Source organism: Odocoileus virginianus, chromosome 22 (genome assembly GCF_023699985.2).
Source record: "Odocoileus virginianus isolate 20LAN1187 ecotype Illinois chromosome 22, Ovbor_1.2, whole genome shotgun sequence".
NCBI lineage: Eukaryota > Metazoa > Chordata > Mammalia > Artiodactyla > Cervidae > Odocoileus > Odocoileus virginianus.
In genome coordinates, this window is record NC_069695.1 from 324,993 (window position 1) to 395,927 (window position 70,935).

Below are 70,935 nucleotides of genomic sequence, written 5' to 3' on the forward strand. Positions count from 1 at the left end.
GCAGGCATTCCTCCAGAGGGGAATTTGAATAAAAGGGCATTTTTCTCAGGGGAACAAATCCCACTGCTCGCCCAAGGCCGAGCTCTTAGGCCAAATTATCTGGATGATGGTGTGGAATCGCAGGGGCCACCTTAGAGAGTCAGAGAATGTGCCCTGGACAAGCTCTGGTGGCCACACAGGTGATGGTCCGGGCCCCGTGGGGATGATGGAGGCTGGGGGCCTGGGAGCCCAGGGCGCCTGAGAGCCCAGGCGGCCTGAGCGGTGGCTCCTGGGCTGGAACCTTGCCGCCCGTCCCGGGCCTGCTCGCGTCCAGGGCGGCTCTGACTTCTGGTTGGCATTTCTTGGGCATTTTTCAGGAACCAGAGAGGTCAAATTAGGAGACGGTTGTTTCAGGCTCCCGGACAGAAGGGATCTTGTCTGCTCTATTCCCTGCAGAATCCTCCTGCTCGTAACAGAGCGTGCCTCATGGAAGACACACAAACATCTGTTGATCCTGGGCATGTTGGAAGCTCTAATTTTAAAGGGAAACCAGCTCACTTTATAAAGGAGGGGCGAATCACTACCCAGGCAGGGTTTGGTGCAGCAAGCTATTCCAGAAATTGTTTCCCTCCAAATCCAGTCGCTTCTCTGAGCTCCTCCTGTGTATGTAGCTCTGGTAGAAACAGAAAAATGGATGGGCTCACAGGTACTAACTCGAGATGGGAAAGGGAACCGACTTGCAGCTGGCTCCCCTGGCCAACCCGACTATGCCAGGCTGTCCGGGGCTTCAGTGTTGAGCCCAGTCAGCTGCCTTCATGTGTTTCCTGAGTGGAGGCAAGGCCAGGTGACTCAGTGGTAAAGAATCTGCCTGCCAATTCAGGAGATGCAGGTTCGATTCCTGGGTTGAGAAGATCCTTTGAAGGAGGAAATGGCAGCCCACTCCACTGTACTTGCCTGGAAAATTCCACAGAGGAGCCTGGCTGGCTACAGTCCATGGCGGGTCACAAAGAGTTGGACATGATTGAGCATACATGCATTTCCTGAATGGAGGATAAGCTCATGTCTTAGGAGTCAGAAAGCCCCGGCTTCCAATCCCAGCCTTGCCACACCCTGTTGTACGACCTTAGTTAGGTAAGTGATTTAGTTTTTTTTTTTAAGTGATTTAGTTTAAGCATGAATTTTTCATCTGTGCAATGGAGATAATATAGTATCCATCTCTGAGTGTTAGTATGAGGAATAAAGGAAACAATGGAGCTGATATATCTAGAAGGGTACCAGGAACACAGCAGAAGTTTAATAGTTTATTATTACTGGAATTTTTTTTTTGTCTTCTCTGCCTAGAACACATAGCATAACCCTCCGCTCTTTCTCTAAGGCTCAGTCAGTATGACATTCCTCTGGAAGGAATGTCTCTTTTGTGCTTTCATTGTAACCTGTGAACACTTCATCCTTGGAAGCACTACTTTTATTTTTATGGTCAGCTCCAGTATCTGTCTCTTGGCCAGACTGAGAGCTCCCTGAAGTCAGGGCGCTATTATTTAACCCCTCCCCTCCTAGCTTGCATGGCTTTTGGTCATGTTAGGGGTTTAAGTATTCGCTGGGTAAATGAACAGAAAGACAATATTGCATAGTTTAAGGGAGAAATGATTGTTACAGATAATCAGGGCTTATCTGAGGTCCGAGGAAAAGGAGAAAGGGACTAATACTTGTGGACTATGTTCAAAGAAAGAAGGACAATTTGAAAAAAGAAGTGAAGGTTTCTGTGTGAAGTGAAGAAAGATAAAAAGAAGTGAAGGCTTTGATATATTACCTATAATTTTTTTAAAGAACTCTGTTTAAACAGGGTGATGATCCTGTGTATTTGAGTTTGTTTAATTGCTACCCTCAGAATAGTTATTTAGCATTTGAAGTTTTCCAGCGTTCTTGGATTATTTAAGGGTAGTTCTGTTATATGCCAGGGCTTCCCAGGTGGGCTCTAGTGGTAAAGAATCTGCCTGCCAGTGTAGGACGTAAGAGACACAGATTCAATCCCTGGGTGGGGAAGATCCCCTGGAGGAGGGCATGGCTACCCACTCCAGTATTCTTGCCTGGAGAATCCCATGGACAGAGGAGACTGGCATGCTACAGTCCATAGGGTTGCAGCGTCGAACACAAGTGAATTGACTTAGCACATACACACTACTATACTCCAGAGGTTGACATTAACACTTTGGTTATATTTATTTCCAGTGAACATCAGAAGGTGTATTAATTAGCATACTGGGTGTCAGATTTTATTTGTTTGTTGGTGGAGTGAGTTGTGCTTGTTGGATTGGTAGGCAAGTTGTTCAGAATCCTTGCCTTCACAGGAGGAGAGCTCAAGCAGCTCAAGTCCTTTGGAACGGCCTCCGGGTCTTAGAATTCCACTAGATCCTGTGTCTATCGCTTACAGAGAAGTCTGTCATCTGACCAGTTAACTGAATCTTGCCGCAAGCATCTTGTCACATCTGCTTTCTCAAGTGAAAGGGCAGAGAGCCGGGACTTTGAGAGCTTACAAACCAGGCGGTCTGATGCTTGTTCCTGCTGGCTGATGAGCATCTCTGGGTGTCAGAATTCGGCTTGAGACTCGCGTTTTCTATGACAGGCTGAGAGGCAGAGGGAGAGGACACTCCTGGCCCTCACTTACCCTCACCGCTGAAGCCGGTGGAGTGATAAACCTGATACTGTGATGGTGAGCAGCCATTGGCTCAGGTCATCGTGGACAAGTAGGTTAGGAAGCCGTGGAAGCAATGAAAATGGAAAAGCAAAAAAAAAAGGAAGCATGCGCGGGACCCAGAGAAGAGCAGAATCAGCAGGGCCTGGCGGCTGTGGCGCAGTGGGCGCCGCTACATCTGGGTGCTTCTCTTCCCCCCAATTCATATTGTGATCCTAACTCCCAAAGGTGGCGGCCTTGGAGCTGGGGCCTTTGGGAGCTGATTGCGTAGTGGAGCCCCCAAGGACAGGATTAGTGCCCTTATGTAGGGTGAGTCTTTTCCGAAATACTGGTCTATTTATTTGGCTGCGACGGGACTGTTGCAGTCGTGGCATCTTTGATCTTTGTCGAGCTGCGCAGGATGTTTAGTTGCAGCATTCCAACTCTTAGCTGTGCCACATGAGCTCCAGTTCCCTGACCGGGGATCGAACCTGGGTCCCCTGCATTGGGAGTGTGGAGTCTTAGCCACTGGACCATCAGGGAAGTCCCAGTGCTCTTATACAAGAGACCCCGGAGAGCTTTTTCTCCCTTTCTACCATGTGGGTGAAGTCTGTGACCTACAAGAGGGCTGTCACCCTGACCTCAGCTCTCCAGCCTCCAGAGCCGTGTGAAATACATTTCTGTTTTTACAGAAAGTCACCTGGTTTGTGATATTGTTATATTAGCAGCACCAGCAGATGAAGACAGGCACTGATGCTGACTCTGCCCACAGAAGAGGCATGGCTTCACCGTCCTAGAAGCAGCTGCTGCTGAGTTGCATCAGCCATGTCCGACTCTGTGAGACCTCCTAGACGGCAGCCCACCAGGCTCCACTGTCCCTGGGATTCTCCAGGCAAGAACACTGGAGTGGGTTGCCTTTTCCTTCTCCGATGCATGAAAGTGAAAAGTGAAAGTGAAGTCGCTCACTTGTGTCTAACTCTTAGCGACCCCATGGACCACAGCCCACCAGGCTCCAGGGTCCATGGGATTTTCCAGGCAAGAGTACTGGAGTGGGGTGCCAGTGCCTTCTCCGTCCTAGAAGCAGACTCTCCTCTAAATCTGAGGGCAAGTCTGTGTAGAGGTCCAAGGTGTCCCCAAGGCTCACTCTCCAGGACATACATTTCCTGGGAGCTTGCCTTCTATTTGCAGCCTTCTGTTTCACCTAGAAACCCACTCCCAACATCCAATTTAGAAACAAACATATCTTCCGCTCTATAACATGGCTTTGGTAAAAGGGTTTTCTGTGCATCAGGGCAAAGTAAAGGGAAACCACAGCCATAGAACGTATTTTTGTTGGACACATCACCGTTGATACTTGGGGACTCCTCAACTGTGAAACAACAGGCCCTTTGTGATCATTGGAGCTCCCTGGTTAAGCAGAATTTCCTCTCTCAGCATCTTCCTGCTGTTTTAAGAAGTCAACAAATAAAGATGAATATCACATTCTTTATTGTTGATATCCACAACACCATCAAACAAAAGAGAACACAAACCACCTTATTTTGGCTTTTTATTTGCCATCACTTTAATTGAGACCATCAGCTCTCCCAGGGAGCCTTGTAAAAATACAGATTCCTGGGCCCAGCCTCCCCCCCCCTCCCCGATTCTGGTTTTGCAGACATAAAAGAGAGATTGTCTTTCCCACCAGAGAGTCAGCTGTGTTTATGTTTAAGGAACCTTTGCTCCTTTGTCCTAGGACCGGCTACAGGCTTGAGTGAAGATAGAACTTTCCGTGTACTCTTTGCCAATGTCCATGTGGTCTTGTTTGGTTGCAGCCACTCACTGGATCAGTAATAAATTGCCTTCAGGCCCAGGCCAGCTCTGTTCTCCATGAGGGCTCCCCCAGCTTTTCCATTTGGCTTCAGCCTTCTGTTTCTAAACTGGCCTTGGCAGATTCAGAAGGTGCCTTGGAGACATTTCTGTGCCCAATGAGCAACTTGACCTGGCGCAGGGCTCTGGCCAAGAGGGCTGGTGGGGAGAGCACGGTCTAGGCTTCCGAACGCAGCGCATGACGGGGCGACTGGCTGGGGGAGGAGACTTCGGAGAAGACATTCCTAAGGTTTTCTGAGAGAGGCAGGCAGAATCTGGTTTTGAGGCATAAAAACAGCCTGGGAGGAAGAGGTGGAGAGGTTGCCGACTCTTCCTGTTTCTGTATTTTAACTCTGCCTGTTCAAAGCTCAGCTTCGGTGAAATGTGGACGTTCGTGGGTGGGTCTGTATACATCTTCTTAGGCCCTTGTACCTCAGTGTGAATGGACGTTTTAATACTAGGTCCCTTCCTGGAATCAGGAGAGAAAAGAGAATGATGGTTGGTCATGAAAGCAGGAAGGGCGAGGCGGGCGGACGGCCCCGGAAGACGAGCTCTGGCTCGTTGGCAGCCCTGCCTGACACGGGGAGGGCGCGGGGCGCAGGGGCAGACGCACGCACGGCAGGCGAAGGGCACAGGGACCCGGGCTGAGCGTTCTTTGGAAACATTTCACACGAAAGCCTTGAACTTGAGTGGATACAGGAGGATCTTCAACACCTTGAAGTCTTTATCTTTCTCGTGTCCCCCAGTAATGTTTTCTTTAAAGGTTTTTTTTTTAATGAGGACCATTTTTAAAGTCTTTATTGAATTTGTGTCAATATTGTTTCTATTCTGTGTCTTGGCTCCTTGGCCGCGAGGCATGTGGGATCTTAGTTCCCCGAGCAGGGATGGAACCATATCCCGTGCACAGGAAGGCAGAATCTTAACCACTGGACTTTCAGAGAAGTCCCGGTCAGCGCTGTTTTTGTTGGTTTTTATTCCCGTTATAATTGTGATGATGCATTGAATACAGTCCCCTGCGCTACACAGGAGGGCCTTTTATAAAAATAGTAGTTTGCATGTGCTAATATGAAACTCCCGATTCATCTGTCCCCCTGATTCAGCAATTAAAGGAAAAAAACATGGAGAAGGCTTAGCAATAAACTATATGCTTATGAATAGAATTAAATAGGAAATCCAAATGTGTTGTTATTATGGTAAAACAGACCTAACATTTTGCATTTGAACCATTTTTAAGTACACAGTTCAGGGCGTTAATAGGTTCACATTGTTGTGTAACCATCACCACCATCCTTCTCCAGAACTTTTTCATCTTCCCGAGCTGAAACTTTGTGTCCATGAAACACTACCTGCCATGGCCCCTCCCTCCAGCCCTTGGTGACCCTGCTCTACTTTCTGTGTCTATGAATGATGCCAGGATTTTATAATATGGATCCTCTAAGATACAGCTCACATGCTTATACCCTAAGAGCGTCTCTCTCTCCTTGGATAAAACGAGTCACCTGCTCTGGTGGGTTTTCCTATGTTTTGGCCATTTGTGTCTCCAAGACTCCTTCACTACAGGGTCACCGTCCTCCTGCGCTTCCCCGGTGTCTCCGAGGTAAAGAATCCGCCTGCAATGCCAGAGCCGCAGGAGACTCAGGTTTGATTCCCTAAGTTGGGAAGATGCCCCGGAGGAGGGCATGGCAACGCACTCCAGTATCCTTGCCTGGAGAATCTCATGGGGAGAGGAGCCTGGCGGGCTACAGTCTATGGGGTCGCAAAAGAGTCAAACATGACTTAGCGACTCAACAATAACAGTGCTGGCAGGTGAGTGGTGGGTCTGCTAATCTGATCAGTCTTGGGACATCGCTGGGCGGCTCTGGGCATTCAGCCACACACCACGTGCTCCGGACCCACTTGCTCTAAAAACCACAACAGATAGCAACCAGCCCGCCGTCTCTCAGGGAGGCAGGTTCAAGGTCGCTAATAAGTAACGTGGTTGTGATTTTTGTTTCGCTTCGTGAACTTCACAGGCAGCTTACTGCAGTTGCGCAAGCAAACCCTGAAACCACAAGCTGGGTCCCTTCCCTCTGTTGTCTTCCACCAGGAGGACCGCTCTGACTGAGGGCCCTCATTTGGGGCTAATACTGAATCAAAGCAGACTTTAAAGCCAGAGGGGAGAGCGAAGCACTACTTTTTTTTTCAACTCAGAAACCTTTGAGATCCAATTGTGTCTGACTCAATCAGCCATTCTCAGCTTCCCTTCTGAATTCTTCTATAGCTTGTCAACGGGTATCTAAATCCTAGCTACTGTGTAATTGATCGGCTTCCTGGTTTAATTACCTAGCCAAGCATATTCTCAACCAATCAATTTTGCTCCTGAAATGCCAGCTGCCCTGCTCTGGGGAAGGAGGGGGTCAATTAATCCTTGTTTGCTTTTTAATTCGTGTTCCGAATATAGTACATTCACACATGGGTTAATTTTTAAATCCACTCTCCTTTTACTTCACTGCTTTGTTTAATTCGCCTGGAAACCTCGGTGACACTAAAACCCTATCAACCTCTTCTTATTGCTTATCCAGCCTCATTAAATAGCTCAGCAAATACCTGACCTGGTCATTTCCCAGACTTCTCCTGGTAGCAACTGTCCAAAGTCCCCTTAATTTTTCTGTTCCCAGCTGAAGTCCTTCGTAGGGGTTTTCAGGCATTGCTGACACGTCTCCATCTTAAGGGCTTCCCTGGTGGCTCAGTGGTCAAGAATCTGCCTGCAACACAGGAGACCTGGGTTTGATCTCTGGGTCGGGAAGATCCCCTGGAGAAGGAAATGGCAACCCACTCCAGTATTCTTGCCTGGAGAATCCCGTGGATGGAGGAGCCTGGCGTGCTGCAGTCCACTAGGTCACAAAGAGTCGGACATGACTTAGCTACTAAATAACGACAACAAAAACTCCATCTTAACCTGGCATAGAAGGGATGGGGGCTCTTTCCTTAGGTCATCTGAAGGCCTGTTCCTAGGTCCTCTTTCTCAGCAAATCCAGCAGATCTGTGAGCCCAGACCCCACTGAATTTTCAGGGATTTAAGAGGCGAGAATATGTAGAAGGTGTCAGGAGCCAGGGACGCAAAAATGAGTCAGTGTCAGGTCGCTGCATCTCCTTTGGCCATGGCCTTGCCAGGCATGTAAACAGAATCTCGTCCTTCTGGTTTAAATGCTGATTCTTACTTAAGCTGCAGCTTGGAGAGCTCAGATAATGCCAGGAGTGGCAGCGTGACGGGCAGCACAGAAGCATGTCCCAGGTTCGTCTGCCCTCCCATCCCGAGCCTCTGACCCAGCTGGGAGTCCCAGGAGTACCTGGGCTGCGTTTAGACACTTTGAGTTCCAGCCCCGGGCTTCATCCCTCGGCCAGGGGGTCAGATCTGTGGAGGGTCCAGACTGGTTTGATTCTGGTGTGCGGCCAGCGTTGTTGGAATATACCAGCTTTACTACGTAATTTAGTAATGTACTTTAGTAATGTGCAGTCGGCTTGGGTGTAATAACCTTGAAGCCGAAGATCAGTCAGAAAAGCGTTAAGCAGGTCTACTGGGAACCTTTTACAGCATCTGAGCGGCCTGCCTGGATTTGGCTAATGCGCATTTCCTCTCGCCTGACAGAGCGCACAGTGCCTCCAAACCCAGGGGAGGCTCCCCCAGGGACGGTGGCCTCCACGCTTTCCCAGGATAGTCATGCCATGGGGCTTGGCAGCTCGCAGCTTCTAAGCAGTTCTCAAAAGCAAGCTAGGAAGCAGGCGTCCGACCTTTGGGAGTTTTGATCTTGTAATTTTCAGCTGGAATGTTTAATATGATAGCTAAAAATAAACAGGCGAATGGGTACTTTTTCATAAGCCTGCTCATAAGTATCGGAAAAATTCCGAGGAATGAAACATTCCAGTCGTTTCTGGTATCACAGAGAGAGGCTGAGCAGAGACGCAGAACAAGGCGCCTAGGCTCCCTTCCTGGTCAGGCCCAGCTGCTCCCCAGGTGCCCCAAACTGTGACTAAGGCGGATCTGACCCATACAGATTGTTCCAGGCGGGGCTGATAGCAGCATTGGAGACCGGGCTGAGGTTGTGTTAGAGGTCGTATTATGCATGAAAACACAGCAAAGCTAATGCCACGCAGCTAGGCTGCAGGGGAGCCGACAGCTCCCAGGAGAAAGGCTTTTTGTTTTCAGGCTTATGGGGCCCCTGTGGGGTTATTTCCAGGGTGTCTGTGACTTTACTCTCATCTCCTTCCAGTTCTGCCCCCAAAGCCACAAGGCGAGAACAAGAGTGGAGGGCTATAAACCCAAGATGACCGGTTTAGAGTAAAAAATAAAATGCTGACCCTTGTAGGAAGGGGCGAGCATCCTTCCTCCATCCCATGTGGAAACATTTTGGTGACTTCCACAGTAAAAGCTATTTGAGAGTATATTATACCCATACATTTTTGTGATACAGGTTCTGTGCCTTTAAAATCCAGGACGCTCGTTTAGCAGTTGTTTTGACTTTTGCAAAATCTGAGTTGTGCAAACCTGCCCGGGCGGGGCAATTGCATAAGCTGGGATGTTATGGTGTTCAGCCTCTGGGTGGTTGACTGGGATTGAATGCATCCATGTGTTGGTGTCCGAACCCAGAACTGGAAGGGTAGGAAAAAATCCTACATAAACACATGCACACATATGTGTGTGTTTGCTTGCTTAGCTATTTAACATCTTCTGTCTTAGCTTGAATTTCCTGAAAGAGGAGCCTAAAAGGGGCTTGCTTGCCTGCTAGCCATTACTTGGGAGCATCCCTGATACCACGGAGCAAATGTGACAGAGCAAGGGGACAGAGCGGGGAACACCAGAACAAAGATGCGTGACCCAGCCAGCCATGCTTCAAGCACCTGGTGCTCCTTCCTGCTGGAACCTTCTGAGAAGCCTCCCGTGACCCTCTTAGAACTGGCTGCCCAAGCGGCCGGGGGGTTGCGGACTTCTCCCAGAGTCCAGCCACCACTGCCCACAGGGCTGCACTCTCCCCAGCCCGCTCTGGGTGCCTGGTGGGCGTCGAGCAGCCCCATCGGGGAGCCCCAGGGCTGGAAGCAGGAGCTGAGGGGAGGAGGCTGAGGATGAGGCTTCCCTGAGCCGTGTCCATGGGACGCTGGGCCGCGCAGAGTGGACTGGTCCCCATCGCGATGACTGGAGCGCGCGGGGAGGCCAGGCAGAGTGTCCCGGGAGAGCTGGGTGAGAGGCTGCGCGCTCAGGGCACTGGGGCGGCGTGGGAGCCCCAGTGCAGCGCTGCCCTTCCGCATTCTCAGCCTCAGAAGTGAGGCTGCCCTCATCCTCTGGGCATACGGGCGGCGTCTCGCCCATGAGGGTCTCGTGACTTCCTCAGGGACCCAGGGGAGGCCAGAGTGTCCTTCTTGCACTGCTGAACATTGGGCCTTGCCTTTCTATCCAGCAGGAGCTCTTTTCTATGGGGTCAGGGTTTTAATACAACAATGGGCATGTGAAGATTCCCTTTGGTGGGAACCTTCTCCTTCTCATCTCCTCCCCAAAGACTGAAGAAGTCGGAGAAGCTGGTCCCTAGAAGTTAGAGAGAGCGGTGTGGCATCCAGCGATGTAACTGGGGGCAATTAGGAGCACTTTCCTAACTGAGAAGCCTCGTTGAGCAGCTTTGTCGCATTTCGTGCTACTTGGGGCTCACCATGATGTGTGGGCGCGGCGGTGTTCATTTGCAGCAGGAGAGAAATGGCTGAATCTTCCAAGCACATTTTTGCCTAATGTTGCCGCTGCTACAGAAAGCAAGTGACATAGGAAAGAAAGAACTGAAATCAGTAAAATGCAAGAAAATCAAGAGATGGGGCCGAAAGTGGAGAGCAGCTTCCTTAAGGGCGAATTCTGGAGCCATATGCTTTTTGTTCTCCCCCCACTGGCTGGCCACTACCCTGCAGATGTCAACAGACACGGTGAGCTGCTGTGCATTTCCGGGGATTCCAAATGAGAATCCTTATTTGTCGAAATGTAATGGCTTTCTCATGACACAGACTGACAGAGAATAACTGCAAAATACAGGTCTCACAGAGGACTTGTATTCAGAACATATAAAGCATTGAAAAAACTCCCTTATAAGAAGATAAACAACTTGATTAAAAAATGGGCAGAACATCTAAATAGAAACTTCACCCTGGAAGAAGTGCAGGTGGCAAATAAACACACACAGAGATGTTCAGTACCGTTAATTATTGAGGAAACGTCAATTAAAACTACATTGAGCTAACACTACACACCCCCTAGAAAAGCTACAACTAGAAAGGTTGACAATGTGTTGGTGTGGAGCTAGCGGAACTCACACATACCATCGGTGGGAATGGAAAATGGTAGCCGCTTTGGGAAAGTTTGAAAGTTTTCTTTTAAAGTTAAACATATACTTACTATATGACCCAGTAATCCCACTTTTTATTGTTATTTGTAACAACTCAAAATGGGAAACAGTCCAAATGTCCATCAGCTGGTGAATGGTTAACTGCTTTGTGGCAAATACATACACTGGACCATCACTCAGCAGTGACAAGGCAGGAACAATTCATGCACAGAATAACGTGGGTGCATCTCGTGAGTGTTAGGCCAAGTGAAAGAAGCCAGACACAAAGGTCTAAATGTTGTGTGATCCTGTTGTTGTTATTGTTTAGTTGCTCTGTGTCCAACTCTTTGCGACCCCATGGACTGTAGACCACCGGGCTCCTCTGCCCCTGGGATTCTCCAGGCAAGAACACTGGAGTGGGTTGCCATTTCCTCCTCCAGGGAATCTTCCCGACCCAGGGATCCAACCCATATCTCTCATATTGCAGGCAGATCCTTTACAACTGAGCCACCAGGGAAACCCTTGTGTGATCCTATTTATATGAAATTCTAGAAAAGACAAACCCGATGGTAAGAGAGCAGGTCGGTGATTGCCAGGGGCTTCAGGAGGGGAGGGGGTTTGACTGTCAGGGACACGAGGGGACTTTGGGGGTAGAAATGTTCCATGTCCTGCTTGTGGTAACGGTAGACAACTGTGATCAGCTGTGAACACTCAACAGACAGCACAATTAAATGATGAATTTTATTGTGTATAAATTATGCTTTAATAAAGCTGATTAAAATGTAGCTTTCTGAACAAAGATACTTGACAACTTTTGGATAGAACATCAAAGGAGAAACACTTGTCATCCTCTGGGGACCCTCAGCCTGGCAGAGGTGGACACTATCTGCTCCCAAGCACAAGAATCTGAGCCAAGCTGAGGCTTGGCGCTTGGAAATTTCCACACCTTGGAAGTAAGTACCGAGCAGGGTCAAGGAGAAAAGGGCATCAGAGGCAGGGTCTCCCTGGTGAATTCTTGGTCATAACGATATATTCCAAAGACCATATAAAGGGTATATCCTCAAAAGGGTATAAACCTGAACTCACTTAGAGATTTTCTTTTTCTTATAATAGGAAAACTAGGCAGCTCACTGACTATAAATGGTAAGGTATAAGATAAAGAAAAAGTTTTTCAAAGTAAGGGCATGTTGAAATGAAGGTGCAAAGAGAGGCAAATTGATTTTTCCACAAGGAGGGTCACTCGCCCACCAGGCAGAATTCCTTTGTATGTGAGAGCTGCTTCAGTTACCCAGACATTTCACAGCTGTCGAATATTTCCCATCGGTTCAGCTTTCAGATTTTGGAGGAAGGGTATGCTATAGACAATATCTAGTTTTCTGTTGAAACACACATTTTTCCTTCCCAGGGTTTCTGGAAAGGCTTCCTGGAGCCACAGGGAGAGGCAGCTGCCTTTTGGTTGTGGATTTTTGTAGCTGCCTTTCTGTCTCTCCTCAGCCTCCATCTCGGCTGCAGTCAGGCGCCTTTTCCCCTGCAGAACTCATTGCTAAAGAACACTTCAATGGAATGCAGATTTATTTTCCTGAACACCTTGGATAACTGTGCTGCCCTGAGGATCAAGTGGCCTCTGGGTCCCAGTCATATGATCATCTTCACGCTGCCACTTCTGAATGGCACAGCCTTCGTGAGAATGAAGAGGGAAGAGCCCACTCAATGCACAGTGCATGCTCAAGGTCAAGTTCTTACCTTTTTTATTTTTTTAAAAGTTTTTTAAAGGTTTTAAAAATAATATATATTTCTTAAAAGTTCACATGTGCTTGATAGGAAAGCGAAAAACACAAGAAGCAAAAAACATACATAATCACGAGCAGTTTCCTGTCTGAGACGTCCTTCCAGGCCTCGGCTGTGTGTGTGAGACCAGCCCGGTGTGTGGTGCGCGGTGTATTCAGGGCCACTGCATGCACATCTGGAGGGCGAGCCGAATCCTTGTTTGAACCGTCTGGCCTTTCTAGATGTATAAAAGTGTGCAACCTATTTTGAAAATAGAGAGTTAAGGGAAACACCTTTTAAGTATTTTTTTCTGTTAATTCATAGGAATAGATGTGTTTGGGGAGTGGAGTTGTCTCATATTTTTGATGTGGGCCGTTTTTAAAGTCTGTGATGAATCTGCTTCTGTTTTATGTTTTGGTTTTTTGGCCACACACAAGTCGTGTGGGATCCTAGCTCCTCAACCAAGGATCAGACCAGCAACCTGTGCATTGGAAGGTGAAATATTAACCACTGGACTGCTAGGGAAATCCCAAATTCTAACACCTTAAACTCATTCTCTCCCTCTCTGGCCCAGTCTTTGGGCTCCAAAGACCGGAAGAGGGTAGGAAATCACACTAATAGGCATAGTTTCATGGCTTTGGAACATAAACCTCACTCGCAAAACTTCTGTATCTGTTTGGATCAATTTCTATAACAAATCTTTCTCCCCACACTAATTGTATATCTGTACTAAGAACGTTGAAATAAACTTCCCACACTACTTTAAGAATTATGCGGAAACTCCAATAACCAAATATCTGAATAGAAGATGAATGGTTTTCAAGTTAAATTTGTGTTGTTGTCAGTGTGATTACATGCAGGAAAACTAATCAGATGTACTTGGGATTAAATCTTTGCTCCACCAGTTCCTGTGTGACCTTTAGCAATTTACCTAACCTCCTGGAGACTTGGTTTTCTCTGTACAATGGGAATGACATCAGCTTTACAAGGCTTTTATGGGGATCAAATGCAAATGCCTATAAAGCACTATGACTAGTCCCTGGAATATAGGGAGGAGGTACTGAAATAATCAACCGTAAGTTACGTGTACAAGGTGTGAGGGTTGGGGAGGGGCAGAATTCTGTTTTGTTTACTCTGCTAACACAGTGACTGCCTAATTTTTATGCTAAGGTTTAAATATGTGTAGAATGAAAGCCAATGAACCTAGTTATTACAATCTTATAAGTCTACTTACGTAATGAACTTTATGTAATCACTGGGTCTAGTAGCTTGAACTTTAAACTCCTGCCTAAACACAGCCTTCTGTGGGAACTTCTATTTGTTTTTCTTATAGTCTTTAGAACCATGGTCTTTTGGCACTTCTCCATATTTACTTTTTTATTCTGCTCATGTATTCAATAAAGATCTACTCAGCACCTCTCTGTGTCAAGCACCGGGCTAGGCAGTAGTGGACAGATGGGCAAACCTGCACTCAAGCTGCTTCCCATCTCGTGGGAGAAGAAAGTCAGGACAAATGGTGAATGCAGCTTAGGGTGAATATTCCATAGAGGTGAGGTCAGGATGCCTGATGGCTCACAAGAAAGGCTGCTGGTGATAAAACAATTGAGACGCAGAACGACAACTGCTGTATGATCTCACTTACATGTGAAATATAAGAAAGTCCAGTTCATGGAAACAGAGATTAGAATGGTGCTTACCAGGGACTGGGAGGTGGAGGAAACGGGGAGATGATGGTCAAAGAGTACAACTTCCAGTTATAAGATGAGTAAACTGTGGGGATCTAGTGCACAGGATGGTGATCATAGTTAATAATATATTATATTCCTGAAAGTTGCTAAGAGAGTAGATCTTATATGTTCTCTCACCACAAAAAGAAAGAAAGAAAGAAATGGTAATTAGGTGATATGAGTGGGTTTTAGCTAACTCTATGGTGGTAATCATTTTGCAATGGCTAAGTGAATCAAATCAACATGTTGTAAATCTTAAAAGCACACAGTGTTATATGTCAATCGTATCTCAATAAAGCTGGAAAAGAAAAGAAAAGGCTACTACCTCATCCTGGGAGTAGGTCAAAGGAAAGGCTTCTAGGAGGAAGTGACACTTAAGCTGTCTTGAAAGATGGTAGTCACTAGCCAGGATGAACCGGTCATGGGTATTCTAGGCAGAGGACATTGAAAAACACGAAGACGTGGACAGTAGCTCTTTGGTTAGAATGCAAGTGCGCATTGGGGAAGTTGAGATACGAGATCAGATCTGTAGTAAGGGTCAAGTCACAAAGGACCTGATTATCTTTGAACTCTGCACTGAATATAGAGGTGAGTCCCTGAGTGATTTAAAGCCTGCAGTGATATAAACCAACGGGCATTCTGCGATTAAAATTCTAGTGGCAATATAAACTAGAAGAAGCAAGATGGTGTGGAGAGAAAGCCAGTAGGAGGAAGTTGCAGTTATTGGTGAGAAATTAGGAAGACCAGAACAGAGGCAGTTCTGAAGGGATGAATTCACTGTGTTAAGGAGTAGAATCTGATGATTAATTTGGGAGAAGTGAGAGGTAGATACATTTGGTGGAGAAGTTAAATGGGATGTCCAGGGTCGTGGTTTGACTAGTATTAGCAAAAATAAGGAAAGGAGATATTAGAAGGAGTGTATTGGGGGCAATAAAATATTTAGCCTTGAATACACTGCTTTTGTTGAGTATGTACAATATCTAAGTGGAAAGTACCTGTTGGCAGATGAGTATAGAGGCTGGAAAAGAAGATTATAGGTACATGTTTGTCTGCATTGGCAAAGCTGTGGTAGAGAAAGCATTGAGGATGGATGATATTTCCTAAGTAATATATGGCAGACATGGAGAGGAGACCCAGGATGGTGCCCAGAGAGCACTGAACTGTGGGAGGCAAGTGGAAGAGAAGAATCAGCAGAAAAAGCAGAATGAAGGGCCAGAGGCAGAAGGAAAACTAGTAGCGTAAAAGTTAACTGGGGAAATGTTTTCAAGACAAGGCACCTGAATTATTGTACAAAGGTGAAAAACAGTAAGACTTGGGGAAAATTCATTGTCCTGTTTCTGATGACTAAGTCATGGTCGTGTTATCACAGGAGTTTAAGTGCAGTGATGAGGAATGGCGATCCTGTGGTCTAGGAGTGAATGGGGGTGAGGAGGTGGGTAGGAAGCACTCACCACCACTTCCAGATGCTTGATTGTGAAGTCAAGAAAGCAAGAGGATGAGAACTTAGAAAGGATGCCGTGGGGGTCACAGGAGGGTGGTTGTCACTACCGGGGGCAAAAATCCGAGGCCGCATGACCGTAGAGGGCAGAGAGCCATAGGGACAGACTTCACAGATGAGTGAGAGAAAGAGGGCGTGCGCTGGCCACGGCAGTGTTTCCAGTCTGCACGTGCAGTCAGTGTCTGAAAACACTACGGAATTCTCTGTTACAGGAATCCAGGGAGAGGCTGAACTCCAGAGGCAGACCTGGGGGATCTGGAGGAACGGAGTCTTGAGGGCATGTTTTCCTTCTGTCTTTAGCTTTAGGGGAAGGAGCACAGGGCTCAGTGATACAGGACCCTTATTCTGAAAGACGGCCTTCCACCCGTTTCATTTAAGAACCAGTCTTGCTCCATACCAGGTCTGTCTGGGAGGGTAAGGCGCCCCTCAGCTCTGACGTGTGATGCAACGCTTCCTCTTTTCCTGGCACCGATCACAGCACAATGAGCGCTTTTTCCTCTCCTGGGTGGGAGTCCTAAGACCAAGCCGAGGCACCATGGGCAGGCAGGTACCCAGAGGTGTTCAGGTTTGACTTTGCCTTTGGTGTAACAAAATCCTTGTGTGTTGAGCATTTATTGAAAACATTTCTAGGTTATTATGGAAATCAGAGCTGGGTTTGAGTTTCAGGGTGAGAAATTATTAATGATTACTGGTATTCTGGTTCTGTTTCCATAGCAATCAGAAACACTGAAAATTGTCCATTGTTGCCAAGAATATGGCCGATAATTCCATTCTGTTGATGTTTACTGTCTGATATTGCCATCCACCCAGGTTTCTGGTGTCACTCAAGGTGTGCTGACCAGTAATGTGGGTGATAATGTGATCTTCCCAATATACATGTATCATTACATACATTATGTGGGGTGAGGGGTAAACATTTAATTTAAAAATATCCTCCTCCTGAACTTCCCTGGTGGTCCAGTGGTTAAGGATCCGCCTGCCCGTGCAGGGGACACGGGTTCAGTCCCTGGTCCAGGAAGATTCCACTTGCTGAGGAGCAGCTAAGCCCTCGGGCCACAGCTACTGAGCCCGTGCCTAGAGCCCGCGCTTTGTAAAAGGGCGCTGCCCCCACTGCTAGAGAAAGTCCGTGCAAAGCAACAAGGACCCAGTGCAGCCAAAAATAATACATAAATAAAAAATTTAAAAATAAGAATAAAAATATCCTGCTGGTGCTACCTTAAACCTATATTCAAGTTAAATCTCACTTGACCAATCACGGCATCAGAAGCCTCTGAAAGTTTTGCTGGAGATGACAATGGGCGTTCCTTTTCAGAGATATACTGCCTCCTTTGCAACCGGCCCTTAGGCCCACTGCTTCCGGCTTTTCATCATGCCTCACGGCTGCAGACCCACTGCTTCCGGCTTTCCATCATGCCTCACGGCTGCAGAACCTAAAGAATGGATTTTAGGGTTTAGTGCTGGGGCCACCCTGCTGAGGGTGATGGCTGCCTTGGAAAGATAAAGAACAGGTGAGCTGAAATAGGGTCCAGGGGAACAGTGTCTAGGACCCCTCTGTGAATCTCAGGTGTAAGTGACCTCTTTAGGGAATTATTATTAAATGAACATCAGGCGAGCCTCTTGATGAACATGAAAGAGGACAGTGAAAAAGTTGGCTTAAAGCTCAACAAAATTAGGATCATGGCATCTGGTCTCATCACTTCATGGCAAATAGATGGGGAAACAGTGGAAACAGTGACAGACTTTATTTTGGGGGCTCCAAAATCACGGCAGATGGTGACTGCAGCCATGAAATTAAAAGTAAGGATTGATGGTGGTTACTCCTTGGAAGGAAAGTTATGACCAACCTAGACAGCATATTAAAAAGCAGAGACATTACTTTGCCAACAAAGGTCCATCTAGTCAAGGCTATGGTTTTTCCAGTGGTCATGTATGGATGTGAGAGTTGGACTATAAAGAAAGCTGAGTGCCGAAGAGTTGATGCTTTTGAACTCTGGTGTTGGAGAAGACTCTTGAGAGTCCCTTGGACTGCAAGGAGATCCAACCAGTCCATCCTAAAGGAGATCAGTCCTGGGTGTTCATTGGAAGGACTGATGCTGAAGCTGAAGCTCCAATACTTCGGCCACCTGATGTGAAGAGCTGACTCATTTGAAAAGACCCTGATGCTGGGAAGGATTGAGGGCGGGAGGAGAAGGGGATGACAGAGGATGAGATGGTTGGATGGCATCACCAACTCAATGGACATGAGTTTGGGTGGACTCTGGGAGTTGGTGATGGACAGGGAGGCCTGGCGTGCTGCGGTTCATGGGGTCACAGAGAGTCGGACATGACTGAGCGACTGAACTGAGCTGAACTGAACATCAGGTGAAAGTCTGTAGAGGTCTCTCTAATCCATTCCTGTAGAAGTCTTCAGAAGATGGAGGGTAGGGTGCTGGCAGAGGAGGAAGAAATGCCTTCCCTGGAGGAAACACCAGGGTGGGTTTTGAAGAGCAGGGAGCTATGGAGGAGGAGGACAGCTTTCCACCTTCGGTCTCGGTGGAGGCGCCAAGTACGGTCTCCCCAAGGTGGCTCATCCCCTGTCGTTGTCATCAGCCACTTCACTGCCACTCAGTGCCTCTACCTTCATGCCGTTACACGACTCTCCTGTTTAAGAAGAAAACAGCCAAAGACTGAAAAACAAAACCCAAAAGATCCTGTTTTCTCCTTTTGCTACTGTCTTGTTTCTCCAACCTCATTCTCACTGACAGTCTTTATATTGGGTCTTCGCTCTCTGTCACCTTCTTGACCAGTGGCAATTGATTCCTTTCACCCACTCCAAATCGCTGCCCCATTGGAGCTTGGTAGATGCCCTCTTCATTGAGAAGTCTCCCAGGACTTTTCCTCCAGGCTTTCTCCCTCCCTCCCCCACTTTTTTAACTCTCCCATTTCCCTTTTTATTTTGAAATTTCCAACCCATAGAGACGTTTAAAGAATAATACAATGAATACCCACAATATACTTCATTTCACTTCACCAAATTGCTAACATTTTGCCATGTTGGCTCTTCTGTTGTGCTTATCAGGACATTTCATCCAAATATTTCATCCTGAATACTTAAGCATATACTGCCTAATTTTTTTTTAATCACTCATTACAATATACTATTGTTGTTGCTGTGAGGCTAAGTCGTATCTGACTCTTTTGTGACCCCATTGACTGCAGCCCACCAGGCTCCAGGTCATGGGATTTCCCAGTCAAGAATACTGGAGTGGGTTGCCATTACCTTCTCTAATAATCAGCTATTATGTGCAAGGGATTTAACATTGTTAATGTCTTTTGAAGTTTTATTGTCTTTAAATCTAGGACCCAGATAAATTGCCTGCATCATTCTTTGTTTCTTCAAGCTCCCTTAATCTGGATTTTAGAAAGTTCCATCCTCTTTTGTGAAATTTGACAATTGTTGACATTTTTTAAGAGTTCAGGCCAATTGTCTTGCAGACTGTTCCTCATTCTGGGCTTGTCTGATTGTTTCCTCATGTTTAGATCCAGATTAAGCACTGTTTTGTTTTGTGTTTTGGCAAGAATACCCCCTAAATGACGTTGTGTACTTTCAGTTGCATCACATCAGGAGGTACGTGTCATTTTGTCCCATTATTTGTTTGGTGACCGCGTTGTCTGCCAAAATCTCTCCATTGTAATAGTGCTTTTTCCCATTTGTAATTAGCAAGTATTCTTTTGAGACCTGGTGAATATCATGTTTCCAGCCACCTTTCACTCAGCAGTTTTAGCATTCAGGGGTTATCCTTGCCTCAACCAACAACTGTACTGATGACTGCACAGTGGCCCTTTGCCGGCCCCTTCTCCTTTCCCGGCTGCTTTCTTAGGTAAAAGAGCCTTCCCCGCTCCTTTTTTGTTCAGTGCCAGTATGGACTGAAGATTTCTTTTCTTTTCTTCTGTTTCATAACCCATGGCTGTCATTATTCTTTTCGATGCTCAAATCAACACAAATGCGGCCAGTGGGAGCCCCTTTAAGCCAGCGCCCGTGTGTGTCCTTTGACACAGCCCACTTAGTCTCTCAGCACGCTCCTGCTTTCTGGCCCGAGATGCTTCATGCTGCTCTTGTACTTTTCGGTACCTGGGATTAGTCACGTGGGCAAGAAACCTGTGTTTATTTCCTTCCTTGTCGTCTCCTAGCTTTCCCTGGAACGCTAGATTTCGTTCGACACAGCCTCCTCCCTGAAGCTGTGGCTTCGTAAATATTTCATTAGCTTCAGTCTCTCACTGCCTTCGTGGCTGCTGTTTCTGATCCCTGTGTTAGAATCAGGCATTTTTTTGGCAGACGGTGAAATGTTTGCTGTGTCAGGCACTGGGTGTTTGAAGTCCAAAGACAAAGAGACCATAGGCCCTACCCGCAACAAGCTCACGTTCTCAGCCTTCTAGTTAGGTAAACTGGTCATCGATCACCCAAACAGGACACTCTGAAAGTGAAAAGCAGATACCACAAATAATGATACGGGGACAAACACATGAGCGTGTACTTCCCAAGGCACAGCAAGAATTATGTCATTGGCTCCTAGCTGATGCCTTACCTCTAGGTTTCCATTATCAGATTCACTTTGATTTTAAACAATATTTATTTATATTTATTTATTTGACTGCGCTGAGTCTTAGTTCTGGTGGTATGTGGGATCTACTTCCCTGAACCAGGAATTGAACCTGGGCCCCCTGCATTGGGAACTTGGAGTCTTAACCACTGGACCACCAGCGAACTCCCAAACCCGCATTCTTAAACATAGCTTCCAGTATGTAATCCACATGCCCCCAAATCCTGCTGCTCAATGTTTTTAGGAAGTCACATCAAGCCTCTTATGAAGCTTCTAAGGCGTTTTTAAATCCGACCCTGCGTCATCACGTCTCACTCCGCGCTCTGTCTGACACGCGCCCCGCCTGGCCTCGCACGGAGCCTCAGCTTCAGAGTCGCTGTCCTCGGGGCCGGGCGCTCAGATCCCAGGGACACGGAGGAACAGAGGACCAGAAAGCGCCCGGCTGGAGCCCTGTTCCGGCCGCTGCTCGCCGGCTTCGTGAGCCGGACCCCCCCAAGCTCCCCAGCTCCACTTTCCTCTGAGTGTGTCAAAGGGGCCGGCGGGCTGAGATGACCCCAGAGATCCGTTCCAGCGTGGTGAGTTATGACTGGCCCTCCCAGGCCCTTCCTCTGTGACCTGGGGGAGAACTGTCCAGAAGAATGGCCCCGAGAATCAGTGACAGGGCACGGCCAGTGGGCAAAATACCACTGTCCCCTCGCCTCTCCTCCAGCTAGAATCGCTCCTTCCTCTTTGGCATCGGACTCTCAGCCAGCCTTTATTATTATAATTTTTTGTCCGATCCTTGTGGCTTGAGGGATCTTAGTTCTCTGACCAAGGATCGAACCTGTGCCTCCTGCAGTAGATGGAAGTGTGGCATCTTCACCACTGGACCACCAGGGAATGCTTTCAGGCAGCCTTCTGAACACTCTTTCCAGATAAGGCCTGAAGTGCATACCCTTGCCTGGCCTGAGAACAAGGAGTTCTTTCAGTCACCAAGGCTGAGGCACTTCCGTGTGGGTGCTCTGGTCTTCCTATTCAGTGCTCCAACCAGGTCATTGCTTTACTGTTCCCTTTGTCTTCCCGTCCCCACTCGTAGACTTTCCTCCTGGATTCTGAACCCAGGACTTAATTCAGCCTTTAATACCTACTGACCCACTGAGCCAGCCCGGATCCCACATTTCTGCCCTGGGGTCCTACTTTCAGCCGCTCACCTCTGCCCATGTGACACCCCCGGGGTCTGGGTGACTTACTCCTGTGTTTCTCCCTCACCCTGGGTTGTCAGACTTTCCTTAGTTCTTAGATCCCAAATGCTCACTCACTGTACATAATACAACCTAACAACAAAAATCATGGGATTCCTAAAAGTAATGACTTCAGAAACTGAGACGTGGCAGATAGTCTCAGAAGTACATAAGCAGTGCTCGTCACGGGTCAGTTCTCTTCCTGCGGTTTTCTCTGCAGAATCCAGGTCAGGCATTAGCAAGGTCGGAGGGCGTGTGCTGTGGTCCAGAGTGGTCACCTCGCCCCTCACAAAGGTCACAGCGCTGGGCTGGTCCACACCTCCTCCTCGGCTCCTCTCTCTGCTGCATTTCCCCCCTAAACCTCTTTTTTTCCTCAATTAAATAATGTGGCTGCATTGGGTCTTAGTTGTGGCACACAGGATCTGTTTTTTCTCTTTTATGAAAGTATGATAACACATTTACAGAAGACTTGGAAAGTCCAGAACTCAGTTATATATAGTTCCACTATTCAGTTCAGTTCAGTTGCTCAGTCCTGTCTGACTCCTTGTGAACCCACGGACTGCAGCACGCCAGACTTCCCTGTCCATCACCAAATCCCAGCGCCTGCTCAAACTCAGTCTATCAAGTAAGTGATGCCATCCAACCGTCTCATCCTCTGTCACCCCCTTCTCCTCCCGGCTTCCATCGTGCCCAGCATCAGGGTCTTTTCTAATGACTCATTTCTTCGAATCAGGTGGCCAAAGTATTAGAGTTTCAGCTTCAGCATCACTCCTTCCAATGAATATTCGGGACTGCTTTTCTTTAGGATTGACTGGTTTGATCTCCTTGCAGTCCAAGGGTCTCTCAAGAGTCTTCCAATACCACAGTTCAAAAGCATCAGTTCTTCAGTGCTCAACTTTATTTACAGTCCAACTCTCACATTCATACATGACTACTGGAAAAACCATAACTTTCACTAGACAGACATCTGTTGGCAAAGTAATGTCTCTGCTTTTTAATATGCTGTCTAGGTTGGTCATAGCTTTTCTTCCAAGGAGCAAGTGTCTTTTAATTTCATGGCTGCAGTGATTTTGGAGCCCCCCAAGATAAAGTCTGTCACTGTTTCCATTGTTTTCCCATCTATTTGCCATGAAGTGATGGGACCGGATGCCATGATCTGAATTTTCTGAATGTTGAGTTTTAAGCCAACTTTTTCACTCTCCTCTTTCACTTTCATCAAGAGGCTCTTTAGTTCTCCTTTGATTTCTGCCATAAGGATAGTGTCATCTGTGTATCTGAGGTTATTGATATTTCTCCCGGCAATCTTGATTCCAGCTTGTGCTTCGTCCAGCCCAGCATTCCACACGATGCACTCTGCATAGAAAGTTAAATAAGCAGGGTGACAATATACAGCCTTGATGTACTCCTTTTCCTATTTAGAACCTGTCTGTTGTTCCATGTCCAGTCCTAACTGTTGCTTCTTGACCTGCATACAGATTTCTTAGGAGGCAGGTCAGGTGGTCTGGTATTCCCATCTCTTGAAGAATTTTCCAGAGTTTGTTGTGATCCACACAGTCAAAGGTTTTGGCATAGTCAATAAAGCAGAAATAGATGTTTTTCTGGAGCTCTTTTGCTTTTTCGATGATCCAGTGGATGTTGGCAATGTGATCTCTGGTTCCTCTTCCTTTTCTAAATCCAGCTTGAGCATCTGGAAATTCTCGGTTCACCTACTATTGAAGCCTGGCTTGGAGAATTTTGAGCCTTACTTTGCTAGCATGTGAGATGAGTGCAATTGTGTGGAAGTTTGAGCATTCTTTGGCATTGCCTTTCTTTGGGATTGGAATGAAAACTAACCTTTTCCAGTCCTGTGGCCACTGCCAAGTTTTCCAAATTTGCTGGCATATTGAATGCTGCACCTTCACAGCATCATCTTTTAGGATTTGAAAGAGTTCAACTGGAATTCCATCACCTCCACTAGCTTTGTTCCTAGGGATGCTTCCTAAGGGCCACTTGACTTCTCATTCCAGGATGTCTGGCTCTAGGTGAGTGATCACACCATCATGGTTATCTGGGTTGTGAAGATCTTTTTTGTATCATTCTTCTGTGTATTCTTGCCACCTCTTCTTAATATCTTCTGTTTCTTTAGGTCCATACCATTTCTGTCCTTTATTGTACCCATCTTTGCATGGAATTTTCCCTTGGTATCTCTAATTTTCTTGAAGAGATCTCTGTTCTTTCCCACTCTATTGTTTTCTTCTATTTTCTTGCACTGATCACTGAGGAAGGTTTTCTTATCTCTCCTTGTTATTCTTTGGAACTCTGCATTCAAATGGGAATATCTTTCCTTTTCTCCTTTGCCTTTCTTCACATCTTTTCTTTCCTCAACAATTTGTAAGTCCTCTTCAGACAACCGTTTTGCCTTCTTGCATTTCTTTTTCTTGGGGATGGTCTTGATCACTGCCTCCTATACAGTGTCATGAACCTCCATCCATAGTTCTTTTGACACTCTGTCTTTCAGATCTAATCCCTTGAATCTATTTCTCACTTCCATTGTATAGTTGTAAGGGATTTGATTTAGGTCATACCTGCATGGTCTAGTGGTTTTCCCTACTTTCTTCAATTTAAGTCTGAATTTGGCAATAAGGAGTTCATGATCTGAGCCACAGTCAGCTCCCCGTCTTGTCTTTGCTGACTGTATAGAGTTTCTCCATTACAAAGAATGTAATCAATCTGATTTCGGTATCGACCATCTGGTGATGTCCATGTGTAGAGTCTTCTCTTGAGTTGTTGGAAGAGGGTGTTTCTCTGACCAGTGCGTTCTCTTGGCAAAACTGTTAGCCTTTGCCCTGCTTCATTCTGTACTCCAAGGCCAAATTTGCCTGTTACTCCAGGTATCTCTTGACTTCCTACTTTTGCATTCTAGTCCCCTATAATGAAAAGGACATCTTTTTTTGGTGTTAGTTCTAGAAGTTCTTATAGGTCTTCATAGAACCATTCAACTTCAGCTTCAGTTCCACTGTATGTCACAATTATTTTTGTAAGTGGGTAAATTAAGATTTTTAGTTGGAGTTTCAATATCCAAGTCTCAAAAATTAATAAAATGAATATACAGAAAAGTAGAAGATATAGGAGACCTGAAAAGCACCATTAACCAATTCAGCGCAATTAGGGTTTATACAATTTTCACACAACAACAGGATACAAATTCTATTCAAGTTCCATAGACTGTAAACTAGCAGACACTGGAACATATCCAGGGACATAAAACAGTCTGCAAAAGTGTCATGGTCTTAAGGTATTAAAATCATACAGAGTCTGTTTTCTTCCCACTCACATGGGATCTTTTCCATTGAGGCATGCAAGCTCCCGAGTGCACAGGCTCAGTGACTGCGGGGCAGGCATGGTTGCCACATGGCGTGTGGCATCTTACTCCCCCAACCAGGGGTCCAACCCATCTTAACCACTGGTTAAAAGTCCCCGGGCTTTTAACCAAACAATGGTCATCATTTCCATTTAGCAACAACTCCTAATGGGCCGGATTGATTTTCCAAAGTATGAGTTACCTATTAAGAGAGTAGTCTATAAGTTATCTAGGGCTTCTAGATGGTTCAGTGCTAAAGAATCTGCCTGTAGTGCAGGAGATGTAAAAGACATGAGTTTAATCTCTGGGTCAGGAAGATCCCCTGGAGGAGGGCATGGCAACCTGAAGAATATCATGGACAGAGAAGCCTGGTGGGCTACAGTCCATGGGGTCACAGAGTCAGACAGGGCTAAGCGTGCACACGCATTGCTGTGTAACAAATTATCACAAACTTATTATAGCAACTTACAGCACATACTTACTGTCTCACAGTTTCTGTGTGTTAGGAGTCCAGACCTGGATTAGCTGGGTCCTTTGATTCAGGAATGCTCACATGGTATGTGGACCCGGGCTTCAGTCTCCTCTGGAAACTTGCTGGGGGAAGGAGCCACCTCCAAGCTCCTGTGATATTGGCAGGGTTCAGTTCCTAAAGGGTTCTTGGACTGAAAGCCTCAGTTCCTTGCTGGTCACTGGTCAGAGGCTCTTCTTGGTCTTGTATGGCACAGTCATGGAAGCAGCATCCTTTCTCCTTTGCTGTATTCTGTGGGTTAAAGCAAGGGGCTGCCCTGGTGGGCCAGCAGCTAAGACTCCATGCTGCCAATGTATCGGTCCCTTATTTGACCTCTGGTCAGGGAACTAGGGAGAAGGCAGTGGCACCCCACTCCAGTACTCTTGCCTAGAAAATCCCATGGACAGAGAAGCCTGGTAGGCTGCAGTCCATGGGGTCGCTAAGAGTTGGACACGACTGAACGACTTCACTTTCACACTTTGGAGAAGGAAATGGCAGCCCACTCCAGTGTTCTTGCCTGGAGAATCCCAGGGGCGGGGGAGCCTGGTGGGCTGCCGTCTACCGGGTCGCACAGAGTCGGACACGACTGACGTGACTTAGCAGCAGGGAACTAGATCCCACACGCCACAACTAAAGACTTCGCAAGCAGCAACTGAGAGAGCCCATGGCCACAGCGAAGAACCAGGCACAGCCGAATCAGTCAGTCAGTCCTTAAAGGAGCAAGTCACAGGGCCAGCTGATGTGCAGGAGGAGCGGATTGTCCAGGACCTGCATATGCGAGGAGTCATGGATCATGGGGCCCCTCAGAATCTGCCATCACAGGCAGTAAAAGAAAGTGCTCAGGACTTGATAAAATTCACGCTGCCTGCCTGCTTTCAGATTCCTGACTTTCTAATTACTAAACGCTCCACCATCTAGTGGCTTCCGAGGTGGCCTTGGTGATGAAGGGCCCGCCTGCCAGTGCAGGAGATGCACGAGAATATGGGTTCAGTCCCTGGGTTGGGAAGATCCCCCGGAAGAGGAAATGGCCACCCTCGCCCTTATTCCTGCCCGGTAAAGCCCAAGGCGGAGGAGCCTGGTGGGCTACAGTCTATGAAGCTGCAGATTCAGACATGCATGGGTGACTAGGCAGCCACCATTTAGTGTCTGAGCTTCTCAGTGCCTCAGTTTCTACATTTGTATAGCCAGGATAACAATAGTGCCTATCTCACAGAGTCGTTGTAAGAATAAAATGAGTTACATGTTTCAAGTGTTCAGAACTGCCTGGCTTGTAATAGGGCCATGAAACTGTTAGCCCTCTTTACTCTTCCTCTTCGGTGATGCTGTTTCTAGAGGTCGGGGCTACACAAGGTTCCGGCTTGTCTTTGAGACAACAGTGGTGCTTCTCGGTCATTCCCACACACATAGCACGTACACATGCGGTTTTAAGACAATTACAAATAAGCAGCATGTTATACATTTGACAAATTGCTTCCTATTGATTTGTGTTGGGTTCCCAAGGGGAAAGTGGGATGCCACAAATGACAAGTAAAGTGTCTGGAGCCAATTATTCAGACCAAAGAGTCTTTAGGGACAATTTGATACTGTATAAAGTAGTGGATCTTTGGAAACTATGAAGATGGGGCCATCAAATATTTATGGCCTTTACCAGGGGCTGCTGTCTTTCAGCTGTCTTGTGGAGTCCATTGTAAGAGTTCTAGATGAAAACTATCGCCTTTGAAAAGGTTCTGTGTAGGAGACGGTCTTTAAAGATATTTCAGCTTTGTGGTTGAAAGAGCAGATGGAATTGGCCCCTGTGGCAGTCTTCAGCTGGAAACTGTAAGAACTTCATTTTCCAAAAGTGACGTGGAGTATTAGGAAGAAAAGGGGTTTCAAGTACCACCCCCACAAATCTCACTAAATTAAGGAAAGACAGAGATGAAGATTTCAGAATTTAAAGAACTGAAACTAAGACTTTAAACCAATTGGAATAACCATTGCAATTCACTATTTTCAAGAAGTTTGGCACAACACAGGTTCTTTTTCCTAATACAACAGTAGTCGTGCTGACTTAGGAGGTGTCAGCCAAGACAGACGAAAACACCCGTCACCAGGATAAATGGCAGAAGGACAGAGCTGAGCTAGCATACCTTGAATGCCCTAAGCAAATCCATTAGGACTGCATTTAGCTGCAAGTAACAGGATGTCAAAGTGACAAGACTTAAACAAGTAAGAGGTTTGCTTACCTCGTTTGTCACATGCAACAGAAGGTCCGGGTAGATGATACTGGACAAGGAGAGCAGTCCCAGATGTAATCAGGGACCCATTCTGTTTGTCTTCCTCCTCCATCCTTCTCAGCAAGTAGTGTTCATTTTCACAGCCTCCAGAGGGCTGCTACACCCGCAGCTATCACACTTATTTTAGGGGAGAAAGAGGGAAGAAGACAGGCTGAAGGACAGAGAGCTGAGGAGCGGTGCTAGCAGAGCCCTTCCTTTCCAAAGACCCTCCTGAGGGAGCTCCCCGCTGGGGCGGTGGTCGGGACTCAGCGCTTTACTGCCATGGCGGGGTCCAGTCTCTGGTCAGGAAACTAAGATCCTGCAAGCTACATGGGGCAGCCAAAAACAAACAAACAAACAAACAAACAGAATCCTTCCTGAAAGCTCTGTCCAACAGCTTTTCTTTATTCCTTGGCTTGAACTCAGTTTCCTAGCCACAAGTAAGCCCAGGAAAGAAACATTTCCTCTTTCCAGCCTCTAGAGCAGAAGAAGTAACAGACAAAGAGTTGTGAAAGGTCTTTGAATTTCCAAACCACAGAACCTGCGCTACTAATTTCTGGAATTCCATGTGCCCCTTGTCACTCTTGTTTGCATATCTCTGGCTGAATGTTTAAACTATTTCCTTTGTCTGTGTGCAGGAAGTCAGTTGGAAAAGTTTTTACAGAGTAACAGGGGACTGAGTAATTTGATGCTAATAATCAATGGAAATATGTGAAATAAAAAAAAAGACCTGGTCACATCCATCTCAATGGCCACAGAAAATTTCCTACCTCTAAACCCAAGTGTAGTCATTTGAACAATGCAGCTTTTTGTAATTCGTACCTTACTGCCTAGAGGTCAAGAGGAATGAACATAAACACTGTCTTGCCCACAAGAGCCTGCCCTCATAGAATGGAAGCCATGGCTTGGTTTTATTCCTCAACTGAAACACGAACATTAATGGAAACGCCAGCAGCAGCCAGCCGGCTCAGGGCGGTGCTCGTCAGCGCGTTACTGAGCGAGGCCACACGCCTCTGCTGTCTGACTCGGCCACAGGCCAAGGCTGATAAAGCAGTCCACTTGCATATAGCGTGGGGATACTGCAGGCTGTGATGCTGATGTTTGGTTTTCACTGGAAGGACTGTGTTGTCAATGTATCCAGGGTAAATACCTCACTTCGGATCCTGGGAAAGCTCTTGCTTGGTTGTGAGTCCCACTGAATTGTCTGTCTTAACATGGGGAGCGCTGGCTAACTTGCTGTGACCACAGCTGTTCTCACTTGGCACAATCCAGGTAAATTGTAGGGATCTCTTCTTGAGGCTCAGGTGGAAGGAATGAGAAAAGAGGCAGGAATGTGATTTTTCCTTTGGGAGGGGCCCGTGACAAAGGGCAAGGGCACCCAAGCATGTCACAGTGGTGGTGATGGAGGGAAAAGAGGGGTGCACGGTGGGGTGAGAGCTTGGTCTGCAAGGATGAAAGAAATGCCCTGAGTATCTACCTGAGAAGATGCCAAGTCTTACAGCAAAATACCTAGCTTGATCATTAGGCAGGCTTCCAGAAGACCTTCCCTGGTGGTCCAGTGGCTAAGACTCCATGCCCCCAATGCAGGAAGCACAGGTTCCTTTCCTGGTCAGGAAGGTAAATCCCACTTGCCACAACTAAGACCTGGTGAAGCCAAATAAATAAATGTTTTAAAAAGGAAAAAAAAAAAGCAAGCTTGCAGAGTGTGTGTGATGAGAATGAAACCGAAGTGTTTACTCAACTTCTGGTCGAATTGCTTTGACACTTCATTGATAAGAAAAATAAAATGCTTAACTGTACCCATCCTGTAAATGGAAGGAGACATTTTTGAGAGAAAAAAAAACCTTTTTTCAAAAACACTGTTTTGTCAAAATCGTATGACTTCTCTTGTCCCCTCAGCCTTTGAGAACTCTAATCCTTTGAAGACTATTGATTTCCTTTGGTTGCTGTAGCAAGGCACGCTTCCACACGACTCAATTAGAACACAGTTTTCCAGTGGGCAATGATCTTGATCACATTAACATTCATGAGATGAGTCTGTGTCCCACTTGTTTTTTAATAAAAGGAATAGAATATTATTCAGTTATAGTGACTCATCACCCCGGGGACAACATCACTATTGCAATTCTATTAAAAGTACTAGCGATCAGGAGGGAAGTGGCAATAATAAAAAATTGTTGCTTTTAGGTAAAAATGAGAAGATGCTTGTTGTGAATATCCTCTCTTGACTGCTTAATCAAGAGTAGAAGCGATGTGCTCCAAGCGGCTGGAGATGCTACTGAGGTCCACACGAAACAGCCATGACGACTGAGCCAGAATCTCACTCATGAAAGAGGGAGGTGCCATGCCACTCTTCTAAACTGTCCTCCAGAGATTCTGTTCCACCCTAGGAAGGTTAACCCCCCCCCCAGTCACACTTAGCCCTCCCACTCCCTTTCCTTTTGGGGGACATCACATAAGAATTTTTCTAAACATTGTGCCCAGATATTTTCTGCACATCATTTAATTGAATTCTTACTACAAGCCTCAGTGGAAGATTGATGCTGTTGTTCCATCACAAAGTCATGCCTGATTCTTTGTGACCCCATGGACTGCAGCAGGCCTCCCTGTCCATCACCATTTCCTGGAGCTTGCTCAAACTCAAGTCCATTGAGTCAGTGATGCCATCAAACCGTCTCATCCTCTGTCATCCCCTCCTCTTCCTGCCTTCAGTCTTTCCCAGCATCAGGGTCTTTTCCAATGAGTCAGTTCTTCGCATCAGATGGACAAAGCATTGGGGTTTCAGCTTCAGCATCAGTTCTTCCAATGAATATTCAGGACTGATTTCCTTTAGGATGGACTGGCTGGATCTCCTTGCAGTCCAAGGGATTCTCAAGAGTCTTCTCCAGCAGCACAGTTGGAAAGCACAGTTCAAAAGAGGAAGGTGTTATAACTCATTTCCTAACCTGACGCCATTAAGCATTGTCCAAGGTTATATCGCTAGTAAACTGTGGGAAGAAGGATCTGAACTGGATCCTTGTAAGTCACAGAGTGACAGAGAGACACTCTGTCAAAAAAATAAAAATGAAAAAGCAGGAAGTGGTTAGAATCTCCCTGCAAGAGTGAAGAGGGACTTGTGTGAAGGCTCCCAACGTTGACTGCTGATTTCACGCTGACGTCAGCAGTGCAGAAACAAAGGTCATGTAGAGACAGAGAGCAGTGGTCCCACCATGAAATATATGCAGGCTTGTACTCCTCCTCCATCATCTCTTTGATATTTCCCTTATGGAAGTTCTCACTGAGTCTGGCTTCCTGGAGTGGAGTTTAAACTTGAGAAGAGCAAGTCCTGGACAGACGTTTGCATCTTAGCCAGAATGTGCGTTCATCAGCCCTGCCTTCCCAGATGACTTCCTTGTCTCTGCCCACACGTGCCTCCTGTATCATGACCCCTTTTCAGAAATAAGTCATCATCTTTGTCCCCTCTGGTGGCCATAACAAAATGCCATAGACAAGGGACTTAAACAGTGGGAATTAATTTTCTTGCAGTTCTGGAGGTCAGAGAGTTCAAGATCAGGTTCTGGCGGGGTTCATTTCCTGCTGAGGTCTCTCTTCCTGGCTTGAAGGTGGTGGATTTCTCACTTTGTCCTCACGTGGCAGAGAAGAAGCAAGCTCTCTGATGTCTCCTATTATAAGGGCACTAATTCCATCTTGGAGCCTTCATCCTCGTGACCCCATCGAATCCCAGTGGCCTCCCAAAGTCCCCACCTCGAATACCATCATGTTGGGGGAAAGAATTTCAACTTGTGGATGTCTGAAGGACACAAACATTCAGTTTAGTTTGTATGTCCTTGTGTTTGCACCTGGTTTCTCCTGATTCTCCCTTCAGCTCCAAGGGGAGTTAACAACTGTCTTTCTTGCTGAAAAAGCATCATTTCTTCTTTCTCTGTGTCCTGCTTGCATCTTGAGCTAGATTGAGCCCATCTCTGGCAGGAAACAGAATCGCAGAATGGTTAACTGCCTGGATTTCAGTCCACAGAAGTCAGTTCATCTTGATAAGCGCCCCCCACCCGCCCACTCCCATCACCCACCAAACTCATTCCTTGGTCTGCAGCATTTTTCCCGTGGGCTGCTTTAGTCTCGCAATATTCCTTCTTCACAGGTCGCTGAGTTTATCAGTCTTTGTTTTTCTCCCATTTATACATATGCACTTACACATATGTATTATGTAAGTATAAATGTGCTTATACACCTATAAAATATGAATTTGTACATGTATATGTATACATGTGCTTGCGTGCTCAGTTGCTTCACTCATGTCCAACTCTTTGCGATCCCATGGACTGTAGCCTGCCGCTTCCTCTGTCTGTGGGATTTCTCAGACAAGAATACTGGAGTGGTTTGCCATTTCCTTCTCCAGAGGATCTTCCTGACCCAGGGATCAAACCCATGTCTTTTCATCTCCTGCATTAGCAGGCAGGTTCTTTACCACTAGTGCCAGCTAGGGAGCCCATGAATGTGCTTACATATATGTAATTCACATGAAGAAACCTTGTGTTGAATAGACACTTAGAAAGGGCAGGGAAAATGTAGTGGTTTTATCCATCCTGTGAATAGGTTTTTATTTAGAAGGCATTTTTTTCATAACCAAAGAACACTTAGTTACTGCATAATGAATAATTAAAAGGCCTCTTCCTGTGATCAGAGTCAGGAGTTTTTTGATTGTTTTTTTTAAATGTTCAAGTTAAACCAGCTCCTCTGGCAAAGGAAAAGCCTTATAAAGGATAATATGAACATTGCATTTCCAGTTAATATGAAATCTCAATTTCTATTATTGAGTGGCTCAAAAATGATTATTTTTTTCTCTTAAACCAAGTGACTAAAAAAATGTAGAGGAAGTTATCGTAATGACCTTGGGGTATTCTTGAGGGTAAGAGACTTCCCAGTATCAGGTGTCTGTGGCCATTTGGGGGTCATCTGATACAGTTCCTCAGTACCGAGGGAAGAGGACATGAGCAAAATTAGCCTGGAACACGGCGCTTTTGCTTGATGAAAATTACTGCTTTCTTACTTCTTAAGAGCTCAAAGACCTAGGGTGATGTCTCTGAATGGTTTCCGCTAACCTGATGCAGAAGGGAAGATGAGGATTAATGACACCCTCACTGAAGGCTGAAAGTCCAGTTAGCTCTCAGGCTGGCTGAGTTTCATTAATTCATCGATGGGATTCTGGGAAGGCAGGCAAGGCCAAGGAGGCAGTAAGAGCTAAGTTAGAATGAAGAGTGCAGGGAAAAGCAACCAACCAAGGTGATTTGCGCCTCATTCTGACTCACCTGGCACAAAAGCCATTACTGATTTGTCACCTTAACAGGAGCCATAAGAAACTTGGAATAGTGGCCCACTTACCCTTCGGATTAATTTTCTGTAACTGAGGGTACTGTAAGTAAATGGATTAAAGAACCATTTGATCTTCAAAAAGAGGTTTACGGTTGCTTTGATGATTAAGTACCCAGGGGACGCAATGGATTATCATGGATAATGGATTAGGAAAAGTGGGATATTAAAACTGAACTCTCCTCCCTGGCCGTGCGTGGATGGTGCTGAGAGGTTAAATGGGGACTAGGTTAACCCTGTCACTTGCTCGAATGAACAGTCTAGGTAAGCAGATGGGAACATACTTTTCTCACTTCTGGGAGAACAATTGAGAATCTTGTTGATGGAACTTTGAAGGGTAACCGCATTATCTCAAGATAAATTCTTGGGAAGCTACATTCACAAGTACAAGTTCAGAGCTGAAAAAGCACTCTGAGAAAAATGGCCTTCGTTTACCAGGGGCTCGCCTCTGCCCAGCAAGTCTCCCTCACAGAACATCAGGCCACGGAGAAGAGCTCTCACAGGGAGACTCCTAGGGCGGGTCCCGCCGTCCCCTCTCCAGCCTTGTTTTTCTCAGCTGGCTCTCCCTGCGCACTCCGGTTCTGGAGCTTGCCGGCTCAGGAGATGCAGCTCTCAGGCTCAGTTGCCCCTCGTATGTAGGATCTTTGTCCACTGACCAGGGATTGAACCCACGTCCTTTGTGTTGCAAAGCAGACTCAACCACTGGGCCACTGGGAAATCCCTCCACTCTAGTCTTTTATCTGTTCTGAGACCACACTTACTCTGCTTTCCCTGTTGGGAGAAACAGCTGGTGATGATGAAGTGTCATGAAATAAAGAGATTTGGGGGTGAGGAGAATAAATACAAACACAGTAGGTTAGTAAATACATAAGAGTATGGATGATTAACACGCATTCTGTGCCCTGTGAGTAACCTATGAAAGCCAATTAATAAACCAAAGGTATTGTGGATGCCAATATGTATCACCACTCAATTTAATGCAGAAGTGGAAGCTCAGTAGGCTACCAGAGCCAGGACAGTAACAAACAAGGAAATTACGCCAAGCATAAGTGCATATACATTCATTGGCCTTGGTGGAGATTGTGGTTAACTAGAAAGCTTGCCTCTCATAAGCAACGGACCTGATATGCATGCGTGCGTGCCTGCCAAGTCGCTTCAGTCGTGTCTGACTCTTTGTGACCCCATGGACTACAGCCCACCAGGCTCTTCTGTCCATGGGATTCTCCAGGCAAGAGTACTGGAGAGGGTTGCCATTCCCTTCTCCAGGGGATCTTCCCGACCCAGGGATTAAACCCCCATCTTTTACGTCCCTTGCATTGGCAGACAGCTTCTTTACCACTAGCACCACCTGGGACATGATACAGCTCCAGCTAATTGTTGCTGAGCAGAAAAATGAGGCCCAGTGTTATCAAATTTCCACATTTCTCAAGGCAAGATAGAAATGTGGATTTTTAAAATGGAAAATCTCTCCTCATTAAAGGTTTCCATAGGCTGAATTTTCCCCAGAGGGAGTCCAATTTACGATTTTTGCTCAAGAAGTAACTAAATAAACCACAGCTAAATTAATGATGATAAAGTTATACTAACAATAATTTATTATTAAAAAAGCAAGAATAGATGAAATATCTAGGCTTATATCTAACAAAATATGTAGAGGACTTGTGGACTTGTATGCTAGAAACTACAAAACACCAAAGAAAGAGATATTCTTCTGTTTATGGATCGGAAGGTATAATATAAGAAAGATGTCAGTTCTTCCCAAATTGACATACAGTTTTAATACTTTCCTTGTCAAAAACCCAGCAAGACTTTTTTGTAGATATGCAGACAAGATTACTTTAAAATATATATGGGAAAGCAAAGGAACTAGAATATCTAAGACGATTTTGAAAGAGTAGAATAAAGTTGGAGGAATCACTTTTCCAGTTTCAAGACTTATTATACAGCTACAGACATCAGAAGTGTGTGATGTCGGTGAGGGAATAAGCATTTAGATCGATGGATTAAAAGACATAACCCAGGGATACATGCACACGTGCAAGCAATGGGTTTTTGAGAAAGGTGAAAAGCAAATCAGTGGGAGAAGGGTAGCTTTTTAACAAATGGTGCTGGAAAAATAGTCTAGGAAGGGAAAATACCTCGTTGTGAATGCAAAATATTTTCAGTACAGGATGTTAAATTTAGAAATATTCATAGGACATAGGTTTTTAAAAAACTTTTTTCTAATGAAAGTCTTTGAAATTGAACCTGGGCTTAAATCACTGCTCTATGTATCTTTTTTTTTTAACTGGAAGATAATTGCTTTACAATGTGTTGGTTTCCGCCATATGGCAACGCAAATCAGCCAAAACTACATATATGTGCGAATGCCCCTCCGCCCTGCGCCTCCCCCTCCAGGCCCCGCGGTGGTGCGGCCCCTTCCCCCTGGTTATCTGTCTTACACGTGGGGCTGCGGCTGCGGCGATGCTACTGTCTCAGTTCGCCCCACCCTCTTCCTTCCCCGCTGTGCTCACAAGTCCGTTCTCCTTTCCTTCCTTACAAACACGCCCGTCAGTTTCAGTTCTCTAGATCCCATATGTATGCATTAGTATGTGATGTCTTGTGAATCTTTGTGTTAACCTCGCCGGTTTGTGCTGCATGTTTGATTGCGGTAAGCGGTAAGCGGTAAGCGAGCGCCTGCATGAAGTGCCTGGGGTATTGTTGAGAGCGCGCTAAATGTAATTGATGTTCGTTCTCTTCCCATTCGCTTTACACTATTATCTAAAAGGTAGAGTCCTTTTAGTGGAAAAGAGGATGTATCTTATAAGTGGGAAAATGGGTGAAAGATTCAAATGGATGGCAGAATTGCAGTTGGAAGAAAACGACCTGCAATAAACACTGAAAATCTGCAAGGGCAACGTACCAGGGCAAGAAAGCTTCCTGAAAATTGGAGGTAACATAGCAGAAGCAACACTTCCAACTTAAAGTGACCCCCAAACTGACAAGGTCAAAGATTTTCAAAATTACCTCTCCATGGACGATAAACCAAAGATATCACTCCCAGTAAATTAATCTACCCAAGTTAAACCACCAGGGCTGGAAATGGAAACACTACTTCTTGTCTGAACACACTTTTTTTTTTTCTAATTTGAAGCAGAAAGTCATTTTCTTCTATATCCCTTCAATGTTTTTTTATTTCTTTCCTTTGTTTCTCCCAGTAGAACAACATTCCTATTTTCACACATTTTAGTGTAAGTTTCACCATGCGAACTAAAACTGAATACATTAGGAGGGAAAGTAGGGGAAACAATGGGCCACTTGAGATGGACTTCAGCCAGGTTGGTTTTACGCTTTACTTTTAAAAAGTTATTCCAGAGACATGACTAAATACAAAAGTTGAGTCAATTTAAGACAGGCCATGCTGTCTTTTCCCAGCTTTATTAAACTTGCTCTGCTTGGTGGTTTTGGGCACAGATGTAAATTAGGACTTGATTCCAGGGAGTTACCGGCAAAAACATCACCCTGGGACAGGAACAGGAAAACATGCTTTTGAATTCAAATGTATAAAACTACCTCCTGATATTTTAGTCACTTTGTTCTCTTACGGCAGGTTTTTGAAAATTCCTGCCAAGATAGCAGTTGATCTTTTACAGAGCAGCACCTACTCATTTCAGTGGTAGTTATTTATCCTTTTCCTCTATAGTGGTGGGCATGTTCCTTAGAACAGTGAATGTTAAATAGATGTCTGATTTCACTAGTTACAAACAGAAAACGTCACTTCCCACTGCCATTGTTTACACACACAAGCTTTAAAACATTGCTGTGAAGTATCTCCCACATACACGTTAAGGGAGAGACTTGCCTTCCCTAGCCACAGGGCTCTGTGGAGGGGACTTCGGCCTCTCTGGTCCTGGGGAAGAGTGTCTCGTGGGCTCTGTGGAGGGGGACTTCGGCCTCTCTGGTCCTGGGGAAGAGTGTCTCGTGGGCTCTGTGGAGGGGGACTTCGGCCTCTCTGGTCCTGGGGAAGAGTGTCTCGTGGGCTCTGTGGAGGGGGACTTCGGCCTCTCTGGTCCTGGGGAAGAGTGTCTCGTGGGCTCTGTGGAGGGGGACTTCGGCCTCTCTGGTCCTGGGGAAGACTGTCTCATGGGCTCTGTGGAGGGGGACTTCGGCCTCTCTGGTCCTGGGGAAGAGCGTCTCATGGGCTCTGTGGAGGGGGACTTCGGCCTCTCTGGTCCTGGGGAAGAGCGTCTCGTGGGCTCTGTGGAGGGGGACTTCGGCCTCTCTGGTCCTGGGGAAGCGTGTCTCGTGGGCTCTGTGGAGGGGGACTTCGGCCTCTCTGGTCCTGGGGAAGAGCGTCTCGTGGGCTCTGTGGAGGGGGACTTCGGCCTCTCTGGTCCTGGGGAAGAGCGTCTCGTGGGCTCTGTGGAGGGGGACTTCGGCCTCTCTGGTCCTGGGGAAGCGTGTCTCATGGGCTCTGTGGAGGGGGACTTCGGCCTCTCTGGTCCTGGGGAAGCGTGTCTCGTGGGCTCTATGGAGGGGGACTTCGGCCTCTCTGGTCCTGGGGAAGAGCGTCTCGTGGGCTCTGTGGAGGGGGACTTCGGCCTCTCTGGTCCTGGGGAAGCGTGTCTCGTGGGCTCTGTGGAGGGGGACTTCGGCCTCTCTGGTCCTGGGGAAGCGTGTCTCGTGGGCTCTGTGGAGGGGGACTTCGGCCTCTCTGGTCCTGGGGAAGAGCGTCTCGTGGGCTCTGTGGAGGGGGACTTCGGCCTCTCTGGTCCTGGGGAAGCGTGTCTCATGGGCTCTGTGGAGGGGGACTTCGGCCTCTCTGGTCCTGGGGAAGCGTGTCTCATGGGCTCTGTGGAGGGGGACTTCGGCCTCTCTGGTCCTGGGGAAGCGTGTCTCATGGGCTCTGTGGAGGGGGACTTCGGCCTCTCTGGTCCTGGGGAAGAGTGTCTATGGGCTCTGTGGAGGGGGACTTCGGCCTCTCTGGTCCTGGGGAAGCGTGTCTCATGGGCTCTGTGGAGGGGGACTTCGGCCTCTCTGGTCCTGGGGAAGCGCGTCTCATGGGCTCTGTGGAGGGGGACTTCGGCCTCTCTGGTCCTGGGGAAGCGTGTCTCATGGGCTCTGTGGAGGGGGACTTCGGCCTCTCTGGTCCTGGGGAAGCGTGTCTCATGGGCTCTGTGGAGGGGGACTTCGGCCCCTCTGGTCCTGGGGAAGCGTGTCTCATGGGCTCTGTGGAGGGGGACTTCGGCCCCTCTGGTCCTGGGGAAGAGCGTCTCGTGGGCTCTGTGGAGGGGGACTTCGGCCTCTCTGGTCCTGGGGAAGCGCGTCTCGTGGGCTCTGTGGAGGGGGACTTCGGCCTCTCTGGTCCTGGGGAAGCGTGTCTCATGGGCTCTGTGGAGGGGGACTTCGGCCTCTCTGGTCCTGGGGAAGCGTGTCTCATGGGCTCTATGGAGGGGGACTTCGGCCTCTCTGGTCCTGGGGAAGAGCGTCTCGTGGGCTCTATGGAGGGGGACTTCGGCCTCTCTGGTCCTGGGGAAGCGTGTCTCGTGGGCTCTGTGGAGGGGGACTTCGGCCTCTCTGGTCCTGGGGAAGCGTGTCTCGTGGGCTCTGTGGAGGGGGACTTCGGCCTCTCTGGTCCTGGGGAAGAGCGTCTCGTGGGCTCTGTGGAGGGGGACTTCGGCCTCTCTGGTCCTGGGGAAGCGTGTCTCATGGGCTCTGTGGAGGGGGACTTCGGCCTCTCTGGTCCTGGGGAAGCGTGTCTCATGGGCTCTGTGGAGGGGGACTTCGGCCTCTCTGGTCCTGGGGAAGCGTGTCTCATGGGCTCTGTGGAGGGGGACTTCGGCCTCTCTGGTCCTGGGGAAGCGTGTCTCATGGGCTCTGTGGAGGGGGACTTCGGCCTCTCTGGTCCTGGGGAAGCGTGTCTCATGGGCTCTGTGGAGGGGGACTTCGGCCTCTCTGGTCCTGGGGAAGCGTGTCTCATGGGCTCTGTGGAGGGGGACTTCGGCCTCTCTGGTCCTGGGGAAGCGTGTCTCATGGGCTCTGTGGAGGGGGACTTCGGCCTCTCTGGTCCTGGGGAAGCGTGTCTCATGGGCTCTGTGGAGGGGGACTTCGGCCTCTCTGGTCCTGGGGAAGAGCGTCTCATGGGCTCTGTGGAGGGGGACTTCGGCCTCTCTGGTCCTGGGGAAGCGTGTCTCATGGGCTCTGTGGAGGGGGACTTCGGCCTCTCTGGTCCTGGGGAAGCGTGTCTCATGGGCTCTGTGGAGGGGGACTTCGGCCTCTCTGGTCCTGGGGAAGCGTGTCTCATGGGCTCTGTGGAGGGGGACTTCGGCCTCTCTGGTCCTGGGGAAGCGTGTCTCATGGGCTCTGTGGAGGGGGACTTCGGCCTCTCTGGTCCTGGGGAAGCGTGTCTCATGGGCTCTGTGGAGGGGGACTTCGGCCTCTCTGGTCCTGGGGAAGCGTGTCTCATGGGCTCTGTGGAGGGGGACTTCGGCCCCTCTGGTCCTGGGGAAGACTGTCTCATGGGCTCTGTGGAGGGGGACTTCGGCCTCTCTGGTCCTGGGGAAGACTGTCTCATGGGCTCTGTGGAGGGGGACTTCGGCCTCTCTGGTCCTGGGGAAGCGTGTCTCATGGGCTCTGTGGAGGGGGACTTCGGCCTCTCTGGTCCTGGGGAAGACTGTCTCGTGGGCTCTGTGGAGGGGACTTCGGCCTCTCTGGTCCTGGGGAAGACTGTCTCGTGGGCTCTGTGGAGGGGGACTTCGGCCTCTCTGGTCCTGGGGAAGACTGTCTCGTGGGCTCTGTGGAGGGGGACTTCGGCCTCTCTGGTCCTGGGGAAGCGTGTCTCATGGGCTCTGTGGAGGGGACTTCGGCCTCTCTGGTCCTGGGGAAGCGTGTCTCGTGGGCTCTGTGGAGGGGGACTTCGGCCTCTCTGGTCCTGGGGAAGAGTGTCTCGTGGGCTCTGTGGAGGGGGACTTCGGCCTCTCTGGTCCTGGGGAAGACTGTCTCGTGGGCTCTGTGGAGGGGGACTTCGGCCTCTCTGGTCCTGGGGAAGCGTGTCTCGTGGGCTCTGTGGAGGGGGACTTCGGCCTCTCTGGTCCTGGGGAAGCGTGTCTCGTGGGCTCTGTGGAGGGGGACTTCGGCCTCTCTGGTCCTGGGGAAGCGTGTCTCGTGGGCTCTGTGGAGGGGGACTTCGGCCTCTCTGGTCCTGGGGAAGACTGTCTCATGGGCTCTGTGGAGGGGGACTTCGGCCTCTCTGGTCCTGGGGAAGCGTGTCTCATGGGCTCTGTGGAGGGGGACTTCGGCCTCTCTGGTCCTGGGGAAGACTGTCTCATGGGCTCTGTGGAGGGGGACTTCGGCCTCTCTGGTCCTGGGGAAGAGTGTCTCATGGGCTCTGTGGAGGGGGACTTCGGCCTCTCTGGTCCTGGGGAAGAGTGTCTCGTGGGCTCTGTGGAGGGGGACTTCGGCCTCTCTGGTCCTGGGGAAGAGTGTCTTGTGGGCTCTGTGGAGGGGGACTTCGGCCTCTCTGGTCCTGGGGAAGAGTGTCTCGTGGGCTCTGTGGAGGGGGACTTCGGCCTCTCTGGTCCTGGGGAAGAGTGTCTTGTGGGCTCTGTGGAGGGGGACTTCGGCCTCTCTGGTCCTGGGGAAGCGTGTCTCGTGGGCTCTGTGGAGGGGGACTTCGGCCTCTCTGGTCCTGGGGAAGACTGTCTCGTGGGCTCTGTGGAGGGGGACTTCGGCCTCTCTGGTCCTCGGGAAGACTGTCTCATGGGCTCTGTGGAGGGGGACTTCGGCCTCTCTGGTCCTGGGGAAGCGTGTCTCATGGGCTCTGTGGAGGGGGACTTCGGCCCCTCTGGTCCTGGGGAAGACTGTCTCGTGGGCTCTGTGGAGGGGGACTTCGGCCTCTCTGGTCCTGGGGAAGAGCGTCTCGTGGGCTCTGTGGAGGGGGACTTCGGCCTCTCTGGTCCTGGGGAAGAGCGTCTCGTGGGCTCTGTGGAGGGGGACTTCGGCCTCTCTGGTCCTGGGGAAGCGTGTCTCATGGGCTCTGTGGAGGGGGACTTCGGCCTCTCTGGTCCTGGGGAAGCGTGTCTCATGGGCTCTGTGGAGGGGGACTTCGGCCTCTCTGGTCCTGGGGAAGCGTGTCTCATGGGCTCTGTGGAGGGGGACTTCGGCCTCTCTGGTCCTGGGGAAGCGTGTCTCATGGGCTCTGTGGAGGGGGACTTCGGCCTCTCTGGTCCTGGGGAAGCGTGTCTCATGGGCTCTGTGGAGGGGGACTTCGGCCTCTCTGGTCCTGGGGAAGCGTGTCTCATGGGCTCTGTGGAGGGGGACTTCGGCCTCTCTGGTCCTGGGGAAGCGTGTCTCATGGGCTCTGTGGAGGGGGACTTTGGCCTCTCTGGTCCTGGGGAAGCGTGTCTCATGGGCTCTGTGGAGGGGGACTTCGGCCTCTCTGGTCCTGGGGAAGACTGTCTCATGCGCAGCTACATGAGACACAGCAGAGCTCTCTTCCTGTCTACCTAGCAAAGCTGAAGGTCGTGGCTCTTCCACCAGCCTGCATCCTGAGTGACGAGACGTGAGCCCTTGGCTGACTTGCGATGAACACAGGTGTAAACCTGAAATAAACCTCTAGCGGCTTAAGCTACACACAGCTTTCTGAGGCGCCCTGTGCACCCAAGCCTGGATCTTTCTGCCCAGATCTTTCCTGAGTTTTGCAAAGCAAACGCTCTCGTTTCTCATCATTGCCTTCTCTTAGGGCAGGTGGATTTATGCTCCCTCCCTTTGGCTAAATGGATTTCCTCCCTCAGTTCATTTTTAATCCTCCCAAACTTGGTGGCATCTGTCGTCAGCTTTCCTCCCTGCTCCTGCCCTTCGTGTCCTGACTTTATTATTTTTTTTTAATACCTTTGCTTATATACTGATGGTGTTTCAAGAGGAGACAGAGATACATTTTTTTTCTGTCTACTGCATTTAAATAGAATTCTTAAGGAGTCTCTGGAAGTCTTTCTGACACTTGATGTCGACATTGCTCCTGGCAATGAAGTGGTATGGAGAGTATCCAAAACTGGGGAAAACAATGAGAGAAACAGAATGCTATTGTTTGACAAGGAATGTTCTTAGATGTATAAATAGATCTTTAATAGCATGGGCAGATGAGGGACTTCTGTTTTCTTTTGGAAGGTTGTTCAGCTTTCTCATTTTTGGAGGATAAAAGTAACCAAGTGTCAGAGGCGGGGGGACTTATTCACTTGGATGAGAGGCAAAGAGGAGAAAACGTGCAGTAACAAACACAAACTCAGAATCGGGGCACCGGGGTTGGTGTAGACAGAACTTTCTACTTCCAGAGTTCTGTGTAGATTCATTTTAAAAATTATTCTTATCCATGGCTAATTCAATGTATGACAAAAACCACTGCAATGCTGTAAAGTAATTAGCCTCCAACTAATAAAAATAAATGGGAAAAAAAAATAATAAAATAAAATAAAATTAAAAAAAAAAAAATTATTCTTAAAGAGGAGAAAAGAAACCCCTTCAATGAAAACTGACCAGAACTTGACAGGGAAGAGGAAAAGAAGACCTAAACACGAGGGTATTGGACTTCCCGGGTGTCCCGTGGTTACGATTCGACGCTTCAGTGCTGGGTGAGTGGGTTTGATCCCTGGTCAGGGAACTAAGATTATACAGGCCAGAAAAAAAAAAAACAAAGAGGTTATGGGCTCTAGTCTGTAGTTTACTTTGAAATACATTAAAAAATATATATATATGAAGAATTCATAGAGGAATGGTTAGGTGGATAGATGTGTGATAAGGCAGGCAGAGTAGAACATTAATAGTACAATCTAGGTGATAAGTATTTACTAAAATTCCTTCAACTTTACTGTGTGTTTGACATTCTTCACAGTACAGTGTTGAAAAAAATGAGGATTGTGGTGATAAAGACAGAAATAAAGAAAATAATGTTTCTAGACATAGAAACATAGCAAGACAAGCCCAGGAAAGACACTGTCACTCAAATTTTCTTGGAGAAACATCTTTGTGTGGACTTTAAGATTTCACCTTAACACTCTGAAGCTGTTGCTGCATCCTTATACCGATGGGCACACTTGGTTGCCTCTTTCTGACACTTGCCCTTCAAACCTAAAATTAAGACAGGATCTAAATGCAGGTCAAAAGTAAATGCTCCCAAACCATGGCCTGGTCACTTAACAAGGAGGAAATGATATGGATTCTTATTGCCATAGCAGAAAGTCAAATTCCTGATAGGCTGATCAGAGAAGATGTGTTTTGAATTGTCCACTTTATCATCATATAATATCTAACTTTGTAGTTTCAGTTGGCAAGTTCTGATGAGTAGAGCATGGTGCTAATAAAATCCAAGGAATGTTGGCCAAATGGCCTTTAACCTAAGTGGTATAATTCCAACTTGATATCAAAATTATGGGTCCAATCATCACCCAGATCAGTTGCTTCATATGAACCATTATCCAATGGCTAAAAATGCAACCCTGATCCTAGAGCTATCATTTGTGGCTGTGTCCTTTGTGACAAAGGGGAACTGAGAACAAGTCTATCTAAAACATACTTATCACCACTTTAGGAAAAAGCAGTTCACTTACGGCCATAGGAGATATTCAATAGCGTTAACCTCCCAGGTTTATATGAGCTCATCTGGGTGGTAAACAGCATTCTTTTATAAAGGAGAATATTTTAACAAAATATTTCAAAAGTTGACAGTAATTTTTTCCTCTCTAAACTTTGTATTTTGTACTGGGGTATAGCTGATTGACAAACGCTGCTGTGATAGTTTTGAGTGAACAGAGAAGGGACACGGCCATACACACATGCGTAAAGTCCATGGAATTCTCCAGGTGAGGATACTGGAGTATTCTTGGGTAGCCATTCCCTTCTCCAGGGGATTTTCTCTGCCCAGGGATTGAAACCAGGTCTCCTGCATTCCCGGCAGATTGTTTACCCTCTGAGCCACCAGGGAAACCCATGTAAGTATCTATCTTCCCCCAGTCTCCCCTCCCATCCAGGCTGCCACATAGCGTTGAGCAGAGTTCCCTGTACAGCAGGGAATTCAGAAGGCCCTTTTTGGTTATCCATTTTAAATGCAGCAGTGTGTACCTGTCCATCCCAAACTCCCTAACTATCTCTCCTCCCGATCCTTCCCCTACAGCAACCATAAACTCGTTCTCCAAGTCTGGGCGTCTCTTTCTGTTTTGTAAGTTCACTTGAGACAGTATATTGGAAAGAAATCAGAAGTAATTCCGGCAGAAAGACTCTGTAGAATTAGAAATGTGAAGTGTGTTCGTGCCTTCTATATATGCGTCTGTTCTCATGCTTGACGATGCCGCTGCTTCCACTGGGGATACTGTGTGTGACATGTAACAATCTCTATCATTCAGTGCTGTAATTAAGGGCTGCAAGAGACCCTGGAACCGCTGGCTTGATGTTTTCACTGATGGGGACCCCATTCATCAGAGACTAACTTCACAACGATCATCTAAACGTGTTGATATCTGCCACTCCACACAGATAACTCTTTCCTCTTCCTTGAATTCGATTTTTTTTTCAGACTTCAGGGAGGCCCAGTGAATTTTTAAAAAATGGTTTAGCTTTGATTGTTTTAGACATTTATCAGAAGGAACCACTTATTGGGTTGGCCCAAAACTTCATTCGGGTTTTTCTATAACATCTTACAGAAAAACCTGAGTGAAATTTTGGGCCAACCCAATACATGTTGGGTTGTAAAAGACCCTGATGCTGGGAAAGATTGAAGGCAGGAGGAGAAGGGGATGACAGAGGACGAGATGGTTGGATGGCATCACCGACTCTGTGGACGTGAGTTTGAGAAATCTTTGGGAGATAGTGAAGGACAGGGAAGCCTGGCGTGCTACAGTCCATGGGGTCGCAAAGAGTTGGACATGACTGAGCAAATGAACAACAGCAATGCATGCTGGGACTTGAAGAAAGCTTGATTACTTTAGTGCAAGCTCCTTATTTTATAAATGAAGAGATGGAGGTCCAAGGATGTATGTGTGACCTGTTTAGAGTTGAGGGAGTCAAGAGTACAGCATAGGTACTGTATTCCAGTTCTCTGATCACAAATGGGCAGTTTTTCTGTTCATGGTATCACCAATGATGCTCAAGACAGAATTTCTCTCCTGGTTCAGATAATGTCTCTGCTGAGCTGTTAATCACTTGGCAGAGCTTTCTAAGCTCCCAAATTAAAAAATAGTTTTGTTCATACTTTTTAGGGAAAAAAAAATTCAAAAAGTAATGTTTATAATACTAAAAAGACAAACTTTGATTAAAAATAGGCCAAGGGTTTAGACAGAGCTTTCATAAAATGTATGAATAGTTAACAAGCTCATGAAAAGATATTCACCATCCTTAGTCATCAGAGACATGTAAATAAAAGCCACAATGAAAACATCACTACACACCCACTCAAATGGTTTAAATTTAAAAAGACTGACATTGCAAGCACCAAGTTTGGGTTAGGGTGTGGAGCAAGTAGAATTTTCATGCCCTGCTGATGGGAGGGAAAATAATGCAATCAGTTTGGGAAAGCTCTCGACAGTTTTGTTTAAAGTTAGATCCACACTTAGGCAAAGCACGTTTAACCAAAAGGAATGGACATATATGTATGCAAAGGTTTGTACACATGTGATCATAGCTGTTTTACTAGAAATAGTCAGAAACTGAAAAGAATCCATGCGTCCATCTGCAGGTGAGGAGATAATGAGACTGATATATCCAGGCAAAGCTATGTCCAAGGTCTCACCCCTGGGGCCTGGGGATATGACTGAGATCATAGAAAATATATATTGGTCTCTGCTCTGGCTTCTGGCACAAAGCTCCTAAAAGCTTTGTAATTTCCTAAGTGATAAGAGCCCTGGGTGGGGGGAGAGGTAAATTAGGAGTTTGGGATTAACAGATACATACTACTATGTATAAAATAAATGACAAGGACCTACTGTATTACACAGGGAACGATATTCAATATCTTGCAATAACAAATAATGGAAAACAATCTGAAAAATAATATATATATCATAATTCAGTTAACATATACATATATTACCTGAATCATCTTGGTATGCACAAACAAGGAAAAGAGAAAATGGAACATGTTGTTGCATTTCTAATGAACAGCTGTGTTTAAAAACAACTGGACTATATGATGATCTTTTACTTTTATCTGGTTTGCTTACTTTTTCTATTTCATTATCAGTGGTCCTATTTCATTCAGTTTATGTTTTCCAATTTCTCTGTCTCTTTTTTGTTGCTGTGTTCTTTACCAAGTGTAGTATAAAAGCTTTCGTATACATACATACATACATACATACATATATATAAATAGTATGTATAATGTATTAAAAAATGGAGCATCTTTTGTTCTACTTGGTCTCTGACCCTGTTCCTGACACAGAGTTCTGGAATCCCTTGGAATTTCCTGGGTGATCAAAATGTCTTTTGCTCTAATGAGGTGGCCTGGGTGGGCTTCTGGATTGGGGCTGGTTATGGAAACCCCAAGCCATCCTCAGAAGCCTAGAATTTTCAGCCCCATCTCTCAACCCCCAGAGAGGGGAGGGGAGCTCAAAATGGAGCAGATAATCAACCATACCTGTGTGACGAAGCCCCCAGAGAAGGAGGCACAGGGTTCAGAGCGCTCCCGGGTCGGTGAGCACCCGGAGGAGCTGGGGTGGAGATGCCTGAGAGCACGTGGACACCTCACCCCACTCTCCGTACGCTTGGCCCTCTGTGTCTCTTCCATTTGGCTGTCCATCTCTATCCTTTACTGCATCCTTTTATAATAAGCTGGTAAAGAGTGAGTAAATGAGGTCCCTGAGTTCTGTCAGCTGCTCTGGCCGCTCATCAAGCCGAAGGGGAGGTCACAGGAGCCTTTCTTTCCAACGGTGGCCCTGTCTTCATTCCCTCTCTCGGGCTTGCTCTAGCTGCGGCGAGCAGGGCCTGCCCTCCGGCTGTGGTTTCTCTGGTGGCGGAGCGCGGGCTCAGTAGTGGGGCACTGAGCTTTGTTGCCCGAGGCGGGCAGAAGCCTCCCGGACCAGGGAGCGAACCTGTGTCCTCTACACTGGCGTTGAACGACCAGAGAAGTCCCTCACTGGAGCCTTTGACTTTCAGCCCACTGGTCAGAGCAGAGGTGATGGTCTGAACCTGTGATTGGCATCTGAAGAGGGTGGTCTTGTAGGACTGTCCTTAACCTGTGGGATCCAGGCAGAGAGTGTCAGGCTTGAGTGACACTGTAGCTGGTCTTGTGGAGAATTGCATTTAGCGCGGAAAACCCCACCCACACACCTGGTGTCAGAGGGGTGGTGAGCGTGGGGTCGTGTCAGAAAGGAGAAGCAGGAGGAGAGCTGGGATTTTCTGTCTTCGGTGACCTTATCTGGATGTGGAGTCTTTGCAGACGTAATTAAGGATCTCAGGATGACGTCGTCCTGGATGTAGAGTGTCGTAACAGAAAAGACGCCGGGACACAGAAGCTCAGGGAAGACCTCGTGAACATGGACCCAGAGGACGGAGTGATGCTGCCACAAGCCAAGGAGCCCCAGGAGCCCCAGACGGTGGGTGTGCAGGGGAAGACCCTGCCCTTGAAACTGCAGAGGGATCCAGGCCCCAGGGACACCTTGACGTAGGACTTCTGGCCTCCGGAGCTGTGAGAGAAGAATTTTCTGTTGTTTTAAGCCATCCTGTCTGTGGGAATTTGTTGCTGCAGATCTAGAAAACCAATATGCCGTGTGATTCCATTTATGTAAAGATTATGCAGACTAATCTGTAGTAACAGAAAGCAGATCAGCATTTGCCTGAGCCTGAGGATGGAGAGAGGGGCGGTCGGCAAAGGGGCCAAGGAAACCTTCAGGATGACGGAGCTGTTCCGTGCATACATGTGGTAATGGCTTCAGCCCTGGAGAATCCCATGGGCAGAAGGCCCTGGCAGGCTATAGTCCGTGGGGTCACAAAGAGTTGGATGACCGAAGCGACTTAGCAATGGTTTCACAGGTGAATGCATTCATCGAATTGTACATTTTAAAGAGGTGTATTTTACTGCACATAAATTATATCTCATTTATTGAGATTTAAATGGCTATTGCCTAAACCCAGCTATCTTTGTAAGTAGAGAAGACAGCTATGAGATCACCTGTGGGTTCAAGTTTTCCTTGATCGACTCTTTGCAGAGAAACATATGGTGTCACTGCAGTTTGAGTCAGACTGTAGAATGGTGGCTGCCTTGGCTTTGTGCCCTGTAAGGGCGTTAGGCACGTGACAGTAAGGAAGGCGGTTTGGGGGTCTTCCCTGGTGGTCTGCTGGTTAAGACTCTGCTTCCACAGCAGGGGGCACGAGCTCGACCCTGGTGGGGAACGAAGGTACTACATGCTGCATGCTCTGCGCCCACCGAAAGAAACAAAAAAAAAAAGGGAAGAGGTTTTGATAGATTATTAAGTTTTATGTTTTTCTTTCACTTTTCAAAATTCAGAGCCAAGGTTGGAACTTTTTTTAAATAAAGAAAAAAGAGCTATGAAGTTATTCATATCAGTTTCCGTGAGTTTCCCTAAATAGAACAGTACTATCTAGTGCAATTGTGTGTGTGTACACGTGTCTGAGAATTTGTGATGGTTCACCGAGGAGGAGCATTTAGACTCTGCTGGGTGAGGTCACCTATGGTTTGATACTCAGTAAATTTCCCAAGAGGACCCTTCCGCCGCCTCTCCACCCTTCCCCTGGGGCTCCACACAGTGAGCTGCTTGCGTTTGCTCAAACCTACCAAAGGATATGATGCAGAAGTTCTGGAATCTGATTTTTAACAAGCTTCCTGGTTCTGAGGTAGCGAGCGCATGGACCTGGAAAAACAAAGAGCCTGGGAGAATTAAATGAAGACTCCCTCGCTTTGTTCTTGGGATGCAGGAGTCTCCCCAGGAGCTCTGTCTTGTTTCCACGCCCTGGGCCTCAGCGATCTGCTGACCCAAGTCCTTCCTCAGACAGGGAGCTTTTTCCTCTACTGCTTAATTGATTATTAACCCCCTTCTCTCTGTTCCTTCTATCCCATCTAGACCTCCGCTTCTCCACACGCAAGGTCTTCTGGATCTGGCTGCAGATTTCTGCATTTTGTCCTGTGATTTCTGTCTTTCTGAGTTTTATCTGTACAGGGACACATTTCCTCTGAAGTTACTCTTGACTGGGATCACTCACAAGTTATTAAACGACTGAGTATAAAATTAAATGAAAACCTGTAGTTTTACATGAAAGTTCGCATTATATACTCTTGGTTTCACGAGACTTTCCCTCGCCTACTTAGACCTCCTTGGGGACTTCTGCTGACGTCCTCACCTGCCTGCTTCACCAGGTCTCTTCCAACGGGAACTCCCAGTGACGTCGGTTTTGTCTTCCTCCTCTGGGTACTAAACACGTTCATCTTCCTTCCCCTGCTCAGGGCTCCTCTGTTCTTAGAAATCAGGCCAAGTTCTTGGGGTCTCTCCAACAGTGTGAACCCCCCCCCCCCACACTCCTCCTCCCTGAAATTCTCTACTGAGAAGCTCTGATGTGGATTCAGGACACAGATAGACCATGATGTGGAGGTGTGAGGCCTCAAAGAAAGAGCAGAAAAGCAGGCTCTGGCTTTGTTGCGGCATGCCATCTCTTGCGTATCGGACTGTGAAGTATCTACACTAACACATATATCTTGGAGTGTATTTGTACCTATTTCTTGGTTATTTTTCTTAATTCTATATCCCTTCTCTATATACATTGCTTTCCCAGATGGGTCGGTGGTAAAGAAGCAGCTTGCAAGGCAAGAGACAAAGGAGTCACAGGTCTGATCCCCGGGTCAGAAAGATCCCCTGGAGGAGGGTGTGGCAACCCGCTCCAGTGCTCTTGCCTGGAGAATCCCATGGACAGAGGAGCCTGGCGGGCTACAGTTCACGGAGTCACACGGAGTCGGACAGGACTGAGCATTTACACACACTTCCGTATAGACAACTCAACACAATACGCTGTATCTCTGTTCCTACCCACTTCTTTTTCTTAATTCTGTGCTGGGCCTGGGACTGTCTGTACTTGGGAGGAAACCCCTGCTCTAAAAGTCCTTCTGCAGGTGTTAAACAGAGAGAAACATACAGGATGAATGGAGCTTCAGTCTTCATATGATCTAAGCAGGAGGGGACTTCTTGCTCACTCGTGGCCCCAGCCAGCCTATCAGACTGGCAGGCAGCGGCGGATGTGTGGCCAAGACCCCGGCCAGCGGTGGCGTGCCAACGGTGGCCTGTCCCTTCCGCACACGCCCTTGAGGAGCGTGCACTGCAGTGGGGAAGAGCCGAACACCTGACTCGCCTTCTCTGTGTCCCACTGGGCAGTTGTGACCTATCCAAACGTGCATTCTTCATCCTGTTCAAAGGAACTCATCCTCTCCAAGCTTCTTGCAGTCTCTCAACAGCCCAGCGATTCCAATAAGCTCTGTGAGAAGAGGAGCTCTCCAGTACTCAGCTCCCGGTCTACAGCCCGGGTTCTCACTGCAGGACCGCGTGGAAGAAATGAACAGGAGAGGTGCTCGGAGCTGGGAGCTTCCTTCTTGGCAGAGAGTAGCGAGTGTGCGTCTCAGTCATGTCTGACTTTGTGAGACCCCGTGGGCTGGAGCCCGCCAGGCTCCTCTGTCGTGGGATTCTCCAGGCAAGAAGACTGGAGTGGGTCCCACTCCTCCTCCAGGGGATCTCTTCCCTTACGTCCGCTGCACTGGCGGGTGGATTCTTTACACTGGGCCACCTGGGAAGCCCAAGAGGGTAGAGTGGGTCTGATTAAGTCCAGGTAGGAATCAGGTTTTACTGAATCTCATGACACAGCTGAATGCAGGCCTGGTCAACCCCTTAAATCACAGCTATAATTGCTAACTGTTGACCTGATTTTTGCATGAGCTGCAGTTCTGTTTCTAAAATCAGACACATCTGATCAATGTGTAAACCTGGAGGCTGAATCAGCAATTACACAAGGAAAACACCAGGGTCCTCTTTTGAGCTCTATTAATATTTTCAGATCAGTGTAAGATTTTTACCTTTTTAACCAAAGAAAAAGTACGCCTGCTCCTCAGTTCATCACCAGCCTAGAGAGAGGACTTCTGACCCAGGGCTTTCTGAGTGTTAACCTTCTAAAGAGATGCCTTTTCTGCAGCGACTTTTCCTTGGTTCAGTAGCTGCTTTGTTTGCTGGATCCCTAGACTCACCAATGAGAGGAAGGGGGGGATGGTTTCCCCTTAATTAGAATGTCTTTCTCTTGTTTACAGGGAACATGTCAAAATCCATATGTATCAAGGTGTCTTATGAGCTTCACACCAGGTCCATGAAGTATACACAGGGAAAGTGGGTGTGTGCTAAATCGCTTCAGTCGTGTCTGACTCCCCGAAGCCCCGTGGACTGCAGCCTACCAGGTTCCTCCGTCCATGGGATTCCTCAGGCAAGACTACTGGAGTGGGTTGCCATTTCCTTCTCCAAGTAGGAACACTAATGGTCCTCTTTCACAGATGAGAAAACGGAGGCTTAAGGACGTGTCTGAATTTGTGTTGCTGCTGGGAAGCGAGACTGGGAGTCCAGTCCCGTCTCTTGTTGCCTGGTTTCTACCTGCTGGAGGCCTGGCACGTTGCCTCGATCTGCTAGGGCATCTCTTCCTAATTTCTCTCTCTCTCTTCTGGCTATGGAGGGTTATTAACCAGTGGTACCAATATGAGATGCTGTACAATTTCCTTCCCTAAGGCGCCAGGAATATAATCCCTTTTGTCTGTGACCAGAAGGGCATAATGATTTGAATCTCGTGTGAAGCAAGCTTGTAAGCCTGGCCTGTTCTGCACTTAATTATCTAGCTTTCCGAGGAGCAATCTGAGGGCACCCACGTGTCTGACACGTTTGCATCCTCAAAGTGCCGGTGGGGCTTAGGTAGAAGGCACGTAACCCTCTGAAAACCCTCAAGACTGTTAATGCTTGTTGCTCTGAAGACAACTCCTTTTCTAGATGTTAGCACCCATTTCTGTGGGTCACCTTCTCCAGGGAGATGCTGGCTATTTTTTGTAATTTTGTTCTTGACTCAACTCTAGTACTGGTTTTGTAGAGACAGAAAAGCGACCTCAGACTTGGATTGCTCTGCTGACCTCTTGTAAGTCAAATGGCGACTTCCACAAAGTGTGGTCTGTACCTCTCAGTCTCTTGGTCCCTTCAGTGCACGTATGACCATCGAGGAAAAAAACTCGTTGCTTCTCCAGCCCGCAACGGGTAACTCCAGGCTGGCCAGGGGCCCGATTTGTATCCGTCTCTGAAAAGCAAAGGAGCTGTGTCAACTCCTGTGGACCGATTGTGCCTTAGTCCTCTGAGTCTGCCTGGCTAGAGGCTGCCCGCCCGGCTTGCGCTGCCCAGGGGCACTGAATCACAGCAGAGACGGGAGAGTCTGCCCCCGCGGACGAGGAGCCGGGAGCCAGCGTGGACCTGGTCCCGGCACCTCACTGAGCCCGTCTGAAGCAAGCTTCACAGGCTGACTTTACGGTCGGGGTGAGGGAGCCGAGGGGCAGGTTCGGCCTGCAGCTGTGGCCGTCTCAGGGGCGCGTGGAGCTTGGTCAGTCCAGCACGAAGTGCGGACTTTGCAGAGCGCGTTTGTTGGGATTTCATTAGCAGCGCACGCTTTCAGGCCCTCAGAGGTGACTCCGCAGGGCTGTCCCTCCACTGCCCCAGACTTATCAGGGTGATGAGTGACGGCGTGCGGCTTAAGGCATGCGGCCTGTGCGCAGACAGGCGTCTAAGTTCAAGATCCATCTCCCGCACTGTCTCAGACAAGTCATTGGTATTTCTGGGTTCTTCACTTCCTTTCCTGTAAGATGGAAACACCCCTCAGAGAGCTAATACCCTCCATCTCAGCACTTCCACCCCCAAATGACGTGTGCGTGCGTGCCAAGCCCCTTCTGTCGTGTCTGACTCTCTGTGACCCCACGGACAGTAGTCTTCCAGGCTCCTCTGTCCACGGGTTTCTCCAGGAAGGAACACTGGAGTGGGTAGTCATGCTCTCCTCCAGGGGATCCTCCTGACCCAGGGATCGAACCTGCATCTCTTACGTCTCCTGCATCGGCAGGTGGGTTCTTTTCAACTAGTGCCACATAGGAAGCCCAAAATCTTACTTCAATATGTGACCTATACCTTTGTATCTCAACAGGCCGTTTCTTGAGTAGATTGAACTGAAATTGTCAACTTTGTAGAACCAAAAACAGCTTTGCCAAAATATATATATATTTTTAAAAGTTATTTTGTTATTTTCTTCCTGACTTATATTTGAAAAAAAAAAATGCCAGGGCTGAGATGGCGCTAAAAAAAACTGGTCAGGGAAAATTCACTGAACTTTTCCCCTTTGCCCTCTGCTTATTTTCATGTCTTAGTGTGTTTCAAGGTACAGCCAAGTTGTTAATGTTTTCTGTTTAATAAACAGAACACCTGTAACCTCTGCTCCTGAGGTTCTCAATCAGCTTGGCTATTAGCTAACAGGGAACTAGTTTGAACTGCCAAACTCAAGGTCACTTTCACCGTTCTTTCATTTGCATTCTCCCTGTAATTCACTGTGCTAATGCTCTCTCTGAAAACACCCTGCCTTAAATATATCATTGCTTTCTCCCTCGGGCCGGGAACAAATAATACAGCTCACGTGGTACAGAGGACCGAGCTGGATTAGCACAGTGATTCATATTTGGGGAACTGTGTTCCTGGGGCTCAAAGAGTGACATTCCTTTATACCTCCAAGAATAACCCTCCGAGTGCTGATAGATTAGTCACTGGCGTGGCTGGCTGCTGAGTGGCCTGCTTTGGCGCCTAGACGTGAGAACCGCGGGAGGCTTAGTGTGACCCGGGCTTCCTTCTGAGCTTCAGTGGGTCCTGGCTGCACGGAGAAGGCACTGGTTCTGAAATCTTCCTGAGAGGGACATCTCGAGAGGCAAGGGAGAGCTGGGTGGGACCTCGCCATCAGCGAAACGCTTGCTTTTCCCAGAGAGGATGGTTTGCACAGTTACCCCTGTTTAGTCACTAACACCTGAAGTGGGGCAGGCAAGCGATCCTGACTTCATAGCTGTCCTCCGCCCTTTCTACAGTCGACAGCTTTGTCCCCAAGCTTCCCGCCTCCCCACCCCCATCGTCCCTTAGAAGGAGTTGTCCCATCGTTACTCACTGTATACTTTTCTTCTGAAGTGGTTTTGTTAGACCATTTATTTTTCTGTTTTTCTTTTACATGAAACTGTTTTCAGGGTTATCCTGTGGGTTCAGAGCTTCCAGGAATTAGAACTTCCCTGACAGTGCAGCGGGTGAGGATCTGCCTGCTGATGCAGGGGACACGGGTTCAACCCCTGGCCTGGGAAGACCCCACGTGCTGCGGAGCAGCTGAGCCCTGAGGCCGTTGCTGAAGCTCGTGCCTCTGGAGCCTGGCTCTGCCCCAGGAGAAGCGACTGCCCTGAGCAGCCCGCGCTCCGCAGCCAGGAGGAGCCCCCACTCGCAGAACTGAGAAAGCCTGCCGGAGCAACGAACACCCAGTGCAACCAAAATAAAATAAAAAAATAAAGTTTTAAAAATTCAAGGAATTAGTGATAGCGGTTGAATCCCTTTTCTACGGCTTCGCTCGTGGCTCAGCTGGTAAAGAATCCGCCTGCAAAGCGGGAGACCTGGGTTTGATCCCTGGTTTGGGAAGATCCCCTGGAGGAGGGCATGGCAACCCACTCCAGAGCTCTTGCCTGGAGAATCCCATGGACGGAGGAGCCTGGCGGGGTACAGTCACGGGGTCACAAAGACTCGGACACAACTGAGCAGCTACGCACAGCACACAGCGCCCTTTTCTAGAGGTCTTCCTTTTTCTGATTTCCCAGAGTCTTCAGGTTTTCATACGCGTTCACCTGGAGAAATTTATCAATATCAATACCTTCACTTTTTCTTCCACATAAGTGGGCACGTTATTGGTTATTTTCCTTAAAAATAAAAATATGGTGGATGATTTTAAAAAGATCTACAAGAAAGTAATGTGCTGGTGACTTTGATACTTTAAGTAGGACATGTGAATGGATGTGAAACAGTTAAGCCCTAAAAGAACACAAACAAAAAAATCACTGGGCTGCTGTGGATGGAAGGATTTAGGGTAAAGGGGAGGGTAATGTTGTGGCAATACAGGAAGTAAACACAGGCTGAAGGTCATGGACGAGGCAGGAGAGGGACTTTAATGTGGCCTAGAACCTGAATTAACTCTTCCTAACCTTGGTTTCCCCCCAGTTATCAGTGAGTTTAGGCGAAAGTGCAAGCGGCCAATGAGAGGTTTTGGAGACTTTGATCCTCGATATGCAATCTAAAGATTGAAAGATTATCTTTTCTCTCTAATTAAATTTCCTCTAACCTTGTATCGCATGGTTGCAAGGTGAGTAGGCAAGATCCAACCTGCTGGGTGAGGCAGCTTCCCAGGGAGACTGGGAGAGGCCACGTCCTGCCGAGGGAAGACCTCTGTGGTCATAGTTAGAAGCAGGAGTTACTGAAACAGCGGCTACCTGTTTGTATAAGTGAGCAGGGCCTGGCGGGGAGGGGCGTTTCGGGGAGAATAGATCCATGTATGTGGGTGGCTGAGTCTCTCCGCTGTTCATCTGAAACAATCACCACATTGTAAATCAGCTGTACCTCAATACAAAGTAAGAAGCTAAAAATAAATACATAGGTTAGCAGAGACAGATAGTGAAACACATCAAGAGCATTTTTTTTTTTTTCCTGAGATGCTGATGTTGATGTAAGTAGCCCTAAGAGCAATTTCAGTCTTCTAGGTCAACAGGAGTGTGTGTGCGTGTTAGGTCGCCTCAGTCGTGTCCAACTCTCTGCAGTCCTGTGGACTGTACCCCGCCAGGCTCCTCTGTCCATGGGGTTCTCCAGGCAAGAATACTGCAGTGGTTGCCATTTCCTTCTCCAGGGGATCTTCCCAACCCCGATCGAGCCCGCGTCTCTTACACCTCCAACATTGGCAGGCAGGGTCTTTACCACTGGTACCACCCGGGAAGCCCCAGGTACATCTACAATTAAAAGGACGATCTGTTGTCAACCCATGTGTTTCATAGCAGCCCAGTGTAGATGCAAAATCACAGTATGACTGAAGCCCTGGGTAACACATGGGTCTAGGCATTTACGTGAGCCCTTTTGTCTTGGGGAGGAGGTACCCAAGATTCCAAGGGTTCTGCAGATTCTCCTCTTTTCTCTTCCCGTTGGTCTAAAGAGCATTATTTGCTAAACAATTCTATGCTCGGGACCTTGAGGGTATTTTGTGCACCCAGTTCACTTGGAGGTAATGGATGTCTCAGAGGGTCATGTCCGTCCCTCAAGATCATGCAGGTAACTAGCAGCACAAAAATACTGCTGCTCTTTAAAGAAAAGTTTGGTGTGTTTATTTTATTAATATTCGGCTGCACGGGTGCTGGCTGCGACACGTGGAATCCACGCTATGTCGCCCAGGCTCAGCGGCTGGGGCGCGCGGGCTTAGTTGGTCCGAGGTGTGTGGGATCTTGGTTCCCCGACCAGAGACCAAATTCTCGTCTCCTGCGCTGGGAGGCGGGTTCTCAACCACTGGGCCGCCAAAGTCCCCTCCTCTGCTCTCACGCACAGTGGAGCACTCTATGCCATCAAGAGTCATCCTTGTGGATTTGACTTTGCTTTCCTTTTGCACCAGCCACAGTCCACATGCTGCAAAGTGGAGACGGAGAAGAACCGTTCTCTTGTGTGAACTATTTATTCCTTTTTGGGAAAGACGGAGAGAGTCTGGAGCAGTAGATGAAGGGGCCCCTCACACCGTGGGGTGACTGGAGGGGTCCCCAAATTACCACGGGTATGAGATTCCTAGGGTGGCCCTAGCAAGTTACCACAAACCTGGTGGCTTAAAACAGCAGGAGACCTAGTCTCACCGTTCAGGAAGCCAGAAGTCTGAAATCAAAGCTTCTGGAAGTTCTAGGGGAGAATCCTCCCGCTTCTGCCTGGGTTCTGGTGGCCGCCCACAGCCCTTGGGCCCGCTGGTCTGCGGCTGCTTCACTCCGGTCTCTGCTTCCTGGGCATCTCTGTCGGGACTTTTCTGTCTCTTATAACAACGCCATCATTGAGCGTAGGGCCCACTCAAGTCCAGGATGATTTTAAGTCAGTTCCTACCTTGATTACATCTGCATAGGCCCTGCTTCTTTTCTTGGAAATTCATTTATTTTTCATTGCAGGACAGTTGCTTTGCCCTGCTGTGCTGGCTTCTGCTCACGAACGTCCCCTCCTCCCGCCGCCCACCCCTCCCATCCCTCCAGGCTGCACCCCTGTGTTACCCAGAAACTTCGCGTTCTGTCTGTAACAGTTCACAGGTGGGGATGAGTGTATTTCAATGCTACTCTCTCAGTTCTCACGCCCCTCCTACCCCTCTGTGTCCATGAGTCTGTTCGCTAGGAAGAGAAACTCTGTTTCTGAGTGACATTGCTCTCTGAGGTTTTGGGTGGACTTGAATTTTGAAGAGACACTATTCCACTCACTAGATCATTTATTCTAAAATAACAGCTAATAGCTAGATACTAAATTGCAAGTTTTATATAAAAATGAGGAGATCATTTTTTTCTATTGGAGAAACCTTGTGATGGTCCATTGCAAAGCTGAAATTCTGGAGTTAAAACTCCCTAGCAAAAGGCTAGAAGGTAATATTAAGCACTCAATAAAGTTTTAAGAGAATAATATATTTTTAGTGTGGTTTTCTGTGCCAAGCATTGCATGCAGTGATTCACTTGGACCATCTCACTGAATCCTTTACAAACCCCTGGAAAGCCGGTGGCATCACGGTCCTCACTCTCTGCTGTTCAGTCGCTCGGTCGTGTCTGACCCGCTGCGACCCCACAGACTGCAGCACGCCAGGCCTCCCGTCCTTCGCTGTCTCCCCGAGTTTGCTCAGACTCGTGTCCATTGAGGCGGTGATGCCATCCCACCATCTCATCCCCTGTCGTCCCCTTCTCCTCCTGCCCTCAGTCTTTCCCAGCGTCAGGGGCTTTTACAAGGAGTCAGCCCCCCCAGGAGGTGGCCAGAGGACAGGTTGGGGACTGGGGTTCGGGAAGCCCCAGCTCTCGGCTCTGTGTTGGCTCAGGGCTCCTCATGCCTGTCTCCCTGTAACCCGCAGAGAAGTGGATCTGTGGCCCTGGATGTTGATAATGATCAGCCGTAGCGGCTCTGGATCCGATGGGGCTGACAACTTGAGGTGGGGATACTGACGGGGTGGGGACGCTGCGGGAAGGGCTGATCTTTGACGCAGACACTTGAGTTCAGATCCCCTCTCGACAACGTGCTGGTGACAGCTCTGTGTGTTAGTTTCTTCTCTTTGTGCAACAAATTACACAGACTTCGTGTCTCAAACAACACTAGTTTATTATCTTTTAGTTCTGGAGTTCTGGCAAATTGGGGAACAAAATGGCAAAACTGTGGAAACAAAAGGCGTTACAGCTCCACTGAGACCATTTCCTCTTGTGTCTGAAAGCATTCCGAAGATTTTATGAAAAGTTGAGTGAAGCATTTAAGCTGAGAGAGACCCCTTCCTGGAGGTCCCCCAAAGGCTGGGAACAACTGAATGCAGGGAAAATCAAAGGACGCCTTGAGGCCTTCAAGTAATGCCCCAGACTTGAAGCTTTAGCTCACGGCATATTGGAAGCCTGCTGGCACAGTCTCTGACTTCTGTAGCTGGAGCAGATATAGATTCTGGGTGCATGGGCTCCACTGAGCGAGCCAGCCTGTGGAAGAACAGCACCGACTGGCTAGTGTATTTAGATACAGATGCTGACTCAGAACCAGAGGACCTACCTCCAAGCCACCGCCACCATCATCGCCATGAGCTCCCTGGACCTGCAAGTGACACTCGTGGCGTGATTTCTGCAGAGAAGCGTCACCTCCATTCTCACCCACTTCCCCAGCCCCTCACTACGGGCTCCTTCGGGTTAAGTCTTCCAGCCTCCAGAGAAGCCTTGCGCAACTGCAAATGCCCTTGACAGAATAACACTAGTGGGTTCTACGGGAGACTTAAAAGATCATTTCTTTCAATATCATCATTTTCTGAGGAGGAGACTGCAGAACTCAGGATTTAGATTACAGGAGGCAGTCACCATCCAAGACCACCCTGCCTCTGACTCCAACTGCGAGTTCGAGGGGTTCCCAAACCACCCTTGGATTTGATCATCTGCTGCAAAGACTTGCAGAACTCACTGAAAGCTATTATTTTCATGGTTATAGCTGACTATGGAGAAAGGATACAGGTAGGATATAATAGTCAGAGGAAGAGACTCGGGGAGGGGGGGTGCCCAGGGGGTTACAAATGCACAGTGTCTGCTGTTCTTTTCCCACGGAGTCAGGACACGTCAGTCTCCTGGTACTGATGGGAGATGATACACATGGAGTATCCCTCCCCAACCAGGGCAGCTCATCCGAGTCTTGGGGTTCGGAGGGTTTGGGGCAGCCTTACACAGGTACGATTGATTGACAGCCCACGTGGTAGACCTCAGTTTCTTACCTCCAGATTCCTCCAGGCGTGCCCCAGAGCCCCTGCCCTCAATGACATCGGTGGTCTTTCTGGGATGGCCAGTCACCACTTTAAACTAAAACACTGCTATTAGGGATTACCTCCTAGAAGCCAATTCTGAAGTCCAGAGCCCTTCAAGCAAGGTTAAATTCTATCTTACATTATCCTGAGAAGTTAAATGACTCAATCCTAGTCATATGGCTTAGCCAAAATATTTAAATTGTTACAACTCAGTAATTCTTCATAGCCTTTAATGATCCGTACAGAAGCAGTCTCGCATAGTGGTTAAGAGTTTGGATTCTGGGGACTTCCCTGGTGGTCCAGTGGTTAAGAATCTGCCTGCCAGTGCAGGGGAAGAAGGTTCCACCCCTGGTCCAGAAAGATTCCACACACTGCAGAGCAAGTCAGCCCATGCAGGTCAACTACTGCAGCCACGCTCTGCAGCACGGAAGCCAGCACAGGGGGCAGCCTGTGCCCCGGGACCAGAGAGCAGCCCCCACCCGCCGCAGCTAGAGAAAGCCCTCGGGCAGCAGTGCAGACCCAGCACCGTCAAAATTCTAAGCAAATAAACTCAACCAATGAAAGAGTTTGGATCGGGAGTTGGAGCGCAGGGTCAGGTTGCAGCCCTGCGTTTACAACTGTGTGACTTGGGCAGGTTCCCACCCTCTCGGTCCCTCAGTCCCTTATTTATAAAACGGGGATGATAATAAAACCTAACATAGAATCAATACATGCAAAAACTTAGACCAATATGTAGCACATATTAAGTCCTTGATTGCTTTAGGTTTTAATATTATTAAGCAGCAAAAACATGCAAATAATCAGAAAGTAAAATGTACACATAATCTTATTGTCTTTCCACCTGATTGACACCTATCTGTCTGAGAATCTGTATTTCCAAACCTTTGCTACTCCTAAACAACAATAAACAAATTATACTACACGTAGTCTACAATTTCATTTTTACCTAAGATTTTCATCAACCATTTTTTTTTTTTTTTACTCTGAAGTCAATGAGGATTTTGGACATTACATAATTCTTGAATGAATGTGGAAAAGCTAAACAACCCAATGACAACATTTCTGGTTGTATAAGCATTTAATATGTGAGCGGTTGAAGGCCGCTTGGCTTAGAGAGGCTGAAAAGGTTTTTTGATTTGTGTAAAGTCATGATAACAAGTGTGTGTCCCCCACACAGTCCTGCTCCACGTCTCTGATTCTTTTATCACGTAGGAGAATAGTATTTGTCAGGAAATGCTTTCTGTACGTTGAGAAAGAAAAATAACCTTGTGGAAATGTCTGCCCACCTCTGTGGCAAATTTCCAGTTTTCCAGTAGTACAGTTGCAAAATATTGTCTTTAGCTGTTATGACTAGAACTGAAAAGAGGTATGTGAAAAAAAAAAACCAAACAGAGAGAGAAAGAGACAATTAATGTTCGGTCACGGGGAAATGTGATTACGGTCCTCCCATGTGGTGGGTGCTGGGCTGGCCCACTAGAGGGAAACCAAGTCACAGAAGACTTCATGTGGGTGTCCCGGGTCACCCAGCCTAGCAGGAGATGAATGCACAAGGCCGGACAAATGACATGCTAAGGAGATGCTCGGACCCAGGGTGTGGGGCTGGGATAGAAGAAATAGTTCATTCTGATGGGGCTACGTGAAAGTGAAGACACCTGGGTTCTGCCCTTAAAGATTTCTGGGGGCGCCCTGGTGGGGGAGGGCACCCGCTCCGTTAGGATGAGAGCCTGTCACCCGAGGCATCTCCGAGACAGGTTATTTCGAGAAAGCTGAATCAAGGCTGGTGAGACATGTCGCCCTTCGTGGAAAGCCGCCCAGCATAGGACTTTCCTTCTCACCCGTCAGAGAGACGTTACATGTGCCTTTTGTGAGCGGGCCGGTGGAAGCATCCTCAAACACTGTCCTCCTGCAGAAATGATTCTTTCCTCACCTTCCTTTTTCGATAGCGGATTGATTAAACGAATGATATCAGGCATTCACAGAGGTACTTCTTACCTTTCACAGATGGTTAGGGTCATCAGCATGAGCAACCTTGTGGGAAAGATTGGGTGGGAGACATAGAACCCAGTGAGGACAGGGAGGCCCAGGTCAGGGCTGAGTACAGACCTCCTACTGTTCTTTGTACTTCATCTCATAAGCCCCCAGCTTTCTGGCTTTCTTCTTTCTTTTTTCCATTTTTTAATGGGCGAGAGTCCAAATCTCACAGCGCACTGGCACCATTTACATTTTAAGAGGCTTAAATTTTTAATTTTCTTTTCCATTTCATTGGAACATTTTAGAAAGTCGCTTTTTACTGCATCAAATTCTGAACACATCCTCCCACTTTGATCCTCACCCCTGCAGAGCCTGGGCAAGGCTGGACTTTGAGGGAATCAGTAAAGGTGACGGGAAGTACAACAGGTTGAGAATGTTCCAGTGAAAACCGGGCCAAAGACTCCTGCCTTGTGACACCCCATTACACGAGGGAGATGGTGGAGGGTGGGTTTGGGTTTTTGGATTCCAACAGCCCAGGTGCTCAGAGTCTACCTACCATGCCCTCTGCAGCTGAAAACACCTTCAACCTTCTGTCCCCCAAAGCATGATCCAAGGCCTGCCTCCTCCCTTGTCTCGGAGAGCTGAAGTGCATTCAACTGCAGTCACTGCATTCCATGATGGACACTGATGCAATGTGTCCACTGAATTGCCAACTGAATGTTGTCCTCGTTAGATTTCAGGAAGAACAGTCAGTGGTTCCATTCAGATTTCCTACCTTATTTTGGTTTCCCCCTTAAGCAACTGCTTAATTGGCTTGCTTCCCCCGAGACCAAACATTTTCCTGTGGTGAGAGCAGAGAAAATTAATAGCTTCTGGAATATAGAACAATTGGGCCAGGATGTTGGAAAGGAATCTCCCTTTTCTAAGGTTCTTCTTGGAAGAGGATCTTTGTTATCATATTAGTGGAGACCTGCCTCCTAACATTGCCTGATGTTACCACCGCTGTGGCCCAAGCCCATGGTTTAAAGAGGTGAAAAGCAAAAGAACAGCAGTCAACCGTTAACAGAAGTGCAAGCTAAGGTGCCAGGCCAGCACTCACAAGCTCAAGCCAGAATAGCCTATTGTTCCTGAGAAAGCCCAGAAAACATAGATCATCACCATGTAGCTCCATCGCAGTAGACATTTCCTTGTCCCTGTCGTCAAATCACCTGTTCTTTTGAGTTTACAAATAGGAAGGATCTGCACAGAAGGGCAGAGAAGGCAATGGCACCCCACTCCAGTACTCTTGCCTGGAAAATCCCATGGACGGAGGAGCCTGGTAGGCTGCAATCCATGGGGTCGCTAAGAGTCGGACATCACAGGGACTTCACTTTCATGCACTGGAGAAGGAAATGGCAGCCCACTCCAGTGTTCTTGCCTGGAGAATCCCAGGGACGGGAGAGCCTGGTGGGCTGCCGTCTATGGGGTCGCACAGAGTCGGACACGACTGAAGCGACTTAGCAGCAGCAGCACCACAAAAAGGATTTTTACCTGTGAATTGTGATGACATTCCTTCACTTTTTTTAAAACGACATTTTTTCCCCTTTCTTCTTCTTCTTCTTTTTTGGCCACATCCTGGAGCATGCCGGATCTTAGTTCCCCAACCAGGGATCAAACCTGCTCACCCTGCATCAGAAAAGTGGAATTTTAACCACTGGACCGCCACTGGAGTGCCAACATTCCTCCTTTAAATCTCTATTGAGAGTAGCATGTGTGCTAAGTCACTTCAGTCATGTCCAACTCTTTGTGACCCCGTGGATGTAGCTCAGCAGGTTCCAGGTTCCCACTGGAGTGGGGTGCCATGCCCTCCTCCAGGACATCTTCCTGACCCAGGGGTCAAACCCTATCTCTCATGTCTCCTGCACTGGCGGGTGGGTTCTTGACCACGAGCACCACCTGGGAAGCCCTGTGAGTGGTATACCTGTTAGTCTGCAGAATTTCTGTTTTAAATAAAAACACCTAGTTTTGCATTTTCCTGCACCTGTTGACAACTTGTTAAAATATTGTCTCCTCTCCCAGGAAAATAATTACCTTGGTGTTTAAGGCTTAGAACTGTTCATCCCTGCCTCTCCTTTTCCCCTTGTCAAGTCAACCGTGCACATTAATCTGTTCAAACGTCCAACAGGCATTTGCTGACTCCCTCTGTGTCATGTGAGGACCTGAGAAAGTCCAGGGTGACCGGTAAGAGCAAGCGGGGGTCCTGCAGCCCTGCGAGGACTCTGGAGTTTCTGTAACTGAACAGCTAAAGCCTTGAAGGGCAGTGAGATGCGGTCAGCTTGAAAAGGCTCAGTCCAGCTTGTGAATCAATTTGAGGAACAGGTGTTGGCTGCAAAAACGGGGTGACGGGGGAGGGGGAGGGATTCAAGCTCTGTCTTGATGGGAGATTTGACAGAACCTCTTGATGGACTGGATGGGAATCTCAAGGAGGGAAGTATAGAAATGACTCTTTCTTCCTCTGATTTCTGCCCGGACTGCTTAGTTAATTTCACTTTAGGTGACCTTTCTCCTCTGGCTGGGTAACTTGCCTCACTCCCAGGCAGAAATGAGCTGAGCTAGTTCTTGCCCTCTGGGACCTTGACTGGGAGAGGCAGGTCAACTCCACAGGAGGTTTCTTTGGCAGAATAATTACCTGAAGATTATTTTTTCCTTTAATTCAAGATGTTATAAAAACAATAAAATAATTTGGAAGCGGCTGGAGCCACACTCCATAACAGTGATTAGTTATAGGTTTTATATTATACTTCATGACCTCTTAGAAATATAAAATGAGTTTGGTTATAAATAGCAATTCCTCTTCATGAAAGAATTGGCTTGAACTCTTTATTAGTATCAACAAGCAAAGGATTCTGGCTTGGAATTTGTTTCTCCTCCAGGTCTGGAGATATTTTTGTCTGTTTGGTTGAAGGCACCATATTGTCTTGCCCCAGGACATCTGGGGAGGAATATTCATTTCCTGGTTTTTTGGCCTCCTAGGAGTGATTCTTTTCTCTTTGCTTGGGCAAAGAGTGTCAAGTGCACTTTGAATAATGGGTGTTTGTCAACTGACCTTCACAGGAGGCTTTGTTTCTCCTCAAAATTCTTTTAAGATTTCATTGTAATTATTTTATTAGTAACTAATCACAATTAATAACAAATATAATAGGTACTACATAGCAAATGCCAAGAAACTGTTTATGGGGACTCAACTGTCTTTCATCCAAAGTCATGAGGTTGCTTAGTAGTGGGGACAGAGTCTGAACCCCGATGGAGCTGGTTTCAAAGCCCTAACTCTTTTTGTTTGTCTGTTTCTTTTTGAAATATAGTTGAATTACAATGTTGTGTTGATTACTACTGTATAGCAAAGTGACTCACACACACGTATACACTCTTTTTCATATGATTTTCCATCTGGATTTATTACGGGTTGTTGACTACGTTCCCTGTGCTGTACATTAGACCCATGTTGTTTATCCATTCCATGCACGCCAGTTTGCATCTGCTGATCCCAAACTCCCACCCCTATGCGCTCCCACCACCCTGCCCCCTTGGCAACCACCAGTCTATTCTCTAAATCCCTATTTTGTTTCTGTTTCATCGATAGGTTCATTTGTGTCATATTTTAGATTCCACATATAAGTGATCTCACAGGGGATCTGTCTTTCTAACTTCGCTTAGTGTGATAGTCTCCAGTTGCATCCATGTTGCCGCAAAGTGGCATTACTTTGTTCTTTTCCTTTTTTGTAAAGCCCTGGCTCTTGGCTGTTGCCTCGGGGTGGGGCTGGGGGAGGCCCCGGTGACCTGCGTCCTCTGTGCTGAGGTTTTCCATGGCAGCCGTTCTCCTCTGTGGTCTACGATCACCATGCGCTCTGCCAAGTGGAGGGACGTTTAAAACCTCCTAAAGAGGAAACGGTGACTTCCTCCCTGGCACCCCAGTTGAATGTAATCTCGTCCAGGTCTGACATCCTGTGTATTACTACACATCCTCTTTGATTTTTTGTTGCTGTTGTTTTTTGCTTTGTAGTCTTCCTTGGTTATATCAAAAAAGAAATCCTTTTCTTCCTCACTTTGTCTTAATCATTCCCTCTCCAAGCTGAAATGGATAATTGAGTGATCATAGCTGATAAAAGTAAGAGTCAAAGAAAATAATAATAAAAACTAAGAGTCAGTGATGCAGTTTTATTTAAAAAAAAAGTGTGTTCTAGAGTTGGTTCTGCCATATTACTGATTGTTTTCAAAAACACAATTTTGTTTGGTTTGTTTTATATTTTTTTGGTTGCCCCTCTCAGTATGTGGGATCTTAGTTTCCCAACCAGGAACAGACTCAAGCCTCCTGCATTGGAAGCATGGAGTCTTCACCACTGGACCACCAGGGAAGTCTCTCTCATTTCTGATTATGGATATTATCTTAGATAAACCAGTAATTCCTTCTTCATTTCAAAGCACAGTGACTGGTAAAAGTAGGTACTTAATCTATGATAATTGATTAGCTTAATTAATCTATCTTAATCTAAAAAGAGGTTAAGCGTTCATTTACTCAACAAACCTGTATTGAATACATATATACCCTCTCTTTTTCATTCTATTTTATTTAATTTTTACTAGTTGGAGGATAATTGCTTCAATGTGTTGGTTTCTGTATATATATAGCTGTTTCACTTTGTTGTACATTAGAAAATAGCATGTTATAAAGAAGTTATACTCCAATAAATTTTTAAAAATTTTTTTAAAAATGAAAAAATGTGTATTGAAGGCCCTCTATATGCCCAGGACCATGCCGAGGACTGGGGTGCATAGACAATGCTGAGATTTAGAACCTCCAGGATCGTCTAAACTTGGGTTCAAATCCTGCTCTGTCCCACTCTAACTGTGAATCTAGACAAATTACTTTATCTCTCTGAGCTTCAGATTTTTCATACAATACTTAGGGCTAATCAGAGAACTGTTAGGAAGATTGAAGGAGGGCGCATACACAGCCCTTAGCAGAGTCCTGGCGCATCATGAGCCCTCAGGACGTGCTTCCTGGGATGAATGACGGGCAGATGGCTTAAGCAGTGAAGAGTCCGCCTGCGGATGGGAAAGCCACAGGAGATTCGGGTTTGATCCCTGGGCCAGGAAGATCCCCGGGGGCAGAACCCTCTCCACTATTCTTGCCGGGGAAATCCCACGGACAGAGGAACCTGGAGGGCTGCAGCCCTGAGGTGGCAGAGTCGGACAGACTGAACGACTAACGCCCACACACATATTCTCATGCATACACATCTGTGCGTGGGGCATAGTGATTTTTAATGTTGGGGAGAAGAAGGGTGAAAATATCTAAAATTATATTTAAAAACTAAACCACACATCTTCTATACAACCCAGACTGTGGTGTATCTCAGTGATGCTTTTTGCTGCTGCGGACAAGAGCAGGGATTTCGGATGGAAGCAGGAGAGGGTGGTGCGCCGTGCATGACAGTATCTGGAGACGAAAACTTCAATTTGTCAGCAGGGAACCAGCCAACTTGAACCGGAGGCCCTCAGTGTCCCGTGGTGCTCCCATAGCATGTGAATCTGTTTTAAAGGACAGATTTCAGTTCTGATGTAAATTTAGACACTGCTGTAACCCAGCAGTAGCTGGATTTTCCGCGTGAAGACGGCCATGGCCCGCTGGATGCAGGCAGGGAAGGAGGCCAGCCCGCACTGATCCGGTCTCTGTGGCGGCCAGGCCGTTTGGAAGGAGTGCCTCCTGGATGCGGGCTGAGGTTTGTGCGGGGTCCAGGGTGGGCAGGGCATCGGAAGGACTGCACCCCAGTCCTGAGCGCTTGGCATCAGGTGAGTGGGTGGGCCTGACCCCAGCGATCTGGACGTTCGACAGCGGACGGGGCAGGCGGGAGCGCGGCGCAGCGGTCCTCAAAGTGCAGCCAGGCAGGCGGGGCGCAGACCCTCACCTCGGGCTGAGGCTCAGGCCACGGCCCGTCTGCTCTGTGGACCTGGAATTCCCGTCCCTCCATATTTCAGGTCTCTGTGGCCACAGCACAGAACCTGTCAAGGCCACTTTAAAGGACCCCAATACCTCTATTTAAGGGCTTCCCAGACTGCAGGTGGAGCCAGACCTGGAGGTAAGGGTCAGGGGCCACTTTGCTGGGAGAAAGAGTTTCAGAGGCTGGGAAACAGCAGGATTCCTTCTAGAATCTGCACAATTTCTACTCTTATCTCATCTTCCTATTTTCTAGTTGTTTTTAATTAGTACTAATAGCCCGTATTGCTTGCTTAGTAAAAACCCAGAAATCCAATACACACTATTAAAACTACCCCCTGTATCCACTAACCAAAATGATCCAAAATGTCCCGGGCAGCCCTGTGCCTCAGCTGAACTTGGTTTTATGGCTTCCTTGTATTGAAAACATTATACACAGAAGCCATAAAACCAACTCAGTTTTTAAAAATAATTTTTATGTGTCCTTTCCTATAAATTGACAAATTGAAGACAATCCCTTGCCCATTTTTCACTTGTGGGTTTGGAAAGCAGTTCCTGTTTCACGGAGTCTTAAGAAAGAGTGTTGTTGCGATGGGAAAGTGCTCACATGGGTGAGCTGTTTTTGTAATGAAAACTGTATTCCAGATTAAACCAGCCACACTGGAAGTTCCTTACAGGCAAGATCTATTTGGAACACACCATTTCAAGATACACAGAACCTTTGGTGAAAACCATTTCATTGAACCATTGGTTCAATCAATGTCAAATGCCTCCCCCGCAGACTGGAGCCACTGAGCCTTGGAGGTACTTTATCCTTGAAACCAAAACAGGACCAGCTTGCCCAAGTCAGGGCCACTGGCCTTAGACAGTTGGCTTTTCTAGTTGACATCCCTCTTCGTTTGAACGGGACTTCCCTGGTGGCTCAGATGGTGAAAGAATCTGCCTGCCGTGCAGGAGACCAAGGTTGGGTCCCTGGGTTGAGAAAATCCCCTGGAGAAGGGAATGGCTGCCCCAGTATTCCCATCTAGACAATTCCATGGACAGAGGAACCTGGCGGGTTACAGTCCACGGGGTCGCAAAGAGTCGGACACGACTGAGTGACTAACGCACTCTTCCTCTGAAACCGTGTGCCCTGCCGTGAGGTGGGAGGTCCCTTTAATACCGGCAAGCGTTTGCCCAGCCTCATCTCCACCAGGGGGAAGGGGCAGCTGCTGAAGTGTGACCGGGAACTTCCCCGGTGGTCCAGTGGTTGAGACTCCACAGTTCCACTGCAGGGCATGGGTTCGATCTGTGCGGAACAAAAGAAGAAAACAGAAATGTGTGTGACTGAGCCAGCTTGCCACCTCCCTGCTCACCCCCGCTCTCGACACCCCCTCCTGCCCATATTCCTGTGAACGTCCCCCTAGGTGCTCACGTCCGACATCGCAGAGTCGGCCTGCTTCAAGGACCAGTTGTGCTTTTGTGAAAAGCTTTGCCCTGTCAAGGGGGCACCCTCCTGAGGGCTCTGACTCAGTGGGGACTGCAGAAATCCGTAAACGCCGCGCAGCCGCCGGAGTGCGGCGGCGCCCTGAGTCCCGGGTGAGCCCAGCCTGCCCCGTCTCGTGGACACGCAGGACCCCTCCCCGCTGCCTCCTTCTGCACGTCCACTCCAATGCCCCTCCTCCGTAAATGTGTCTGCTTCTCAGCTTCTGCCCTGAACCAGTTACAACATCTGGCTCCCTCTTTAAGAGTGGAATAAAAGCTTAGGCTTGTGTTCATCTTATGTCCTTATGAGTTTTTAACTCATCTTCTGACACCAGCTTCTCACTCACCGCCTCCTTATCCTTCACTTTCTTCCCTCTGTCCTTTTTCCAAATGTCTCTCGAGTGTGTCTCGTCCCCTGAGACCCCCGCAGTCATTGTTCACTGGAACCGAGACCCTGGTCTCCAGCCTCGGGTCCTCCCCTGCCCGCCCCCCAAGGCTTCCCTGGGGGCTCAGAGGTGAATAATCTCCTTCAGGGCAGGAGAGGTTCAGTCCCTGGGCTGGGAAGATCCCTGGAGAAGGAAATGGCAACGCACTCCAGTGTTCTCACCTGGAGAATCCCATGGATGGAGGAGCCTGGCGGGCCACAGTCTATACGGTCGCGAAGATCCGACTGGGAGACTGACCCATATACGCACACACACGTTCCTCCTCACGCGGTGTTCTACACACTATGGCTCCTTAAGCTAGAATCCCAGTCCATTTATCCATTTTCTGCTTAAAACCCCTCAGAGGCTTTGCGTCACCTTCGCTCGCTGGGTCTGTGAGACACACGCGAGTGGCCTGCTTCACGTGGGACCTCAGCCCCCGAGCAGGGATCGAGCCGGAGCCCGTGTCTTCTCCTGCGCTCCCTGCCCCCCTCTGCTCCACTAGGTGACCTCCGAGGCACCCATGATCTCTCAGCTTAGACGCAGCGGGAGGAAAAAGCCTTTTTTCTCCACCCTCCTCGGTTCCATGTCTAGGGCCTGGGAGTCAAACTGAAAAAAGATTAAATAAAAACAATTTTAATTCTGTACCTTGCATGAAGCTTCGTAGGGAAAATGGGACTCAAGGAGGTGGTCGGATGATTAGGGCTTATATACCACGTTAAGCTAAAGAAAGGAGAAGGGGTTTGGGGCTTCTGGGCTGGGGAGCAACATAGCGGGAGAGGAAATTCGGGGTGAAAGAGGATCTTCTTGTTATGCACATAATAGTTGTTTCCTGAGTAGCTCTCTTCCTGGTATAGACATCTTTCCAAATGGAAATTACATGATAAATGTGAACTTCCTTTTCAAAAGGAGAAATTTATACCTTATTTTTAGGCAGCTGCGGAAGGTAAAGAGCTTTTCCTGCATCTGCTGGTTCTCAGTTGCCTTTATCTCAAAATAATCCAAATGCCATAGGGGCACATTTTGGGGTGATGTGTTTTGACGTCATTTCCTGTGGAAAGACTTGTCCATTGTGAGTCTTGTTCTTTCTCTACAGTAGAGTACAGGACGTGGGGCCTGGGCCCTGAGAGTGGCCTAGGAAGGCAGTGGTAACTTTTTTTTATATGAAGACTTTGCAATAGTTTTAAGCTGTAGAGTTTTACAGCATCCAGAGACCATCCTTCACCACCTCTTCTTTTAAACAGAGAGGTTAATCTACACCCTTGGAGCCCACAGCTGGTATTGTAGCTCGTCTCTGAAAGTGTAACCAGCATGACCTGAGTTCTAGAGTCCTGCTACTCAAAATGTGGCTTGTGGGAACAGAAGCATTGGCATTCCTTGGAGCTTATTGGAAATGCAGAAGTTCAGGCCTCACCCCGACCTTCTGACTCATTTTAATAAGATGTCTGGGTGATTC

The 70,935-nt window shown here is 47.8% G+C and overlaps 1 protein-coding gene and 1 long non-coding RNA gene across 2 annotated transcripts; one reads left to right on the forward strand and one right to left on the reverse strand.

Moving 5' to 3' along the window:
• The first annotated feature begins 18,321 nt into the window (after positions 1-18,321).
• On the forward strand, positions 18,322-47,722 carry LOC139030327 (spidroin-2-like). Its single transcript, XM_070452413.1, has 8 exons — positions 18,322-18,370; positions 36,946-37,197; positions 37,264-37,683; positions 38,289-38,762; positions 39,961-40,110; positions 40,447-41,082; positions 46,650-46,748; positions 47,535-47,722. Exons 1-8 carry the CDS (start codon positions 18,322-18,324, stop codon positions 47,720-47,722), a joined length of 2,268 nt encoding a protein of 755 aa, XP_070308514.1.
• A 10,744-nt stretch (positions 47,723-58,466) lies between these two features.
• LOC139030428 (uncharacterized) lies at positions 58,467-60,131 on the reverse strand. Its single transcript, XR_011482796.1, has 2 exons — positions 59,616-60,131; positions 58,467-58,842 (listed from the first exon to the last, which is right to left on the reverse strand). It is a non-coding gene; the product is annotated as an uncharacterized lncRNA (long non-coding RNA).
• Positions 60,132-70,935: the final 10,804 nt, after the last annotated feature.

Coding starts and splice junctions, on each gene's coding strand:
- LOC139030327 (XM_070452413.1), top strand. CDS start 18,322: ATGGAGGAGGAGGACAGCTTTCCACCTTCGGTCTCGGTGGAGGCGCCA. Junction 18,371..36,945: donor GGTCTCGGTGGAGGCGCCAA/GTACGGTCTCCC, acceptor TGCCTTCCCTAG/CCACAGGGCTCTGTGGAGGG. Junction 37,198..37,263: donor GGGGGACTTCGGCCTCTCTG/GTCCTGGGGAAG, acceptor GTCCTGGGGAAG/AGCGTCTCATGGGCTCTGTG.